Here is a 72,089-nt window from a genome sequence, read left to right as displayed (position 1 = left end):
ACTAATCTGTTGTAATAAACTAAATCCAAAATACAAGGGATAATAAAGATTATAATCACTGCAGCTATTGAATGGTTAATATTCGTTATACTCTCCCCCTTAAGCTGGAATAAGGAAGAAGCCACCAATCCAAGCTTGGAAATCAAAGAATGGAAAACAGGAGAAGGTAAAGCTTTAATAGAAACATTAACGAATTGAAGTGAGGTTCGTAAATGAGATATTTGAATAAAACCAAAAGAAATATGATTACAAATCAAGTGAAAGTGTGTTTCTATGTGCTTAGCTCTTTCAAGGAAGACCGGATTAGTTGCAATATGGAGAGTAGCTTGGTTGTCACAAAATAAAGAAATTGGAAGAGATATTTGAATCTGTAATGCTGACAGGATATAGGAAATTCATTTTAATTCATAAGCAGTTATAGCCATTCTCCTATATTTGGCTTCAGCAGAAGACATGCTAACAGTATGTTGTTTCTTGGATTTCCAAGAGATCAAAGAACTAACAAGAAAGATGCAGTATCCAGTGAGAGACATTGGGATGGATGTGACATCTCGACTTGGCAAAGTGATCCTAAGAGGGCGGGTAGAGCAAAGTTCCTAGCTAGCTTGTAGGATGGCAGGCTAGTTATGGGTAGTGAAATGCGAGACACAGGAATGAATTAGATCATATATCGAAAAGGAGGAAAATAATCATCAGAGATGCCTTTTTGGTGGAACGATTTAGAGAGTTGGAAGAACTCCAGGGTTAAGCGTGCTCGCTTAATGAAAATCCTAGAATGGGTGACTTCCTAGAAAGTTTCCTATTTCACCTGTCGGACAAAATCGTGCATGTGTTGCCAATCCAGTATGGGATGGAATTGGCTTGATCCAAAGCGGATTATTCCTCTGGTGGTTGGAGTCGGGTATGACAATTGAGTAGGAAGCCTCTAGTGGTTGGAGTCGGGTATGAAAATTGAGTAGGAAGCCTAATTTGCATCATGATAAGCTGAAGGTATAAAGCAGAATGTTTAGGATAAAATAAACCAATAAATCAGTAACCTTGTACTATTTTAATAAATGCAAAGCAGATTCCAAGTGTCTTTTACAAGGTGATTGCATATAGTGCTTAACTGTTGATCTTGGAAAGTAATGTCAGGCCTATTAATATTCAAGTACAAAACTCTACCCTTAGTTCTGTGTTGTTCTAAGATAAGATAATGGTTCCCCCATGACAGGTGCTAACTTCAATCCCTGAATTGAGGGTGTCTTAACTGCTTTGGCATCATTAAGACTAGCATAAATGATTATATCAGTAATAAACTTCTTTTGAGAAATATACATCCTTATTTATGACTTGGCAATCTCAATGCCTAACAAAAATTCGGCATAACCAAGGTACTTTATAGTGAACTTGTCATGTAAAAATTGCTTGACTTCGAGAATTAGAGCTTATATGGGTCCTAAGATCAGTACATCATCCATATAAACTAATAAGACTAAGAAATTGATACCTGAACCCTTTGTCAACATACAATGATCATGACACCATTGTTGAAAACCATAAGATTATAAAGTTGTAGTGAACTTTGAGAGACCTTGACACGAGCGCCAGGTTCATACGCTAAAAATGTTATGGGAATGCTCATTTGGGTAAGGTTCACAGACGGATTTTATAGAGTCACCACTTAAATTTCATTTTGAGGTAAACTTAAGAAAAACTTGATTTGACTCCAATTTAGAAAAGGAGCATTAATCAATGAAACTGTTAAGGACTAGTTGTAAATAGAGTTCTGTTAGGAGTTTGATTCTTAATTGGTCTATAGTATCCCGTATATGTATATATATGTGTCCCTATTGATGAAAATAATATGAGAATATTTTTTCCATATTAGTTTACATGGTATCAGAGCCTTTGGCTCGTTAGCTTTTTTTTCCGTCTACATTGACGCTTTTGGCGAGAAACTCCCTGTTTTCGTGACTGTCAGTTTAGTTCTCCTACCTAGGCTTGTGCATCTGTCTTACCGCCACCCAAGGAAGGAAGAGTGACCTTCGATCGGCCTCTCCATTAAATCTAGTGGCCTGAAGACCGGCGAGTGGGTCTCACACACCGCCAGAAGAATCTAACGTTGTCTCACACGCCGGTTAGTAGAGGCGTGTGTGGCAGTTTCCAGTGACCGGCTTTCATCCTCTAGGATCGACTCAGCATCAGGAGTCTTTTCCAGTGGGTAGTTTTCCGCTCCGGTAACATTTGGTAGGCGCTTTCTTTATTTTTTGCTACTGCAGTTTACTACTTTGGTTCCTTTTGGTGTTGCGACTGTTTTGTTGGGTTCGTGCTATTACTTGGTGCCTCTATTTCTGAGTTGCTGTGGGGGTGTTTAGTTTTTATTAATGGATACTAAACCTACAGATTCTAAAGCTACAATTACTGAATTGCTCCCAGCAATGAATAAAATCACAGAACATAAATTGCAAGGAACTAATTATTTAGATTGGAGTAAGACAATTAGAATTTATTTGAGGAGTGTTAGAAAAGATGATCATCTAATTGATGAACCACCCACTGGTGACACTAGACAAAGTTGGCTAAGGGAAGATGCTAAGTTATTTCTAATGATTTGAAATTCTATTGACAGTGAAGTGGTTGGGTTAATTAATCATTGTGAGTTTGTTAAAGAATTAATGAAATATCTTGAATTCTTGTATTCGGGAAAAGGTAATCTATCTCGTATGTATGAGGTTTGCAAAGAATTTTATCGGGCCGACCAGCAGGAAAGCCCCTTACAGTTTATTTCATGGAATTTAAGAAGATTTATGAGGAACTTAATGTTTTATTGCCTTTTAGCCCCGATGTCAAGGTTCAACAGATTCAGCGAGAACAAATGGTTGTAATGAGTTTTCTTGCAGGTTTTGCTCCAGTTTTTGAAACTGCCAAATCATAGGTTCTTTCAGGCAGTGATGTTACCTCTCTTCAGGAGACTTTCGCTAGATTACTGCATACTGAAGGTTCTCATACCCCTTCCCCTTATGATAATAGTGCCCTTGTAAGTCGTAATCAGATAGTTAGGCAGTTAGGAAACATAGGAAGAGGAGGAAATAACCGTAGTAATGGAGCAATTAATCAGGAGGCGAGCATTCTTATCTGCCATTATTGCTATGAACCTGGTCACACTAAACGGTATTGTAAGAAACTGATAAATAAGTCGCCAAGGGAAAATATGGCCACTCAAGATTCTGCAGCTACTTCTTCCGACAACACTGTAATAATTTTTGCTGCAGAGTATGTTGAGCTCTTTAGATACCGTTCTTCTAAGTCTACTGATTCCTCAATTGCTGCTGTTGCCAATTCAGGTACTCCTACTACATGTCTTATGTCTACCTCATCAGAGTGGGTCATTGATTCTAGTTGCACAGATTACATGACAGGTAACCCTAATCTCTTATCCTCAGTAAAAGAACTTGAATAATTTAATCGTCATGTTACTCTAGCTGATGGGTCCACATCTTCTATCAAGTGTATTGGCACTGCCAATCCCATCCCGTCTCTTCTGTTGTCTTCTATTTTTTGTTTGCCTCATTTTTTGTTCAATCTATTGTTTGTTAGCAAAATTACTCGTCTACTGAATTGTTGTGTTAAATTTTATCTTACCTATTGTGTGTTTCAGGATCTTTTGACGAAGTGGATTATTGGTAGAGTGAGTCTGGTGGCCTTTATCTTCTAGATGAACAAGTTTCGTCATCTCTGGCTTGTGCTGGTGCTCTCTCTCCTCTTGAATTTCATTGTCATTTGGGTCATCCTTCATTGTCTACTTTAAAGAAGTTTTGCCCACAGTTTCAGTCTTTATCACTTTGAGAATGTGAATCTTGTCAATTTGCCAAACATCATCGTTTAGTTAGTTCATTCTGATGTTTGGTGTCCATATCCTATTATTTCTAAAATTGGCTTTCGGTATTTTGTAACTTTTGTCGATGATTATTCTCGTGTTACTTGGTTATTTTTAATGAAATCTCGTTCTGAGATATTCTCTATTTTCTGTTCCTTTTGTGCTAAGATTAAAACTCAATTTAATACCTCTATTCGCATATTGCAAAGTGATAATGCTAAAGAATATCTTTCTACTTCCTTCCAATCTTATATGTCACAGAATGATATTATTCATCAAACATCTTGTGTTAATACTCCTTCTCAAAATGGGGTTGCAGAAAGAAAAAATCGACATCTTCTTGAGGTTGCTAGGGCATTTCTATTCCAAATGAAAGTCCCTAAACATTTTTGGGCAGATGCTATCTCTACTGCATGTTTTTTAATGAATTGCATGCCTTCTTCTGTACTTAATGGTGCAATTCCTTATAGTGTCTCGTTTCCTTCTAAACTTCTATTCCCCATTGAACCTCATATTTTTATTGTACTTGTTTTATTCGCGATGTTCGTCCACAGGTTTCCAAATTAGATCCAAAGTCCCTTCGTTGTGTTTTCCTTGAGCAATCTCGGCATCAAAAGGGGTATCATTGTTTCTCTCCCAATCTTGACCATTATCTTATTTCTGTAGATGTCACATTTTTTGAGACTACTCCATTTTTTCCTTCTCCTATATATAAGAGTGAGGGGAGGATGATAAGCTTTTAGTCTACGCTATCCAGCAATTTCCTAGCTCTCCTGCTCTTGCTCCTATTCCTGAACTTGCACTTGCTCCTGCTACAGTGTCTGCTGCTCTTATTCCCCCTCCTGCACCAGCATCTGCTCGCCTTCGTTTTGAACAGGTTTATTCCAGGAGATGTCACACCTTACCTTACTGTAAGACATGGCATGTCGCCCGTAATATACTTAAAAAGCACTTAAGTCTTATAAATGCTTACTAAGTATACTACAAGGGACTTAATACTGTTGATTCTTTCATTTATATCTTGTAGAAAAGTAGATTTAATTATTAAATGTAAAACTCCTTTTGGTTCTTTCATCTGTTATAAAGAAATGTCTTTTTTTTTCCGTAATTTACTAAACATATGAAACATAACTTCCATTAAGCTCAATATGATTTCTTAAACATCAATTATATTAGCAAAAACATAAAATGGTTCCATAACCCGTAAGCCCATGGATGGTTTAATTACATACTGAAATCCTTTTCACACCTTAGATACATAATAGAAATTCATACAATCATAATTTACATGTATCTGCTCAAATATACATAGATGTTCTGTTAATGTTTAATACATCATACATATTCCAAAAGAAGTCAAATATACAATAGCTAAATCAGTAGCATACTATCTACATCAAACAAAAACGATCTTCTCCTAGTTCTTTTTCCTTGCCTTTTCCTGCGATAGCACAAAAGCAACTATTGCTAAGCATTTTGCTTAGTGGTGTACTATTATAAAACAAACACAAATTTATCAAATCAAACTCTTTATATGAAATAATGAAGCATAAGTCATAAACCCACCATGTTAAAGGAAATAAGAAAGAAAAAAAAAACAATACCATTTAAATCATAAATTCATAATGTAGTCTTTACAGCTTTTATAGAATCAATTCCGAGGGCCATCAGTGTCTAATGTGCACATCTAGACCTGCTATCTACAACCTCAATCTGTGATATGATTTCAACAGAAGAGGGAGCAATCTACAACCTCAACATGGAGGGAGAATTTCATATCAATCATATATCATCTAGTGATGATATCCATGTTCAATCGATCGTAATATCAACTTCAACAAATGAAGTGATATTCGGGGCAATAACCATGTCTATATCAGCTGTAAGACTTTTAAACCATTCCATTCATGTAATAATATTAAAATCACTGTGGGCAACATTTCATTTCGCAAACACTACTAAAATCATTCAGTCATGGCCACCCCTCATACTACAGTTATCAATTGGCCAACATCCTCCTCTTTCAAGGTATAAGAAGCATAAAATTCATTTACATATGTCATTAGGTAGTATGCTTTCAAAATAAGCTTTGTTCTTTAAAAACATATGAAATCATTAATACTTTTTATAGTTATGATTCATAAAGTAAAACCATTGAAAATATTTTGCAAAATCAATATCATTTTGTTTAAATAAAAGTAGGAAAGGCATAGTACACTAACCTGAGCTAGAAGGCTCCCCTAGCCTTTTTTCTCTAGCAACCACCCTCTCCTCAACTCCCTTTCTCTCAGAAGCTATAGCATGAGATTAATACTCATATTAACTTCATACTACACAATATACACACATGCACTTCTATAGGAATGCAAATTAAGCATTAGAATGTAGTATCATGCTTTTTCTTTCCTTTTCACTATGCTTGTCCAAGTGTCATATGACCTTAGTTTAAGCATGAAACACTTCATATCCAACACTTAACCACATCCTAGAAACATACTACTAACAATTAAAACAATAGAAGTCAATGGCATGCTAAATTCATTCAATGTTTATGAAATGCAGAATTTCAGCATATGAGCAGCTTGCATTCCGTTGGCTATATCTTAATTTCCTCATATCCATTTGCCCTAAAATTTTCTCAGAATGTTCCCCACATCTTAGAGTACTTCCCTGTAAAATGTCATAATTTTTAAAGCTCATTTGCAATTTCAAATGACATAATTATAAAATCTGAATTTCAGTTTTTCTCATGCTGAGCAGCCTGCATTGATTTAATTATAACTCCGTTTCCTTTTATCCAATGGCCTTTCCCTTTTAACACGACCTACCCAACATCTCGGCCTATCTCCATATAAAATTTCATGAATTTTTAAGTTCATTTGCTTAGTCAAATAGGTCAATTACAGAAGCTGAAGTTCAGACAGCCCAACTGTAACAGGTCCAACAATGATATGTTTGCTTAAGCATTCTCAACTCACTTCCAGCACAAATTCATGCAATTCAACTCTTCTATTACTTACATAACATCATAATATAAGATATATCAGAATCCCTAGGTCATGGCATATCAAATACAAACTCAAAATCATCCATCTTGGTGAATTATGCAAATTAGACTTTGAATTCATGCATAACTAGTTTCACTCATCTTAAATCACCTTAAACTCAAGTCTAATCACTTCATCTTCACCAAATCAGAATGAACAAGCAAGCACCTCACTTCAAAGTTCATGGAATTCAAAAATTAATCCATAGAAAAGAAGGAGGAAGTGAAGATAACTAACCTTTTCTTAAGAATTACTTGAAAATTCCTTGATTTTCACCTCCTTTTTGCTTGATTTGTAATCAAAACTCTCCTCCTCTCTTCTTGACCAACTTGGGCTGTAAAATGGGTGGAAAATAGCGTGGTTATCTCCACCTCTTCATAATAATATATACTAAATATTATTAAAAATTCCTTCCATGTCCTTTAAATGAAAATTGCACTATAATCCTCCCTTTTGTTTTCCCTTCATCCTTTGGCACTCCAATCTTTTTAATCACTTTACTTTAGTCCTATTAGGTATCAACCAAGTGTATTTAATATTCTAAACCCCACTTAAGAAAGGTCATACTGAAATTACCGTTTTTAAGGCTTTCCGGGTAAAATCGTGCTTTACCAAGAAGTCATTCCTCTTTAACTCATTTTTGATTTCCTTTAATCTTTCAAATTGATTTGTAATCACATTAATTACTATTTAATTAATATTCACATCCTCAATATATAGTGTTTCCCATTATTCTAAGTTTTCCTTTCATTCGGATAACCGAATTCATCGAAAAAGCTAGAATAGCAGGAACTACAAAGTTGAGGATATTACAGGAGACCAGGAACTCTTGACTCACTTCCCCCACTTGCCGCTTCAACAGAAGATCCGGTTCCCTCCACACCTCAGTCAGACCTTGACCTTCCCATTGCTCTTCGAAAAGGTAAACGCAAGTGTACCTATCCTTTTTCTTCTTTTGTTAGTTATGATCATCTTTCTTCTTTATGTCATTCTTTTGTAAGTAACCTAGACTCTGTCTCTACCCCTAAAACTGTTGTCCAAGCTTTGTCCCATCCTAGTTGGTGTGTAGCAATGAAAGAGGAGATGGTTGCCTTAGATACTAATGGTACTTAGGATCTTGTGCCTCTCCCGGCAGGTAAGAAAGCTGTTGGTATTGTAAATGGGTTTTCACCGTTAAAATGAATCCTGATGGGTATGTTGCTCGTCTCAAGGCTCGATTAGTTGCTAAAGTCTATTCTTAGATTTATGGCCTTGATTACTCTGATACTTTTTCTCCTGTAGCCAAATTGTCTTCTGTTCATTTGTTTATTTCTTTAGCAGCTACTTTTGATTGGCCTTTACATCAGCTAGATGTTAAGAATGCCTTTCTTCATGGGGATATTTAGGAGAAAGTTTACATGGAGCAACCACCAGGCTTTGTTGCTTAGGGGGAGTCGGGTAAAATGTGTAAACTTCGAAAATCTCTTTATGGCCTAAAACAGAGTCCTCGAGCTTGGTTTGGCAGATTTTTCAATGTGGTACACGAATTTGGCATGCAGAAGAGTATTTCTGATCATTCTGTATTTTTCAGAAGTACTAAGAATGGTTTGATTCTCCCTGTGGTTTATGTTGATCATATTATTATTACAGGGAGTGATTCAGCGAACAGTACATCACTTAAGTCATTCCTTTAGACTCAGTTCTAGACAAAAGACTTAGGATTGTTGAAGTATTTTTTGGGTATTGAAGTATTTAGGTGTAAGAGAGGCATCTTCTTATCTCAAAGGAAGTATATTCTTGACTTACTGAAGGAAACTAGAAAGTTAGGTGCCAAGCCATGCAGTGCTCCAATGACTCCTAATTTGCAACTTTCAATTGGTAGTGAGTTATTTGCTGATCCTGAGACATATAGAAGATTGGTGGGCAAGCTGAATTATCTTACGGTAACCCGTTCAAATATTGCTTACTCTGTGAGCGTCTTAAGCCAATTTATGTCTCCTGTTGTTATCCATTGCGAATCTTTAAGACAGATTTTGTGCTACTTGAAAGGTAATCCAGGTTGTGGACTCCTTTACAGTAATCATGGGCATTTGGACATTGAGTGTTTTTCAGATGCAGATTGGGTAGGTTTGAAGGTTGATAGAAGATCAACTTTAGGATATTGTGTCTTTGTGAGTGGAAACTTGATTTCGTGGAGGAGTAAGAAATAAAATGTAGTCTCACGATGGAATGTTGAATCAGAATATCGAGCTATGGCATAATCTACTTGTGAAATAATTTGGATTCGTCAGTTGTTAGAGGAAATTGGCTTCAAGTCATCCTTGTCTGCAAAGTTATGGTGTGATAATCAAGCTGCTCTTCACATTACATCAAATCCAGTATTCTATGAACAAACAAAACATATCGAGATTGATTGTCATTTCACTCATGAAAAGATACAACAGCGTGTTATCTCTACAGGGCACATTAAAAGAAGTGAACAATTAGGAGATATCTTTACAAAAGCTCTAAATGGACCTCGGGTTAACTATCTTTGTAACATGTAGGGCATGATTAACATCTATGCTCCGTTAATCAATGCTCAATATTAATGTTCAAGGAGGATTCAAGAACTAGGTTTTCAGTTTAAATGATCAATTAATTGGCCAAATATTAATCTTCAATTCAAATAAAAAGATTGAAGATGAATAGAATGAGATTTATACAAAATAAACTAATATAGTAATAAAGAGCATAAAATAAAGCAATAAAGTAAATAAAGCGATAAAATAATGGAGTATTGCCTCTAGCCCCTTGATAGAGATTTTAGGGTAATCACACATCTCTTAATAAAATTAAATTAGAGAAAATGAAAAAGAAGGAAAAAAGGATTTTTGGTGGATTTGGTCGCAACTCGATTTAAAGACTCGAGCCTATTTGCTTATCTTTTGGAATGGGAATTGGGACCAAGCAGTTCTACCATTGTAAAATGAGGGTTGGTTAGTTTTTAATTTGAAAAAGGTAAATTCCCTAAACTTAAACCATTGCTTGTCCTCAAGCAATAAAACTAAAAACAAAAGAAAAACACAAGCTAAATAAACTAACAAAGCTAGCTTAATATGGGTGGGGATAATTATTAACAATTTCAAAAATATCAGAAATTATTAACATGAGAATAAATCAAGTGTTTTCTATGCTAATTATGTTAGGATTAATTCAAAATAATATTATTAAAAATATTTTGAGATTTCAATTTTATTTAGTGCAGATTTTCTGCATAGAATTTGATGTTTTTGTTATTACGATTAATGATTTTTAGGAGTATTTTTAGGTCTTATTTGATTCACTTGTAAGCTTATAAATAGGCATATCCTTTTATTAATTCAATGAAGTACTAAACATTGTTAATCATCTTGTGCATTTCCATTCTTCCTTCCAAAATTTCAACATGGTATCAGAGCCTTCCCTAGATCCAAACCTGCATAAGGGAAGTTCTCGTGCTGGGTCGTACCCTAGCATCAGAGGAAGAAACTCTTTTTGAGTATTGGAGAGATGTGCTCCAAGAGAACATTGGAGAGATGTGCTCCAAAATAAAAGAAAGTGATGAGAAGTGCATCAATATTTGAAGAGAAGTGCTTCAAAAAGTAAAAAAAAAAAAAAAAAAATTTGCTAGTTTGATGAGAAGTGCATCAAAATGATCAGTTGGAGAGAGGTGCTTCAACAAAGTTAATTGAACAGAGGTTCTTCAAATGCTAGATTAAAAATTTTTAATTGTTAATTATTGTAATAAAAAATATTATGTTTGAATTAAGAGAGAATGTTAGGATGAATTCAAAATAACATTATTAAAAATATTTTTAGATTTCAATTTTATTTAGTGCAGATTTTCTGCATAGAATTTGATGTTTTTGTTATTAGGATTAATGATTTTTAGGAGTATTTTTATGTCTTATTTGATTCAATTGTAAGCCTATAAATAGGCATATCCTTTTATTAATTCAATGAAGTACTAAACATTGTTAATCATCTTGTGCATTTCCATTCTTCCTTCCAAAATTTCAACATGGTATCAGAGCCTTCCCTAGATCCAAACCTACATAAGGGAAGTTCTCGTGCTGGGTCGTACCCTAATATCAGAGGAAGAAACTCTTTTTGAGTATTGGAGAGATGTGCTCCAAGAGAACATTGGAGAGATGTGCTCCAAAATAAAAGAAAGTGATGAGAAGTGCATCAATATTTGAAGAGAAGTGCTTCAAAAAGTAAAAAAAAAAAAAAAAAAAATTGCTAGTTTGATGAGAAGTGCATCAATATTTGGTGAGAAGTGCATCAAAATGATCAGTTGGAGAGAGGTGCTTCAACAAAGTTAATTGAAGAGAAGTTCTTCAAATGCTAGATTAAAAATTTTTAATTGTTAATTATTGTAATAAAAAATATTATGTTTGAATTAAGAGAGAATGTTAGGATTAATTCAAAATAATATTATTAAAAATATTTTTAGATTTCAATTTTATTTAGTGCAGATTTTCTGCATAGAATTTGATGTTTTTGTTATTAGAATTAATGATTTTTAGGAGTATTTTTAGGTCTTATTTGATTCACTTGTAAGCCTATAAATAGGCATATCCTTTTATTAATTCAATGAAGTACTAAACATTGTTAATCATCTTGTGCATTTCCATTCTTCCTTTCAAAATTTCAACATGGTATCAGAGCCTTCCCTAGATCCAAACCTGCATAAGGGAAGTTCTCGTGCTGGGTCGTACCCTAGTATCAGAGGAAGAAACTCTTTTTGAGTATTGGAGAGATGTGCTCCAAGAGAACATTGGCGAGATGTGCTCCAAAATAAAAGAAAGTGATGAGAAGTGCATCAATATTTGAAGAGAAGTGCTTCAAAAAGCAAAAAAAAAAAAAATTTGCTAGTTTGATGAGAAGTGCATCAATATTTGGTGAGAAGTGCATCAAAATGATCAGTTGGAGAGAGGTGCTTCAACAAAGTTAATTGAAGAGAGGTTCTTCAAATGCTAGATTAAAAATTTTTAATTGTTAATTATTATAATAAAAAATATTATGTTTGAATTAAGAGAGAATGTTAGGATTAATTCAAAATAATATTATTAAAAATATTTTTAGATTTCAATTTTATTTAGTGCAGATTTTCTGCATAGAATTTGATGTTTTTGTTATTAGGATTAATGATTTTTAGGAGTATTTTTAGGTCTTATTTGATTCACTTGTAAGCCTATAAATAGGCATATCCTTTTATTAATTCAATGAAGTACTAAACATTGTTAATCATCTTGTGCATTTCCATTCTTCCTTCCAAAATTTCAACATGGTATCAAAGCCTTCCCTAGATCCAAACCTGCATAAGGAAAGTTCTCGTGCTGGGTCATACCCTAATATCAGAGGAAGAAACTCTTTTTGAGTATTGGAGAGATGTGCTCCAAGAGAACATTGGAGAGATGTGCTCCAAAATAAAAGAAAGTGATGAGAAGTGCATCAATATTTGAAGAGAAGTGCTTCAAAAAGTAAAAAAAAAAAAAAATTGCTAGTTTGATGAGAAGTGCATCAATATTTGGTGAGAAGTGCATCAAAATGATCAGTTGGAGAGAGGTGCTTCAACAAAGTTAATTGAAGAGAGGTGCTTCAAATGCTAGATTAAAAATTTTTAATTATTAATTATTGTAATAAAAAATATTATGTTTGAATTAAAAGAGAATGTTAGGATTAATTCAAAATAATATTATTAAAAATATTTTTAGATTTCAATTTTATTTAGTGCAGATTTTCTGCATAGAATTTGATGTTTTTGTTATTAAGATTAATGATTTTTAGGAGTATTTTTAGGTCTTATTTGATTCACTTGTAAGCCTATAAATAGACATATCCTTTTATTAATTCAATGAAGTACTAAACATTGTTAATCATCTTGTGCATTTCCATTCTTCCTTCCAAAATTTCAACATGGTATCAGAGCCTTCCCTAGATCCAAACCTACATAAGGGAAGTTCTCGTGCTGGGTCGTACCCTAATATCAGAGGAAGAAACTCTTTTTGAGTATTGGAGAGATGTGCTCCAAGAGAACATTGGAGAGATGTGCTCCAAAATAAAAGAAAGTGATGAGAAGTGCATCAATATTTGAAGAGAAGTGCTTCAAAAAGTAAAAAAAAAAAAAAAAAAAAAAAAAAAAAATTGCTAGTTTGATGAGAAGTGCATCAATATTTGGTGAGAAGTGCATCAAAATGATCAGTTGGAGAGAGGTGCTTCAACAAAGTTAATTGAAGAGAAGTTCTTCAAATGCTAGATTAAAAATTTTTAATTGTTAATTATTGTAATAAAAAATATTATGTTTGAATTAAGAGAGAATGTTAGGATTAATTCAAAATAATATTATTAAAAATATTTTTAGATTTCAATTTTATTTAGTGCAGATTTTCTGCATAGAATTTGATGTTTTTGTTATTAGAATTAATGATTTTTAGGAGTATTTTTAGGTCTTATTTGATTCACTTGTAAGCCTATAAATAGGCATATCCTTTTATTAATTCAATGAAGCACTAAACATTGTTAATCATCTTGTGCATTTCCATTCTTCCTTTCAAAATTTCAACATGGTATCAGAGCCTTCCCTAGATCCAAACCTGCATAAGGGAAGTTCTCGTGCTGGGTCGTACCCTAGTATCAGAGGAAGAAACTCTTTTTGAGTATTGGAGAGATGTGCTCCAAGAGAACATTGGAGAGATGTGCTCCAAAATAAAAGAAAGTGATGAGAAGTGCATCAATATTTGAAGAGAAGTGCTTCAAAAAGCAAAAAAAAAAAAATTTGCTAGTTTGATGAGAAGTGCATCAATATTTGGTGAGAAGTGCATCAAAATGATCAGTTGGAGAGAGGTGCTTCAACAAAGTTAATTGAAGAGAGGTTCTTCAAATGCTAGATTAAAAATTTTTAATTGTTAATTATTATAATAAAAAATATTATGTTTGAATTAAGAGAGAATGTTAGGATTAATTCAAAATAATATTATTAAAAATATTTTTAGATTTCAATTTTATTTAGTGCAGATTTTCTGCATAGAATTTGATGTTTTTGTTATTAGGATTAATGATTTTTAGGAGTATTTTTAGGTCTTATTTGATTCACTTGTAAGCCTATAAATAGGCATATCCTTTTATAAATTCAATGAAGTACTAAACATTGTTAATCATCTTGTGCATTTCCATTCTTCCTTCCAAAATTTCAACATGGTATCAGAGCCTTCCCTAGATCCAAACCTGCATAAGGAAAGTTCTCGTGCTGGGTCGTACCCTAATATCAGAGGAAGAAACTCTTTTTGAGTATTGGAGAGATGTGCTCCAAGAGAACATTGGAGAGATGTGCTCCAAAATAAAAGAAAGTGATGAGAAGTGCATCAATATTTGAAGAGAAGTGCTTCAAAAAGTAAAAAAAAAAAAAAAAAAAATTGCTAGTTTGATGAGAAGTGCATCAATATTTGGTGAGAAGTGCATCAAAATGATCAGTTGGAGAGAGGTGCTTCAACAAAGTTAATTGAAGAGAGGTGCTTCAAATGCTAGATTAAAAATTTTTAATTATTAATTATTGTAATAAAAAATATTATGTTTGAATTAAAAGAGAATGTTAGGATTAATTCAAAATAATATTATTAAAAATATTTTTAGATTTCAATTTTATTTAGTGCAGATTTTCTGCATAGAATTTGATGTTTTTGTTATTAAGATTAATGATTTTTAGGAGTATTTTTAGGTCTTATTTGATTCACTTGTAAGCCTATAAATAGACATATCCTTTTATTAATTCAATGAAGTGCTAAACATTGTTAATCATCTTGTGTATTTCCATTCTTCTTTCCAAAATTTCAACAAATTATATTTTACCAAAAATTCAATTCTCAGCAAAATAAATTTCCTAATTTAAAGATAAGTAAATAAGATTTTTAACACCAATAATTATTCAACCTATGACAAATAGAATATGAATTTTCACAAAAATTATTTAACCTTTAAATAAGATGTTTAACAAAATAAATCCAACATTCCCACAAGCAAAATTAGTAATCCTTTCTCCACAATTGAAATGCACATAATTAGAAAGATCAAAAGGTCTTTATTTAGATTGTAATGGATTTTAGGGATATACTTTAGCTAAACAAAGGAAAGAATAAAAGGATAGACAAAAAGCACAAAGAATGCATAATCTCAAGATTTTCATTATATCAAATTTTTTTTTTTTTCAAAAGAGAGATAACTGTGTAATAATTTACTAACACAATATTAGAGACCATTAGGCAAGGATTATTCTTCTTAATTTTAATATTTTGATAACAACTTCCTTGCTAGAATTCCCCAAACTTGAATTTTAATTACTTTTTATTTCATGGGGTGATCTTTTTTTTTTTTTCTATTTGATTGCTAGCATTAATGAATTAACTCTCCTTTTTATTCTTTTTTTTATATATATTTTAATGTAGCTAAACCTCATAATTATACATTCTTGTACTTAGGGTAAGGATTTGAACTTGGTTTAATGGCTAGGTTAAACAAAGGTAAAAAAATAAAATTTGGATATAGGCTCAAATTGGTTGTAAAGGTCATAATTTAACTTAGGTGGTATACACTAAATATGAAGTTCAACAAAAAAAATATCAAAATCATCTCTTTTTAAATGTAAGCATTTAAAATTTTGCCTCAAAGGGAATTCTAATTTGTTCTAGGAATGCCAAAATTAAATGAATTTTGATTAAAACATACCAATATACCATAAAATTCACAAAAATCAGTGTTCAAGAACTTAAAAACAAATGGTTAAATCAAAAAATCATGTTAAGTCAAAAATTTAAATTAAAGTTTAAACATACTAAACTAGAAAAACAACTAAATTTATCACAAGTTACTAAATTATAATAATTTCAAGCTTGCTTATAATTATTCCAACCATATTAAGCTAATGAAACAAATAGAACTAAAATTTTCCTTCCCCCAACTTAATCTAGCATGTTGTCCCCAATGTGTGTAAAAATGGGACCACTTCCCCAAACTTACCATATATTATCAAAACAGTGTGCAAAAATAAAAATAGAGCTGAGAACACCTTACCACCATTGTATTGAAAAATACAATAATACTCATGGAAAAGATTGGATGAAAGCCGGGCTAGATTTTAAAAGTGGAAGAAACTAGGGAAAAGAAAAATGAACAAAATAAAACAACAAGAGTTTTAAATAACAAAAACACAAAATAATAAAAAAACAGGAAGCATTTTTACTTTGCAAGTGGTCGAGGAGATTAGAGAGAGTTAGAGAGGATGTTTGAAGAGGTATAGTGGGCGGTTAAGGCTTTTAAAGAGAAGGAAAGACTTAGGGTTGGATTTGTGCCCGATTTCTAAAGTCAACTCGCCCTTGTAAAAACTGAATCTGCAGCATGGCATGGAGGTGCTAGCACGACCTAGGGGTGCTGGGTAGCATGCCCTGCCCGTGCTAGAGCTTGACTATGGGCGTAATTTTTCTCTAAATACAGCATGGGGGTACTGGGTACCACATCCTACCCGTGCTAGAGCCTGACTCTAGCATTTTGTATCTATTTTCAAGCCTCTTTAATCCTTCCTTGACCTGCAACATGAGTGTAAAACATCAAAATAAAAGAAAATAATGGTTTAAAGATAGGAAAAAAAATGAAAAATACAAATAAAAAAATTGCAAAGGAAAAGAAAGAAAATGATGGGTTGCTCCCATTAGTGTTTTGTTTCAAGTCTTTAAACTCGACTTTTGAGAAGTTTATCAAATAACGGCTTTCGCCCATAGTATGTATTATGTAATATCACAAATGGGTCTTGGTTGAAAATGCCCTCAAAATTGGCTAGTTTGAGAAAATGTATGCTCGTCTTATCAACAACATCTCACTTTGAATGATGAAACTGGGGAAAGAATTGTATTAGATCATGAAGAACATAATTTATTAAAGGTGGTATCATTGGAAAGAAAGGATCTTCCGGTGGTGTATGTATAAAGACTGTTGATGAATCAATAGTCTCAATTATCTCCTCATCCACTAATATTGCTTTCTATTTGTCTTTGTTTAAAATCTGTCCTAATGCCCCTTTAAGTTGTACCTTACTTTCTTTATTATCATTAATAGTCGTGTTTGAAAACAAGAAAGTGAGATTTAATTCGCCTTCAAAGCAGTTGTATTCTTCACATGTAGGCTTTGCTTCTTCAAAGGATGCAACTTCAAATGAAGTTTCCTCATAATCTAACTTGCACTCATCATCTTAATATCTATTAGCCATTAGGTTTGCAAATTGCTCTCATTGTACCTCCAAATTCTTCATTATATCCTGTTGGATCTTAAAACTCTTACAAGTTTCATTCATAAATTCTATGTGACATTTATTTAGGGCATCAATCAAATCCTTAATTGCATTCTCCTTTTTCTCTTCATCCTCAAATTTTGGAGGGTATTGGTAATTCCAACCCTGCAGTGAAGGATCCCAATGCCAATGGTAGTCAAAATCCGCCATATGATTTAATGTTTGAAGTACATCTTTATAGCTACTTTTTGGAAGATAAATACTGATTGCCGAAAATCCACTATCTACCCAACTTCTTGTTTCTTCATCTAATCCAAAATAGAATTTGCAAGTAAGATATTTATTTGTAAAATTATGATCAGGACATCTCTCCAACAATTCGTCAAATCTTCCGCAAGCGGCATAAAATAGCTCCGAGTCTTATTGACTAAAATATGCGACTCTTTATCGATGAAACATCTCAAAATACTTCGCAAGAAAATAATGAAAAAAAATCAACAAAAACAAAGAAAAACTACAAATAATATAAACAAATATTTCAATTAACAAAAAAATTTCTAAATTAATAATAGGTTAGTTGGTATTGATATTTGTAATGCCAATCCTCGGCAACGGCGCCAAAAACTTGATAGGCTATTTCGCAAGTGCACGAAAAAGCAAATGAGTAATAAAGAGTGAGTAAAGTGTTGTTCCCATGAGGATTGTATACCATTGTCTATAGTATCACAGGGCAATTTGGGTTCACTATCTTGGTTCTAACCTATATAAGTTCAATTCTCCCTATTAATATCCTTGTTATCCGTCAGTTCAAGCATTTGATAGCTCTTAGACTAAAAGTCATAACCGCATCCCATAGTTACGTCACTTCTATAGAGATTTTGACAATTTCTACTTAACATCGATCTCTCTTTCTCATGTTTATTCCTTAAGTTACCTTAATTCTTATCATAAAAATTGACATTCATAATAATAAGTTTTAATAGTTCATCTTTCAGCTTGTGACCTAACTTCTTTTTGATAACCCTCCATTTCACCTATGCTGCATATTAAACCATATGTAAAGATAATAGATTACTTTTATTAATTATTTAACCACCAATATTATATCCCAACATTTATTACTTATCTTAAACTTCATCGTTTACCTAATACCCATCAACCCGAAAACATTTAGCATAATTACCTAAATTCTAACCTTAATACTGCCTGCTAGTGTACTTTTGATACATCAAAATCTATCATACCTTCTAAGTATCCTATCAAGTCAATTTCAACAGCTCCTCGTTATCTAACTTATATTGCCTATTGTTATTAACTTCTTGTCTTCCTAACCACGTTCTAGATTAAAGTTTTTGAATCACCCTTCCACAATTCCACCATTTAAAATAAGGTCTTAATTAACAAAGTCTTTAGTCTATCAATCCTCTCTTATTCAAGTTTAGTTAGATATTATTTCTCTGGCTTTACTGCCACTTGCTCCAACACCATGTATCTTCCAACCTGATTTTTAAATCATTCCTTAGACCCTTAATTATTCTAGTCCCTTCCTAAGTTTATCTTTTCATTTAGGTATTCAAGAGTCATATACTCTAGATATGGTTGTAACTTATCTTTTATACCAAAATTATCCTCTCAAACCATCCCAATATTCATACTCTTAACTTAGCATCGAGTTCCATCTATGTGTATGCTTGTTATTATTATCATCTTATCTTTTCCTTCTTCCCCAAATCCTCCTTTAATTCCTAACTACCCCTGTGATCATTGTTGTTTTATTGTCCTATTCAATTGGCCCTGTGATATACATAGACAATGTCCCAAAAATAATTATCTTCATATCACTATAATATATTTCTCATATAAATAGGAAATTTTTTTATTTTTATCATAATATAGTTCAAATTCAAAATCAAGTTGGGGTTTCAAATTCGAAGAGCAAGTAAATGCAATAATAAAATGTTTATATTTGTATGATATTTAAGGGATTTCAGTAGCAGAACTTAATACTTGAACACAAGTTCCTATTTACAATAAAGTCATTCACCCTCTTAACCTAAAGTCTAACTCCAAAACAACCACAATCAATTCCATTAAGTGATAGCTTACATGTAAATAACTAAGTAATCTATTATAAACACTAATGTTATAAGTATCCCTAGTCATTAATCTGCCATACTAATGCAAATTCCTATTCATACCCTAACATAATCTTGCTCACTAACAAGAATAAATCCCACATAAAAGCAGCGCATTGGGTGATCAGGCCAATCCAGTAAAATCGATGTGTTACTTTATTCCCAGGTCTAGGAGGTGTTGCCTACTTTAGCACCTATATTTAATGTAATAGGTTGATCCTATTGTCCACTAATTTCAATCTTATTCTTATTTACTTCTTCCTATAGTCTATCAATTTACACAATAGGTATGAGTTTTCCCACCTCATAGTGCTTCGTGCGTCCACCATCCCTGAGGAGGAAAATCACTAGGTTTCTTTCCTTATGTTGGTTATGGTTGATCCCAACATAAAGAAATTCCTAATCCATACCTATCCTAAAATGATTGCCATAACCTTCACCCTATACTCATCCTCTTGTACTCTAAATTCAATAATAGCACACACACACTCAACAAGATAGAGATTTATTCAAATCGTGATAATAGGGGAGATGTGGAAATAGAAGCAAAGGAGACTGAGAAAGACGAGATGAAATTCCCTATACTCCGCAGTACATTCTATGGTTCTAACCTAGGCTCTGATACCAGCTTTGTCACGATGTAAAATCATGGGCCGGACCGGCACTAGGGCCTAGATAAGCTTAAGGCCCCTAAGGCTCGTAATAAGCCTGAATCACTAAATTCAAACACATCAAATTGGATCACAAGAACAGTAAGCCATATTATTGATTTAGATATAACAATAAGATATATTATTGATTTACTTATAACAAATCTTATAATCATACTATATCCTGGCCCAAAAATCCAGCATTCCAAATATTTCATAACTCTTATCCAATTACATTACACAATATCTATAATATGGCTAACTGATCCATACATGCATATATAGACCTATAAGTCATCAACCTAAAGATATCGGTTAACATGATTACACTCATACTTAATTGGAATTATTATAATCCTATAATAGGAATTATCATAATCCTGCAAACTGCAGAGTTCACTAACAGATATATATAAATAAGTTCTGGTACATATAGCTATATAATAAAATATTTACTGAAATTGGGAATTTTATTTTCTAGCTCTGCGGTGAAGGGAATAGAGCTTTAGCCGGGACAAAGAAAAATCTACTTCCTAAAAAAGTTAAACAAAAGAAATGTGAGTTTAATAATCAATAGTAATTATTGCATAACACAAGCATTCACACGAAATGCTTCCTAAAGTACTAAAATGAACACACAGCCGGTCAAGCGTATGGCACAACATCAGCATCCACAAGTAATTAGCATTAAAGTTGTATAAGCTCGGCATAGGGAGGATCCGGTGCTCACAAGCCCAAATCTGTGCCAAGAATAAAGTAGAAGTCAGAAAATAAGAAACACAAAGAGCAGAAAAGAAGCATAAAAGAGGAAGAACCATCAAAGAGAATGTGACTTCATACCTCGATGACACGCTTGTAACTGACCTTCAAGTGCGCTCCTCGGACATAGAGGTCCATCTCATAGTACAGTTACGACAGGGCAATGGCTCCCTAGTTATACTACCTAGTTGCATCCAAATTCTATAGAGGTGGCGGTAGTGCCAAATCTGCATAGTTTCCATGGTTGATGAATAAGGTGGTCAATAGTAGATAAAAGAGAAAGGCTTGGGCTACCACGTCAGCATCCAGCTCCCACACGCTCCTGGAGCATATCCTCGTAGTGAGAGATGATACTCTCACAACGAACCCTTTTATCCGAGATGGTGGGCTCCATCCCGATAGTTGCCCTGAGGCTCGCTCGCAAGCCAATAAATCTAGAGTCCTCAGTTGGTCATCAAATGCAACTGACCGTCCTCCAAAATGAAGTCTGGTGATGGCGATAAAGTCAACCAGGGTGATCGTCATCTTATCGAACGGTAGATGTAAGGTGTAAGTGGTGTCCATCCACCACTCCATGAGTGCCAAAATACTAGAAGGAAGGGTCCGCCCCTACACCCTGGTAGAGTGTCGACGAAGCAACTAAAGCCCACCTTCGGAACACGGTCCTGGACTTAAAACAGACAATCGGTCAAACCACTCATGGGCTGCATAAGCATTGCCGCTAGATTTTCTGCACTTCACACCCTTTTACAAAATAAACTATTGTAAGTGTACTAACAAATATGTATAAAGCACAACAAATAGTACAAAGCACAAATTTACATGTTTTGATGCAGGAAATTGAGAAAATGACAAAAAGCACGTGTTTTGTAGTCATTATGGTGCAAGCCACTGAGTAGTGATGCAAGGCACTACTTAAGTGGCGCACTACTACTGTGGAGCATGCCACAACATAGCAGAGCAGCCAAACAGTCAAAGAAGTAGTGCATGCCACAACAGCTAGCCACAACCCAAAAATCACCCTGAAGGTAAATTTCTTCCTAGTTTTTGATTTCTAACCTAATATTTACATGTTTATAGTGTTTATAATGCACAAAAAGCAAGAAAAGAGTTTTGAATTACATCGGACGTGGCCTAACAAAGGTGGCTGGGTAAATCGTGCTGCAGACTGATAAAAGTCTCTACATCAGGAATAAACTCCCGTAACTTCATACCGTGGCTCATAAGTCGAGTCACGGGATCGATCACCTCGTCCCTAGGAAGCCAATCAGCAACATTCTCAGCAGCCATAAGTCTTGGTCGAGAGAAAAAAGACAAAGAGAGTTTTTAAGAGGGTTTTGAAAGTTAGGTTGAAAGTGACAAATGAATATCACTTTCACCTTTTTATAAAAAAAAAAAAAAAGTTAAAGTGGGCCTGCGGGCCCAACTTTGGCCATGGGGCCTTGAATGGCTTAAAAGTCTACCTGCTGCAACTAGCTCTCATTTTTAGCTGGCAACCTACCAATAGCCCACTGCCTAAGCATGTGCAACAAACCAGTAGTTGCAGGTAAGTGTTATCGTTTCGCATGCCACAACATGGTTTTCAATAAATTCACACAAATTCACATAAAAAAAATACAAAAACACATAAATTGACACAAACTCACACAAGCTCATGCATTTTTATTTAGAATCAATTTTATGCAAAATCACGCTTCACATATGCATGCTTTTTTGGGTCTAATCACGAAATTTCTAACTCTAACCATAAGCTAAAGGGCTATTTTCTGTCAGCAAAAATTGCTTTTTGCAAGCACCTCCCCAAGTGGAGCATGGCACCGTAATCCCCTAAGGCAACCTAAGCAGTCCCAGGTGACGCACCTAAGCCCTTCAAAGAAAGCACATATCCGTTGAAGCCGCCAACAATCAGCATGGTGCAGCTCATCTGCATTTCATGCCCTTAGTGACAACCTCCCACAGTGGAGCATTTCAGAACCAAGTCATCCTAGGTGGCGCACCTAAACTCTTCAAAGAAGGCACACACCCGTTGAAGCCGCTAACAATCACCATGGCACAGCTCATCCACATTCCATTTCCTCAACGATAAATCTCCCTATGTAGAACATTTCAGTGAAAACTGCTGAAATGGCACCTTACATCAACAAAGCCGCCAAAATGGCACACTTCATTCATCCAAGCCGTTCAAAGAATGCAAACCAGGTAAGCATTTCTTAGTTGCGTGTCTATTTTACACTTTGACGACATCTTGCTTAAAATGCAAAATATCATTAAAGTGTGGGCAAACTGTAGACGCTTAAATTTTGCCCCTAATGCCTCAGTGATGATAAACTGTTTTTAACATAAGTTTGGATCGAGATTCCCGACCATCCCGATTTTCGGACCAATGGTTTGTGGCTGAGATAATACACATGTTTAACCATTTTTACTTTTTCGGATTACCGGGCGTTTCGCGATAAAATTGGGCCTGCCCGGTCAGATTTTGTTAAAATGTCTCTAGCCCTATTTTGGAGCCCACCAGTGTTATTTTTACCATGTAAGCCCTAAAATAGGGCAACACATTCTCATTTGCCTATAAATAAGGCATTAGGAATTGTGTTTAGGAAGACTTTTTGGAAAACATTAAGAAACTCTACCATTTTAAAACTCAATCAAAATCAAAGCTAAACTTGTATTTTCCCATTGGCTTAGGTTGTGATTCATCCATTTCTAATCATAAAAACCTTAAGGATTCTTTGAGAAGTCTAGAAAGACGTTCATTCAATCTCAAAATCGGATTTTTGGATTAAAAACTCAACTTTTGGTTTTCTCTCATCCATTCTCACACAAATCCTTGAAGATCTTCAAAAAGGTAGTTTCTAATAGCCATTAACTTCTTATTTCGTCTCTTTTTCTTTTTGTTTTCGTGTTAAATCATCATTTTTAGGCCTGGTTGTGAGGAAAACCCGGGATAACAAAAAGAGAGGTCTGCGTTGAAATGGCATGCTGAGAACCACAGTGGCGCAAGCCATAGGCATGCAGCCCGTACCACTTCTTCTCAAACACACTCTTTATGCTCTGTTTTCAACCTATGACCCCCTTGATTAGTGTAAATGCCTAGCATCACTACGTGTGCTGCATGCCACTTCTCCTATGGCACTAGGCACTTCGTATGAGAGGTCGCTTAATAAATAACAATAAAACTGACCCGATCCGAATATCCAATGGTAAAGCTCAAGACTTTATTGATCTGAGAAGCATTTTTATCCACAAATGGATTTAATAAACATCAATAAACGAGATTTTGAGTAGTGATGGTTGTATTTGTTCATCATTTATGATGAACATCAAGACCTTGAACTCTAATCTTGTCTTAATCTTTAAATTATTGCCTTTAGTTTAATGTCATTTACTTTTTAGCACCTTTTATATTTTGTCCTTTAAATTCATGCTCTTTTATTCATTATATTGTGATTAATGTTGCACTAACCTATTATTCACTAACCTGTGAACATAAACATGCATCATTTAATCATTTGTTGAATGACTGAATGTTTTACGATCTTGTGTATGGATTTATGTTTCTGTTTATCTTATATATGTTATGTTTGAATTGTATGGATGATTCTTTATTGCTTTAGTTTTATTTTGTTTTGGCTAAATGTAAAGGGTCCTAAATGGATTTCTAATAATTGCTTGCTTGTAATAATTGGTTGAGATATTTTAATGGGGTTTGGGTAGAAGTATTTTAGGAGATGGGTTGTAATCTTTTCTCCTCCATCCTTTCTTATGGTTGGTTAAATTCATGTTTACATGTATGGTATTGTTTGCATGATTGACATTCCTTTGAAAAATTGCATCAAAACCTTTTCTTTTCATCTCAATTTTAGTTAATCATATTATTATTCATTGTGAATTAATAGACAATGAGGAGACCAATTTAACTGGGCGATATGGGTCCCTATTACCTTTCCAATATCATACCTAACTCTCGAACCCTATCTCTGGTTTAAAACCGAGTTAGTCGATTCCAATAATTCGTAATTCGAGAATTTTCCTTAAAGAGGATGGCGACTTCTAAAACTAAAAACTCTTACCAATGTAATAGATTCTTTGTACAATTCTTTCTTTAAAAGGATCGCTTTCTTTAAAAGGATCGCCATTTATGAGGATTAATAAAACGGATTTAATATAAAGAAAACCACTTTATTAAATAAAATCAACCAAGCTTATTCCATTTCAATCTTTCCTTTTTTTTTTTTTTTTTGAAATGATCGAAAAAGTCACGCATCTTCACCGACGCAAATCCGGATTAATCAGGTCAATGGTTTTGGATACCGAATCATTAAAATAAAAAAAATATTTAACTACTAATTTATAAATTAAAAAATACATTTTAATTCAAAATTAAAATAAGTAGCATCTTTTATTTAAAAGTCAAAAAATAAAACTTTTACCTACCGACTAACCAACAGCAAAACAGTTATATATAAAAAAAAAAAAAAAAAAAAAAAACAAAGAAAAACCAAAACCAGTTGAGTAGTTATTTACTAACATTTTAATTAACTAATTATTAACATTTTACTTAGTTTACTTATTAACTTTATTAAACATTTGACTGTTTACTTTTAAATTATTTTATAAATTAATTACCAAAAAAATTGTTTTATAAATTAAAAGATAATTTTAATTCAAAGTAATAAACAATCAATTAAATTAAACATTTTTTACTCATGATTTTTAACTCAATAATCTATACTATATATAATTATGGGAATATGGGAATAGTGATATTTTCGATAGCGCCCTTAATAAAATTTGAATATGCTTGAATAACCTTAATCATGACCAATTAGAAAATTACATTTTATTAGTTAATTGGATATAATTTATTAAAATTACTTAAAATAAATATATACATAGATAATTAAGCAATTCAAAAATTAAATTTTATCTTTTTTTAAGTTTATTTTTTAATAAATATATATAATAATGAGACATTTGAAAATTTTTATATTTTATTTTTTAAATATTTAATTCAGTTTTTACTATAACTAGATAAACGTTCGCGCTTTGCACGGATTACTCTAATAATTTGTAATTTATAATTTATAAATAATTTATATTTATAATATATAAATTATATTTAATATATATTATATGATTTATTTTTCTCATTTATTAAATTCTCATATTATATAAAAGTTATAATACCACTAATTTGTTTAAGATAATTACAAACTCAAGCTGTAAAGCATGTCTGAAAGTCATCGGGCAGGTACAACATCAATGCATCATATTTAACACTTGAGAAAGGTGAGTTTGCAGTTTCAACATCACATTTGACAGTTGAGGAAGATGAGTTTGTAGCTTCTTGAAGAGGCTTCAATTAATCCTAACTAAGCTTTAATTAGAGTTTATAATTCAAACAGGTTAAATATTGTTTCTTATCCTTGATAATTCAGTATGGATAATATATGGTAAAATATTTTTTTATAATTTTAATTATTTATTATTTAATGTTAAAATATAATTAATTATCATATTAAATATTAATTTTTAAATTAAAATAAAGATCCAACAAAAACATTAAAAAATTATTTTTTTTAATAAAAAAATACATCAATTACAATCATATAATAAAAAAAGAAGATGGCTAACTTCCTAACTACAATCATACACCAATTACTTGTATTGATGTTAAGTATAATATTTGGATTTTCATCCCACAGCATCTCTAGTTTTATAGTAACACTACCAGGTTCACAACCCTTCTCGAGAATGCTAATTCTTAAATAAAAATATAAATTTAATTAAATTTTGTCATCATATACGTAACCATCTTAATAAGATTGACATAATGTATTGATAGTTTAAAATTTATGTAAAAATATATATGTATTGAAAAAAATCCTTAAAAGAGAGAAACTAATAACCTTTTAATTGTTAAATATTAGATATGGAATGATTTAAATATATATGTATTTAAAAACAAAAATATCACGTATGTATTTCTAGAATATTATTCTATCTCTGAAAATTTTTACCAATTACATGTCACACTTTAAAACATTAATTTTAATTTTGAGCAATTACTTCTGTATAAAATTATTAAATTAATTTTAATATCCAATAATGATATAATATTAATAACCAAAAAAAAAAAAAAAACAATCCCTTCAAGGCAGAAATTGAAAAAAAAAAAAGAGTGAATTCAAAGCGAAACAAAAGAGGAAAAAAAAAAAGAGAAATTAAATCATGAGAAAAGAAGATCAAAAATTAAATGAGAAATTACTTATAAATAAATTTAGTTTTCTTATTTAGAATTCAAAGAAAAGAAGGAAAAAAAGAAAGCAAAAGAAAACCTAACCTAAGAATGATTCGAGATTTATATTCCATTTCTGGCAAGGACTAAGCTGGTGGAGAGCTTCTCTCGTCTTACGTTTTTAAGAGTTGAAAAAAACAACCAAAAAATCATAATTTTCCATCAAATAATTAGATTTTTAATTAGATTTTGTTATTAATCCTCTTAGTTGCTCTTAATTCTTCTTTACTTAATCGCAAACTCTAAAAATTAAAGAATAAAAAGCATGAAATAAAACTGAAATGGAAGTTCTATTTTAACTGTAAATTCACAACAGAAGTATCTAAAAAAACCTTTTCATTTTGAAGATCATTAAGGTGTGACTTAAGCTCTCTCAATCTCTTCATAGTCAAATCCTGCTCATCAAATGAAAATAATGAGCAAAATACACTAAAGCACATACCTTGATTCATTAGTATGATTTGTTGCACAATAGAGGAATCTATAAAATAGAAGTTGAAAGTAAATAAAAACTATCAGATGAGAATAATAAAAGTAGAGAGCCTAGAGATACTAATAAATAGATAAAAATTAAGATTCAACAAAAGGAAAATATATAGCCAGATAAAATTAAATTTTAAAAAAGTTGATTATTATCATAAAATATCAATTTTGTAAATTTAAAAAATATTTTAATGGCCAATCAAATATTAGAAACAATTTTAAAAATGTTGATTGTTGTCGTAAAATATTAATTTCTAAATTTAAAAAATATTTTAATGACCAATCAACTTTTACAAATAAAGAAAAATTATAATAAAAAGAAAAGTTCAAAAATTTCTAAAAAAAGAGAACAGTTGAAAATTTATATATATATATATATATATATATATATATATAATATTTTATTGTTATTTTAGATAAACGAGGATATAAATTGAACTAAAATGTGTAAATTAACTGAAGTGTGTATGTATATACATACTACTATTTTATTAATTAATCCTAAAATTCACATTAATCTCATATGAAAATTTTTTTGACATTATAAAAATCTAAATAATATAAGACAAAAATTATAATTAATATTTAATGTTAAAAATAAAATGAATATAAATAATAAGTAAAAGTGAATAATGATATAAAAAACTGAATAAGTACAAATAATGAATATAATCAACATATGCAATACACGCTATAAAAAAACTATTTATACATAAAAAAAAAAAAAAAAAAAAAAAAAAAGAGCTGAACCGATTGCCTTCTCTTCTACCTATGTCTTTTGCTCCAACTCATATAGCTTCGGATCCGTCCTTGTTTAGAATTGAGATATACTATTTTAATGTATATATTTGAAATGTTGGGTCGCAATCGCATAACAACCCAAAAATTTGAGTTAACAAATAGACAGCTTGACACGGTCTCTTATTGCCACTTCTTTATTTTTTTTTTTTTTTCATCCAAATAAAATAAAATAAAGAATCATTAATTTAGGTACACCGACCAACCCCATGTGCAACATATTCCTTGTCGAAATCGCCGTCACTCCATTTGTAAGATCACAACTGTTTCTGCTTTAAAAGTTAAACGTAACCAACTGTGAAAATATAATCAATATTTTTTGGTGAAAATATTCTTTTGTATTAGTAACGCTATAGGGTGTGTTCAGCAATAATATTTAGAGTAGCTTTTAGTATTTTATCTAGGTCAAAACTCTATTTCCTTAGATGATAGTGTTTAATGATCTTATATATAAGGTCTGTTCGGTCAATTTAGGGCTTGTTCGATAAATTTAGAGCCTAATCGGCAATACTAGATGCTCTAGTAGTTGTTAGCTATTTTAATAGTTGTTAATTGTTTTAATAGCTGTTAGTTGATAGATGTTAGCAATTAGCTGTTAACTGTTTAAATAGTAATTGAAAGCGAAAGTATTCGATAAAAACAGCCGTTTGATTGGCAATAATTTTAAAATGACAAAAACCGAAATTGAAATATTCACCTAGAATTGTCAATTAAATCATTATAAAATAATGATTTCACTATACCTAAATTTTCAAAATTTAAGGGAGCAAAAATTGAAAAGTTCACTATTTTATAAATAAAATGGGAAATTTTTAATATTTTAGGGGATCAACATTTTTAACTTTTAATATTTGTTTGGGTTTAAATCCAAATATAAAGATAACTTTTTTTCCTTTTACTATCAAATATAAATAAGCCGAAAATAAAGATAATAAAACATGAAATGTGATAACATAAGAATTTTATATTAATTAAGGATGAAGATAAGGTTATAAAAAAAAATTTAATAAAAAGAGTCAAAGGCTGAACGTTAGGTAAGATAACGTCTTAGAAAACACTCCGTAGCCCCTCAAAGCTACTCTATATATCAAGTGACCAAACACAATTATTTAGAGAAACAATGTTTTGATTAGTCCAAAACACTAAACGCTACTCTAAACGTTACTGCCGAATACGCCCTTGGCTTTTTCCAATAGCTGTTAGTTTTTTTACCAATCGTTAACTGTTAAATATTAGTTGTTAGTGGTTAACGATTGTATAGCGGTTTTAGAATAGAAGTGTTTAGTACAAATAACTATTTGATTATTTGTTTAATATAAAATGACAAAAAAGAGTATGAAAGCGAGGAACAAGGTAAAGACAAGTGATGGCTATATGTGTCATAAAAAATTATAAACTGCTAAAATATTAATTCATAAAACACTGTCTCAACAACTCTAAACGTTAGGGTAGATACTTACTGAACGCTACAATTAATTAAGATAGTATTTCAACCCTATCAAAACACTAAATACTACTTCAAACGCTGCTGCTAAACAGGGTCATAAAGTAGCTCTTAAAGGTCAAAACACTATTTCCCTAGATGATAGTGTTCAGTAATCTGATATATAAAGTTAGTTTTTAAAGGATGAGGGAACATTTTCTCAAATATTATCCCACCTAACATTTAATGTTTTACATCTTTTTATTGAAATTTATTTTATGGCCCTATCCTTAATTAATTTTGTTAAAATATAGCCGTAATGTAAATCAATTATCTTTGACTCTAGTTTATTTTGTATATACATTAACCATATTATAGGTTTAATCTAGGTCTTTTTGAGATCCACCAACTTTTTTACTTTTTATATCTTCTTTGTACTTATATATATAGGCCCTTTGTAACTTGTACTATTATCACATAAAGAAATATAAAACTATCTTCTACTCTTTTTCTATTCACAAGTTTAAAATCCTTTTGTTATTACATCCTTTTGTTATTACATTATTTGTTGGATTGGATTCAAAAGGGATAGGGATGTGGTAAAGAAGTTATGCTTAAGTCAGTTGCTCAGTCAATACCTTCATATTGTATGAGTACTTTTTTATTGCCGCTTTCACTTTGTGATGAGTTGCGAAAGATCATGAATTTATTTTGTTGGGATTCGCAATCTAATAGTGCAAAGGGTATTCATTGGCTTTGCTGGCATAAGCTGTGTGTTGGAAAGGATGTTGGGGTCTTGGTTTTCGCCATTTATGGGCTTTAATCTTGCTCTTTTAGGGAAGCAAGTCTGGCGACTATTAGTGTCGCCTCTCCCCTTGATTGGTAATGTTTTCAAAGCGAAATATTATCCAAGTGGGGACCTTTTTTCTGCCGAACTAGGGCACAATCCAAGTCAAAGTATGGAGGGGTCTTGTTTTTGCTATTGAGCACTTAAGCGCTAGTTTTAGGTGGCGAGTAGGCGATGGTGCTTTAAGCAATGTTTGGTTTGAACCATGGATTCTTGTTGATGGTGAGTTTTATGTTGACTCTAATGTTGTGTCGGGTTTTGAAGATCTCTTAATGTCGAAGTTGCGCAATACAGATGGGTTGATTTGGGATGTGGATCTGATCACTGGCCTGTTTTTGCCATTGGTATCTGACCGCATCCTTGTTATGCCGATTTGTGCTGGAGCGGCTGAGGGTTGCCTTATATGGCACTCGTCCACTTTTGATGCTTATACTATTCAAATGGTTTATTGCTTTTTATTTTCGCAGCTGTCAGCTCTGGTTGTAGAGGTTTCAGAGGATATTTGGCCTAAACTTTGGAGGTTGAAGGTTCAGCCGAAGGTCCTTCATTTTCGTGGCGAGCTTGTCAACATATCCTTCCTATGAAGGCGGTTCTAATGGCTCAGGGTATTTCTGCTGATGGTGCTTGTCCTTCTTGTGGTGGCCATGAATCGATTCTACATGCCTTTGTGACCTGCCCTTTTGTTCATGTCCGTTGGATTTTTGTTGGTTTAATATTTTCTCGGGCATTATCTGTTTTTGGAGGTTTGCTTTTGTCTGTGCTGAACTCTTTTTCTGTTGATCGATGTTGTGAGTTTGCAGTTTTGTGCTATCATATTTGGTTTGCTCGTAATAAATTTGTATGGCAGAATCAAGTTCCTTCCACGTACTCGTAGTTACTTCCGCTTTCAGTTCTCACCGCTAATGGCTTTCTGCTCAGCGATGCTTCCAAACAACTACTGCTTCAGCTGCTGTCTCTCAGGTTCGGTGGGTTGCACCCTCGTTTGGGACTTGGAAGTGTAATGTGGACGCTGCTGTGAATGAAAATTGGATCGTTCTGCTTTTGGAGCTCTAATCCGGGATCACCTTAGAGACTTTATTATGGGATGTTTAGGTCATTCTGCAGGTGTTTTTGCTCCGTGTGTTGCTAGCTATAACAGTTCGCGAGGCTAAATGGCATGACTTTTAACTCAAAATAATGATGTCTTTTAAAAGCTGATTTTGTAATATCCTTTTCAGACATTCTAATTTGATGATATCCAAACGTAAGATTAAGTTTAGAAAAATATTTTACAAAAGAGAGTTCATCAACCAAGTCATTAATGATTGGGATAGGGTATTTTTCCTTGGTTGTGATATTATTGAGTTGCCTATAGTTTACAGATAGTCTCCAAGTGTTATCTTTCTTTTTAACAAGTAACACATAAGAAGCAAAGGGACTATGATTGGATGATGGATGATTAGAGCATTTCTTAGATTGTTTCTCTATCTCATTTTTTTGAAGATAGTTGTACCTATAGGGTCTAAGGTTTACAAGCTTGGAGTTAGGAAGAAGATTATTGGAATGCTCATGAGCTTTTTAAGGGTGGAAGAGAATAAGGATATGTGAAATTATCAGAGTATTGTGTTAGGAGGTTTTATAGGGCATGGAGAGGTGGATTTAATGTCATTAACATACAAAGGGTCATTGGAAGTTGAAATATGCAATGAAAACAAATGCACTGATGGATGACATTTCTTTTTGAAAAATTTTTAGATCGATTTGCAATAAATAAGTGCAATGATCCAAATTCAATTATGTCATACAAAACTAATGGTTAACCATCCTTTTGTATATTGAGTGAAGGAGTGATAAAGTAGAAAAGGACAGGGTTAAATTGCTTAAGCCAATTAACTTCTATTACCATGTGATACTCCACTAGATCTAAAACCTTAAAACTATAGGTAAAAGAAGTCCCTTGCATTTCCCATATCAACTCATGGAATTTAGTCCTACTAACTAAATTTTGTCCACTAGCCACTTTAACATTTAAAGAAAATGTTTTGACAAATTTGATTTGCATTAATTCAACAAACTTCAAGTCAATGAAGTTGTGAGTGCTACCATTATAAATAAGAATCACTATAGAGTGACCTTGGACCTTTCCTTTTATCCTAAGTGTGTTTGGAGAGACACTACCCTCTAAGGCATTAAAAGAAATGATGATATCCTCTAATGTGTCTTTTAAGTGGTCCTCACAATCAATAATTTGACTTTCTAACTTAATTTCAGATGCATCTAATGTCAACAAATTCTTTGTTTTACAAGTGTGGCCTAGTTTGGGTCAAGATGATTTATAGATAGACCTATGGGGTTTGAACATAGCCTTAATGGATTGTTTGTAGAGCTTGGCTTGTTCAAATGCTTGGATAAGTGTAGTGGGGTGCAATAGCTTAACTATTAGACTTAAGTGTTCATTGAGACCGCTTACAAAATTAGAGATAAAGTACTCCTCGGAAAGACCTTGGTTATGTTTTTTTATACTCAAATCTCTTTTGATAAATACAGATTGCCTTGCCTAAGCTTTAAATTCCTTAATGACATCCATTGACGTAATTCACCAAATCTGGAACACAAATCCTCAGAAAGTTGTGCCCAGGTTGCATTAAGGTTGTGAACTAACCAACCTTGATATCATGAATCGGGCACTTCTCCCAAAAATAAGCTTGCGAGTTCAATCATGTTGGTCTACATATACCATAGATTAAAAAAATAATTCAAACACTTTCTAATCCAGCCCCTAGGATTAGTCCCATCAAATTTAGGTAAATCCTTTTTTATTGAATAGTACTATTTGAGGTTCTTTTGAGCATAACAATGAACAGTAGTCATAGGGTTATGACAAATAGTCATAGGAGATATATTTGGGGTATAGGCACAAAATGGCCCCCAATTTTCATTAGATTCGATGAAGTCAATTAAACCCTAATCTTAGGTGAATTAGTGTTTTGGGATGGATTCCATGGAATAGGTTGGCAGGGATTTGCTCCACCCCTATTTTTGGGAGGTGGAACTATTCCACTGTTCCTAGTCAAGGGTTTAGCAAACATAAACTTAAGAGAATAGGAAATGGTGGAATTACCTTTTTCAGATGCTTTAAACATACTTGGTCAGTTGAGCCATCTGAGCTGTGAGTTCCTCCATTGACTCATTTTGATTTGCATGTTAACTATCTAGTGCCGATTGTGGTTCCATGATCTCTATTTTGGTATTAGCTATGTTCCAATTAATTGATTCCTCGAGTCTTTGGAATCGATGACTCAGATATATATATATATATATATATATCTCTATTTTGATATTAACTATGTTCCAATTAATTGATTCCTCGAGTCTTTGGAATCAATGACTCAAATATATATATATATATATATATATATATATATATATATATATATATATATGGATTGAGTACTTCTGGTCGAAACCATTTATTATATATCGCGGGTAATGGGTAGTAGGTACCCAGAGTGTAATACCTATACCCTACTCATATCCGTTGCTGATAGTAATTTCACTATTTTTATCCGTTTAAAATTCATTTATAATTATCTGTACCTACATTAAATGGATGGGAGCGGAACGACTATTTTAAAATATCCATCTCAATTCCATCCCTCTAATCAACAAAAGAAGAAAATAACAAAAAAGTTCTATTAGGGCCAAAATACAAATTTTGGCAGTGTTACGCCCAAAATATATTTTGGGAGTGGAGCAACATTAGAACTAGTTGGGATTATAGACGCCTAACAGATGTAACTACAACAACGGAAAAATATTCTTCGGTTTCTTCCAATTCCGACCTTATTAAATGCCATAGGATATCAGTGTCCATATCTGAAACAACCACTCATCTCTCCCTTTCCGTTTCTTGGTGTGGAATCCACGCTCACGAAGTGCATTGGGTCGCTTTTGTCCACACCCGATCACTCTCTTGTGGCTCGCAAAATCTCCAAGATTCGATCCATTTTTCGTCTTTAATTTCAAGATTCTTTGTCGCCTTAAACTTCCTATCGCAGACCACCTCACCAAACAACTCCTTTTTTTCTCTTTCTCCCTTTTTTTCAACCCATATCTTCGGCAGCTTTTCATGGCAAGTTCGCACTCATTCTATTAATGGTAGTCTAGTAATACCCACAATCAATTTTTTTATTATCACTTACAAGCTATGGTTAGATCTAATATTTGGCTTTGCTTTTTCAGATTTAATCATTTGGGTGTGGCTGAATTTGTTGGATTGCTTTGGTCTTCCTCTTTCTGATTTTTGCTGAAATCATCAATCTTTAAGTAAGATTGTTAAATATATGTTCATAGTGTAGTGATTTCTTTTTTTCTGTTAATTCCTTGTGCGCCTGTTCATTTGGGTGGGTGAGTTTTGATTTTGTGAAATGTATTACGCGATGATCTTCTCACCTTTTTTTTTTTTTTTTTTTTTGAAGAATCAAGTTTTTGAGTGATAGAAATCACTGCATAGCTAATTTGCGTTTCATTTTTCCTTTGTAAAAAATGGTTCTAGCAGTTTATCTATTGATTTCTAATTGGGCTTTCGTTTTACTTTCCTTTTGTCTGTTGATTCCTTTTTCTCCCGCAGGGTTGTTTCTTATATGTTTAACTTTATTGTTTGAATTATACTCCATATGTATGAACCTAAATTTAACTTATTTAGATTATTAGTCAAAATTTGTAGCTTTTGACATTGGAGTATGCATAATGCCAACAATAGTTTTAGGCTTTTCAATTGTATTCATAGTTCACCTTAACCTTTGAATATACTTGGAAAATCCATAGAGAATCGTTGTTAGAATAGCATAAGATGTAATCTAGAGCCAGAAGGTAAGAGGCTATTGCTGTTCTTTTTCACCTTTTAATGAGCTGATTGATTCAGTTGTAGTTCTAAGAAACGCAGAGCGAGTCCAGGATTTTCAAAATTGCTGAGAAAATTGTTTATGGATACATGCAAGGATGCTCTTGTTATCTGATAAAAAAAAAAAGGATGCTCTTGTTATTTGGAGTTTTGAATGTCTTCTGTCTTGCCAACAACTATTAATTTTAACTGCTCCTAGAATGCCATGTTTTTCTAAATTTTTACTATTTTAAAGAGAAAAATGAACAACATTTGAAGTATCCAACATTATGAATCTAATACTTTTTTTCATACCTTTCAGTTATCTTGCAGATGGGGGATGTAGCAAAGGATTTAACTGCTGGTACTGTTGGGGGAGCTGCACAGTTGATATGTGGACATCCCTTTGACACCATCAAGGTCAAGCTCCAAAGCCAGCCTGTTCCATTGCCTGGCCAGCCTCCCAAATATGCAGGTGCGATGGATGCTGTCAGGCAGACTCTGGCTGCAGAAGGCCCAAGGGGTTTATACAAAGGTATGGGAGCTCCACTTGCTACTGTGGCGGCCTTCAATGCTGTCCTTTTCACAGTAAGGGGACAAATGGAGGCATTGTTGAGATCTCAACCTGGTGCCCCACTTTCAGTTAGCCAGCAGGTTATTTGTGGGGCTGGAGCCGGACTTGCTGTTTCTTTTCTTGCTTGCCCCACTGAATTGATCAAGTGCAGGTCAGTGTTGTGAACAGTCCCTGGGGCAAAGTAAAGAGGAAATTTTGGTTTTGACCATTTTATCAAGCATCATTTTCTTTATTTCACTGCCTTTGCTCATTAATTTTCCTGGAATCCCATTGATAGTGTAAACATTTTCCTTTACTTTAGCGGAACACTTCCCTTTCATTTTGCTCTTTGTTTTTCTCCTGAACCTTTGGGCCATGTTTATCTCACAGAATGACTATCTTTTGGTATTCGTTAAATAACTAGGTTTGCATTTTACTTTTTGCAATATTCTGGAGATTATGCTGATTAATATTCAATTTCCAGAAGATTCTTGGTGATGGGGTTCTAAATCCTCTATTTATCCTTCCTTTTCGTTTTGGAAGAAGAAGTTTCTGAACCATTTTGTTTTCATGTTGAGAACAGGTTGCAAGCACAAAGTGCATTAGGAGGTTCTGGCTCGGCTGCTGTGGCAGTGAAATATGGAGGGCCAATGGATGTAGCAAGGCATGTTCTCAAATCAGAAGGTGGTATGAGAGGTCTATTCAAGGGCCTGGTCCCTACTTTGGGACGTGAGGTTCCTGGGAATGCTGCAATGTTTGGTGTCTATGAATTGCTGAAGCAATACCTTGCCGGAGGCCAGGATACTTCTCAGTTGGGAAGAGGATCTTTAATGGTAGCTGGAGGACTGGCTGGGGCATCCTTTTGGGCAATGGTATACCCTACTGATGTCGTCAAGAGTGTACTTCAAGTAGATGATTACAGAAATCCTAAGTTCAGCGGCTCCATTAATGCTTTCAGAAAGATCCTAGCCTCAGAGGGTGTGAAAGGCTTGTATAAAGGTTTTGGTCCAGCCATGGCCCGAAGTGTTCCGGCAAATGCGGCATGCTTCTTGGCATATGAGGTCACAAGATCTAGTTTGGGGTGATTGATTTTTATCAGGTAGCAGTTACCGGGCAAGGTATTCTGGTGAATCTTCACCTTCGTTATCATGTTGCTTATCTCAAAGTCCTTTATTGTCATTGAACGATTGCTCATTGGAGTAATTGTTTGGCAATGTGATAACAGTTCATTTGATTCTTCCAACTTTCTATGATTCTGATTTGTGATAGAAGGGAAATAAAGAACATATTTTCGTTCTGAATTGTCAAAACTTCCATTTTGACATCTTCTTCTCATTGTTTGGTCGTACGAGGAAAAACTATTCAAGTACATGCAGTAACTGATTTATTTGGGTTCAATAAGGCAATATAATGGACACAGCAAGACAGCACACTGTAAAAGCTACGAAAAAGGTTGATTTTGATCCTGAGAAGTGAAAAGTACAAAAAGCTCATTTTTAAGGCTTTTGGCCGAAAAACTCCGTATGTTAACATAAAATTAGTTTTTCTTTATTTATTTAAATCCATTTTAAATCAGGAAAGAGAGAGACAGTAGATGAACTGATTGAAATATCCAATTTCATATCGAAGAACATAAAGCCCTGCAAAAGAAATCCCTAATCATAACAAAGTCGAAAACTGCAGAAAAACGCGAGTGATGAAGCAAGAAGGCATCGGTCTTGATACTCTTGTTTTGACCTCAGCGACTTCTCAAGTCAAGCCAAAGTCTGACCAAGAGTCACAATGTATCAGTCTGACCAAGAGTCTTGATACTCTTGTTTTGACCTTATGTGAATATCCCTCTCTCTGTTTTCTCAATGTATCAGTCAAATCCGGCGAAAACCTCACCAAAAATCATCACTCGATGTTTAATTTCGCTGGAAATCTCTGTTTAGCCCTGAGCCGAAAATCACAGGATACACCCACTCCCAGTTCTCCTACATGATTAACGTTGTTATTCTCTCTCCTTCTGGTACGATCTTCGTTTTCAGGTTCATCGTCATTTTCTTTTTAATTTGAATTTTCTAATTAACATATTTTTTGGAAAATCAATTGAATGTTTAATTAAAATACCTTTTTTTTTTTTTTCGCTTGCTGATCGGTTTGAGGCTCTGTAAGTTGGTTATAAATTTCTTTTTGTTCTACTCTGTTTGAATAATAACTGTTTTTGCTGCTATAGTTGGAATTTCAATCGATAGTAAAATTTGTGTAATTTTCCCTCGCAAAGATAAGCAAGCTATAAGGAGCTTTGGGTTATTTGAGCCTCTTTTTACAACTTACGGAGTTTTTTAACCAAAAAACTTAAATATACGATTTTTGTACTTGTGTTCCGAGTCAAATTCAGGGGGCAAAATATATATACCTTTCCTAAAAGCTTAAACTACAAGTAGCTTGGAACTGTTTTTATGGAGAGAATACCATTTTGTATTTTGATAAAACTCATCATTTAACTGTTATTTAGTTGCCAAATTTCTAAGATTAAAATATGTGAAATTCACTTTAACACAAAATTGAAATCACTAATCAAGAATTTTTGAAATTGATTGGAATCAAACCGGACGGAATATGATAGCTGGTTCTCATTTTCTAATGGATTTCAAAAAACAAAGTGTCAATCAATTGAATTTTGATAGAATTGATATCAATTGGTGGGGTCAAGATATCTGATTTAGGTTTTTGTTTCGGTTCTAATTATTCTAGTTGAAGTATAAATTAAACCAAAAGACATACAGTTAATGATTTCTTTGAGATGATGATAGCACCTGATTAAACAGACTTATCTAATTTTTTCAGCCTACAACAACCATCTGTGAATATGATTCAAACTCGTCGAATGAGTGTCGATATAAATATTGAGTATGGAGAAAAATATCAAAGCATTAGAGAAGATGCAGTACATCGAAACCCGTGTCATGTATTAGTTATTAAGACATTTTTAATATAATACAAATTCAATTTGAAACACTTTATTACTCTTGGTAATTTACAACTATTTAAAACGCTTATGACTTTATTACTTAACTTAAAATATTTATGAATCAAAATTATTAGATGTGTGCATGTTTCAATGAAAAAAAATACTTTGATATAATAAATATTTTTCTATTGAAATTATTAGTTAACTTAGTGGACTCTTAAAAAAAAATACTATTGTCTCGTGTATTTTTGCTGACTGTCTCGTGATCACATAATATATTTGCATTAAAACCACTAAATGAATTATTGTGTTAGTAAAAAGATCATTTCACAGGTTAAATTTTTTTTATTTTATTGAAACCATCAATTCATCAAATTAATTTTTGCTGTCTGTTTGTCAATACGAGATACTTTTTCTATTGTATTTACACTACCAATTGAGTTGGTCGTTTTTGTGCAACATTCTCTCTTTATAGCAGGACAAGTATTAAATTAGTAAATAGTTTACATTTGACATTAGATTTGTAAACAATGTGAGTATTTGATTAGTTTTTTTACGGATTTCTTTATTTAGATACTTTAGATTGAGTTTATGCTTTTGTAATTCTTCAAATTTATGCTTCTCTAATTCTTTAGGCCATATTTGGTATCATGTAATGAGCCATGTAATGGAATGGGGATTACATTACATGACTGATTACATTGTTTGGTTACACTTTTTTTGAATAATGTAATGTAATTGAGATTACATGTGTAATCTTCATTACTTAATTTGATGTAATATTCATTACATTAAAAAATACATGTATTGTCCATTACATCAAGCACATCTAATACCAATTACATCAAGTTACCCCAATGAAACTTTACCATTCAAGGCTATTTAATACTACCACCTCACTACCACAACCACCACCACTGTTCCACCACCTCAACCACTCTCACAGCACCACCATTACCACCACTGCTTAACCACTACTCCACCACACCTACCATCATCTCCACCGCCATAATCACCACTACTCCACCACCACCACTGTGCCACAATTACCACCACCTCAACTACCATCACCACCACCGCTCCACCACCTCAACTACCACCACCACCACCGCTCCACCACCTCAACCACCACCACTGCACCACCACCTCAACCACCACCACCACCACTATCACCACCTCAACTACTACCACCACCACCACCACCATCACGCCACTACTCCACCACCCTCATCACCACCTCAACCACCACCACCATTACCGCTCCTCCACCACCATAACCACCATTGCTCTACCTCAACCACCACCACTCCCACCACCATCGCTGCTCAACCACATCACCACTATCACCACCACCTCACCATCGCTCCACCACCATCACCACTGCTCTATCGCCTTCGTCTCAACTACCACCACCACTGCTCTACCACATCACCACCACCTCAATTACCACCATTGTCGCTCTACCACCATCACCACTGCTCCACCCCTCCACCTCAATCACCAGCATTCTACCACCATTATCACCACCACAACCATCATTTTGCATTGCTGCCACCACCACCTCAATCACTCTACCACGGCCACCATAATCACCACTCTACCACCACCGCCACCACATAATAAAAACTCTATTTATTATTTTATTTTATAATAGAAATGGAACAAAAGGAATGAAAAATCACTAAAAATATCAAAATACAAATAATTTTATATTGTAATTTAATTTGTTCAATGAAAATATATGAAAAAAGTTAATTTCAAATGATTTAATTAACTTTTATTTTGTTATATTACATTAGGGGTGAGCATTCAATTCGGCCAATTCGATTAATTCGGTTGATTCGACCGAATTTGTTCGTTGAATAAATGTCCGGTTAAAAGTTCGATTAAAGAAAATTAAAATCTCAGTGATCAGTTAACAATTAATTTAACCAAATTAATCAAATTAATTGACTCTCAAAACTATGTCGTTTTGATTAAATAGATAATAAAATTAAAAATATTTTAGTTTTTATTTTGATTAAGTAGTAATTAATAATTTTGGTTAATTTTTATTTCGGTTAAAGTCGGTTAATCATAACTTTCAGTTAAATTTAGTCATTTAATTAATTTTTTAGTTTCTTTAACTTCGGTTCGGTTAAGAATCAAAATTAATTCGGCCAAAATGGTTCGGAAGTTTAGTTAAAAAATTAATTCGGTTAAATTTGGTTAAGTAAAAAAAATTTGATTATTTTATTTTGGTTAAAAATTTTACTTAAATTGACTGAATTGGCCGAATGATCATCCCTAAATTACATTTTTTTTTCGGCTTACCTTCTTTTAATTTTTTTTAGTTCAAATAAATTTATAAATCTAAATAATCTTTAATAGCTTAATATAATGAATAGTTTTTAGTTCATATATTTTTTTATATTAATAATGATGTGGTGGTGGTGGTGGAATGATGTTGAGGTAGTGGTGGTGGTGGTAGTGGTGGAGCGGTGATGGTGGTGTGATTGGTGGTGATAAAGGAGTGGAGGTGACAGCGGTGTGATTGGTGGTGGTAGTGTTTTAATTACATTACATTACATATTTACAAACAAACATAAAAATGGAATGGTGATTGCATTCCATAAATTTTATCAATTATATTAATAAACATAATAATTGAATCTAAATTACATTCCATTCCATTCTATTCTATTTTTCATTGTATTACATCCAACCAAACATAGTCTAGTTATGCAATTTGAATTTGATATTGTTTTTGTTTGAATCTTTTTGAATTTGGTATTGTGCTTCTCTAATTTTTAGAATCTATACCGAAGCTAAGCATTTCCTTACAAACAAGTGCATTTTATTTGTTTCCTTCTTCTAATCTGTGTTATCGGTTGAATCAAGTGTTAAAGGAGCAAAATGAAGTTTTGACCTTAATTATCATTAGAACTGAATTATTTTATCAAACTTCTTACATATCTGCTTGAGTTAATGTAGTTTGGAGTTTGGTATTTTTCTTTTTCCTTCAAATTTGCTTGTTAATTCTTTTTTTCCATTTGTTGTATTAAATAATTAATTTTGATTTAGCACTTGTGGTGTGGGCCCATTTTGTTGAGTTAACGGCCATGTCATCAGAATTTTCATGTAAAAATATAATTATCACACGTGATCCATCAAAATAAAATCATGTCTCAAAACCCTTAAATCTATGATAAGTCGTAGAAGCAATTGATAATCTAACTCCTCTGTAATAACTTTTTAACTAGTTTTTAGTATTTTGATCAAGTCAAAATTATATTTTTATTAATTATAGTGTTCAGTAACTTTATTTCTATTAATTGTACCATTTGGTAAGATAGCTTTTATAATAACTTTTAGAGGTTAAGTGAGCTTTTTACGAAACATTTAGTGTTTAGCATTTATATTTTAATTAAATTTTATTGACAATAATACCCATTGTTTTCACTTCTAAATTAAGCTAATTAAACAACTAATTTCATTTTTTGTGATTTTAAGTTATACCAACTAATTAAATAGCTATTTTTACGGAATACTCAGTCAACAACTAACAGCTAATAAAACAACTAACAGTTTTTAAAATAACTAATTTTACCAAACAGATCCTAAGTGTTAATCCTACACTTGCTCAAATTAAGACTTATGAAGAAAATAAGGCAATGAAACTTAGAGCTCTTACTTGTATCCACTCAATTATTTCTGATATATTTTGCATCTGAATAATGAAATGCGAGTAGCCAAAGGAAGAATTTTAAGATAGTGATTTGGTTGTAAGTATGCATCTCTTCGCTTCAACCCTTCATGTTTAAAACTTTTTAATAGGAGTTTTCACTTACAAGTGAATGATGAAATTTTTTTTTTTGAACGGAAAAAAATTTGATTTTGGTTTTTTTTTTTGAATTTTTCCATTTTTAATTTCAGTTACCTCAATAATGGTAATAAATTAATTGAATCTAATTAATACATAAATTATAATTTGTTTATATTTATTAATTACGGAAAGTAATCAAATCGGCAATTATAATTTCTACTAGTTTATGTATTTTCATCAATAATGTGCTATTTTTGTTTATTTTTAATTTTATATTTCTTTTGACTATGGGAGAGAGGCAATATGCATTTATCACCAGGTTATATATGCATTTACCACTAATTTAATGCCTTAGTATTCTTATTTATTTTATTATTATCATGTAATTATAGTGACATGATATATGAATTAGAATGATATAACCATGACTAAAGAAGGGATCGAAATATTTGAATTCAATTATCTATTACATTTAGGAATGCGTTTAGTTTTAAAATTAGGTTTAATCTCTTAGATTTAGAGTTTTAGGTTTGAAGAAGAGGTTTCAATTCTCATTATAATTTTTTCTATGTACAACTCTTGTCTTATAGACAATTTATAGACAATTTAACATAATTCTAGGGATCCTGTATCGTCTAATTTAGAAAATGATTGATCCTACCATTAAGATGGTCAATCCTTTCCTTTTACTGTACAAGGATTGATCCTACGGATCCTGTATCGTCTAATTTAGGAAATGATTGTACAATTTATTCTTCTAACACTCCCCCTCAAGTTGGGTCGTGGGATCTTCAACACCCAACTTGCACAATGTTTTATGGAAGACTCGCGCTGTCACTGCCTTGGTCAGAATATCTGCCAGCTGATCCTTAGATCGAACATATGGTAGATTGATGATCCCTCCTTCTAATTTCTCTTTAATGAAGTGCCGGTCCACTTCAATATGCTTTGTCCTGTCATGTTACACTGGATTTTTTGAGATGCTAATTGCAGCTTGGTTATCACACCTAAGCTGACACGTACTCTGAGGTGGAAATCCAATCTCAGTTAGTAACTTCTTAATCAATAATAGCTCCGCTAATCCCCGAGCTTCTCCTCTGAATTCTGCTTCTACACTAGACAGGGCTACAACTTTTTGCTTCTTGCTTTTCCAAGTTATGAGGTTCCTACCAACAAAAGAAAAATATCCCGATGTCGATCTCCTATCTACCTGATTCCCAGCCCAATCAGTATCCGTATACCCAAGTATCACCAAGTGTCCATTTTTCCTGAACATGATTCCTTTCCCTGGTGACCCTTTCAAGTATCGTACAATTCTCAAGGCAGCATCCATATGTTTCACCTGTGGCTTGTGCATGAACTGACTTACTACTCTGATAGCATACGCTATGTCAAGTCTAGTGTGTGAGAGATAGATGAGCTTCCCTACTAGTCTTTGGTAACTCTCACGATCTATCATGTCTGCTTCCTCTTCTATTTTTAGACCATGACTCACCACGATAGGGGGTCTCAACTCGCTTACAGTCAATCAATCCAGTCTCGGTTAGGAGATCAAGGATACACTTTGGCTGAGATATGAAAATCCCCTGATTGGATCTCAATACCTCAATTCCCAAAAAATACTTCAGTCCCCCCAAATCTTTCATTTCAAATTCTTTAAACAAGTTTCCCCGGAGATGTGCAATTTCTTCTGTATCATTGCCTATAATGATCATGTCATTGACGTAGATAATTAGGCATGTAATCAGTTCTTTTCTTCTCTTTAGAAACAAAGTGTGATCCAAGTTGCTCTGTCGATACCTGTAGCGATTCATCGCAACAGTAAATCTTCCAAACCATGCTCTAGATGACTATTTAGCCCGTATAATACCTTCTTCAGTCTACATACTTCTCCTTGTTGAAATCCCATGGTAAACCCTGGTGGTGCTTCCATATATACTTCTTCCTTAAGGTCACCGTGAAGAAAGGCACTTTTCACATCAAACTGATGAAGTGGCCAATCCAGATTGGCCGCCACTGAGAACAATATCTGAATCGTATCAATTTTTACTACTGGACTGAATGTTTATGAGTAATCCACTCCATATGTCTGAGTGTATCCCTTTGCCACAACCCGAGCTTTATATCTTTCTATGGTTCTGTCTGCCTTGTGCTTCACTGTAAAAACCCATCTGCACCCAACTATCTTCTTTCCAGTATGTAGTTTGCACTTTTGCCAGGTTCCGTTTTTTTTCAAGAGCCTCCATTTCAACTTCCATAGTCCATCTCCATTCCTTCTTTTGTTGAGCCTCCTGTACTGTTCTAGGAATAACTTCAGTGTATGGTATTGTTGTGAACACTTTGGCTACTTCGGACAAACTCCCCCTGGCAAGGTTAGCCACTGGATATCTGGACGTTTTGGGTTCATGTTCTGGTGAGTATCTCTTCGGAGGTATACCTCGAGTGCTTCTATGAGGAAGAATATATCTCCCTGTAGTCTCAACTACTTCTGTCTTAGGAGCTGCATGTTCATGTTCAGAGTAATGTGAAGTAGAAGTAAAATCATTATGAACTTGGGTACTTACCTCCTGGACATCCAACTGTGCAGTCCTAGGTGTGTCACTAAATTCGGTAATTTCTACATTGTCTGAAGCAGGCTCAACGGATCCACACTCAATGAATCCACTAGCTTTTTTGTTAGATTCACCGACAGACAAAGTTGGACTGAGTAACCAACTCAGTGGGTCAATTTCTGTTTTACTCTCCCCCAGACCACTGTGTTGGGTGTGGTAAAAATATTCAGTTTCAAGAAAGTCGCAGTCCATTATGGTGTACATACGACGGGTTTTGGGGTTATAGCAGCGGTAGCCTTTTTGGTTAATCCTATATCCCACAAAGACACATTTGACTGTGCAGGGATCAAATTTCAAACGTTCAGTCTTTGGAATATGAACAAAGGTTGAGCATCCAAAAATTCGAGGTGATAGTGTCAAGGCTGGGGGCACTTGGGTGTGTTCAAAGAGATTGTAGAGGGGTTTTTAGGTTAAGTATCTTAATGGGTAAACGGTTAAGAAGGTACACTGCAGTGGTTACAGCTTCAGGCCAAAAAGACTGAGGAACTTGAGATTCAAGCATTAAGGCTCCGGTGATTTCAAGAAGGATTCTGTTTTTTTGTTCGGCTACACCATTCTGTTGTGGGGTGTTCGGACAAGTGGTTTGGTGTACTAACCCATTTTCCCGGAAGAAGGTTTACATGGAAAGATTGACAAATTCCCCCCATTATCAGATCTGAGTATTCCAACTTGTTTTTGAAATTGGGTATGGATGAGATTGTAAAAATGCACAAATTTCTGTGGAACCTCAGATTTGTGTTTTAAAAAATATACCCACGTCATATGAGTACAATCATCAATAAATAACACAAAATACTTAAAAACATTGTTTCCAGAGTTCGAAGCAGGACCCCATACATCAGAGTGTACTAAATCAAATGCATGTGCAACCCCAGTGTTACTAGAAAAAAAAGGCTTCCTATGGCTTTTTGCCAAAACACAAGTATCACAAGGAGTATTATTATGAAACTGAGGAAAAAGGATTTTGAGGTAACCATGTGACAGGTGTCCCAATCGTCGGTGCCACAACCAACTCTGTCGACTAGTCATCCCATGAGCTAGAAGTGCAGGCCCTGTCCAAGCCACTTCGTCGACATAGTACAAACCATCGTATTCAGTGCCACGCCCAATGATCTCCTATGTCTGGATGTCCTGTAAAAGGTAAAAATTCAAATGCATTAGAAGCATACAATTCAGTTCTTTTGTCACTTGACTAACGGATAGCGATTTAGAAGACAATGATGGGACATAGAGACATTTGGACAATTTCAGGGTTGGGGATAACTCTATGGACCCTGCCCCTTTAATAGGTACAAAATCTCCATTGACGGTCTGAATTTTATGTTTTTCTGGTATCAGTTGCCGCACAGTCAAATAACCATTTGAGTATTTTTTCGACCTAGCCGAATTTTTTCTCATTACCCGGGAATGATTTCTATTTTTTTTTTTTTTGAGTTTTTTCTATTTTTTCTCAAAACCTCCGGGGTCAATCTGAATTGTTTTAAAGGAATCAGGACTTAATTGCATACAATCAGAACCTTCAGTACTTAATTCATGTAGATCAAAACAATTATGTGCAAAATAAATATGATTAAGAATTGAAGGGTTTGGAGGTGATTTTCCCCTGCCAAACCCTATACCTGTCCCATCTCTTTCTCCTCTCCCATTTGCTTCGGCTGCCCCTCTTCCTATTCCAATGGTAGCAAATCCTCCATCTTCGCCGCTGCTGTGGACACCAGCGACCTCCTGGTTGCTCATCACGGCGGCGGCTCGGCCACTTTTTTCCCGGTCGCGATTTCTCCTCTTCGGGTTGTCCTTCCACCATTCAGGAAAACCAATGAGACGAAAGCATTCGTCCTTGATGTGTCCGATTAGGTTGCAATAAGAACACTTGAGGCTGCTCCGATCAATTTTCCTTTGAAATAATGAACTTGCTGCTCCGTTTGCCAAGTCTGGTCAGGGCTGCTATTCACTGTGCACCTGGTTTTTTTTCTTCACCATAGACTTGGACCTCTCCCCTTGTCCTCTTGTGGCTAACCCGCTACCAATGCTTGGAGTTTCACCGCTATCCATGGCTGCCGATGGACTGAGTATGTTCATCCGGGCGGTCTCCCTCCGGACAGTAGCATACGCTGCTTCAACGGATGGTAAGGGAATTTCTTTCAGTAAATCACGCTTGACCGAATCAAATCGATCATTCATTCCGGCGAGAAATTAGTACAGTCGACTTTCTTGCTTTAATCTGTTAAATGTAGAAATATTTGCTGGGCTTGTCATTGGATTGGGTTGTCTTCTGTCTATTTCTCACCAAATTGCTTGAAAAATATTGTAATATTTTTCCAGTGTTAGTTGCCCCTATTGCTATCTGTTTGCTTTTGTCATCTGGTTGAAGATTTGCAACGCATCTTCCCCACTTCGGTATGTAGCCGCTAAACCATCCCACAGGTCTTTGGCCGTTGGATATTCGACGTACTAGCTAACTAGGTCCGGTTCAATGGCTTGAATGATCCATGAAAAAACTTAGAGATCCTTTTTCTCCCATATGGCAAACACTGGGTCTTCTGTGGCTGGAGGTGGAGAATTTCTAGTGATATGGTCCAATCGTCCCCTTGCACTAATGGCCAATCGCATCAATCTTCATCACAGGGAGTAGTTGTGATCATTTAGTTTAATATCGACTAAGGCTGTTTGGTTATTGTTTGATTGAATTGTGGTATGTTGTTTTAACAACTGGGCAATCTGTGTTGACAATGCTTCTATCGCTTCAGTCAGTGCCGGATTGATACTGCTATTGGCTTCGTTACTCATGTCGCTGGACAGGTAAGTTGTTAGTAAATGATGAACAAGTAATCGAACCCTAGGATCGATACTGCTCTGATACCATATTAGATTTAGAGTTTTAGGTTTGAAGAAGTGGTTTCAATTCTCATTATAATTTTTTCTGTGTACAACTCTTCTCTTATAGACAATTTATAGACAATTTAACATAGTTCTAGGAATCCTGTATCGTCTAATTTAGAAAATGATTTATCCTACCATTAAGGTAGTCAATCCTTTCCTTTTACTGTACAAGGATTGATCCTAGAGATCCTGTATCGTCTAATTTAGGAAATGATTGATCCTACCATTAAGATGGTCAATCATTTCCTTTTACTGTACAAGGATTGACCCTATCATTAAGGTGGTCAATCCTTTCCTTATACAATTTATTCTTCTAACATAATCAATCAGATACGCACTGTTTTTATTAATATGTTATAAATTTTTGAAAGAATGTTATGACTTTAACCAAATTTAGATGATTATTATATTATTGATGTGTATGTCTTGTCTTTTAATTATATGTTTTCTTTTTTTTTCAAATAAAAAAAAAGATGAAGTATTTGGAAGGGAAACAAACTTTACCAAAATGGGGCAGTAGTTGTTATGTGAAAGGCACTGAAAGGCGGTCTATGCCATTGGATTTGGCAGTTAGAGAGGCTTATTTCAAAGGATCACTTATTCAATTCATTTCTGTATATGCATTTTCTTCCCAAGAATCCAAAGTGAACCATCTTATTCAATTCCAACAAATCAACTCCTCAAAGAAGACCCTTTGGCCATCCAAACCATGCGCCTCAAGTTAAGGTAATATTCCAGATATCTGATTTATTTTTTAAATTCATAACTCAAAATTTTATGGTTATCTAATTATTAGAAGAGATCTGTTTTATTTTTTAAATTCATTATTAAATTTCAAAAATTTTAAGTTTATGAATTGCATTCTAATGGAAAAATAATCACAATTTATAAACTGGAAACAACTATATATGAATTTATGATCTATTTGATTCAATTATTTAATACAATTGATAATTGTTCCTAATCATTAATAGTTAATGAATGAAAGTATAATCATATATTTTTAAAATAAATTTAAATTTATTTATTTATTTTTAATTAACTATTTAAATGACAAAAATTAAAATAATTTAATAATTTAGTGAAAATATTTGATAAATAGTATATATTTACCGGTTGATTATTGTCTAACTCTATTGGGGTCTATCTATTCAGTGCAAATTAACTATTAGATTTGAAATATATAATTCACTTATAAATAACTAAACAAAATGTTTTCTAATTTGTATATTTTATTTTTATAAATAAACTTGAAATATATATTCACTTAATAAATAATAATCATTTTTTCTTATAAATTTTTAAATTTTATTTCTTATAATAGTCAATATTATCTTTCTGTGAGTCATCGCCACTGATTATAGTTCTGAAATTTTATGAATTTATTGTTCATTATTTTTATGCATTTTTCTCATATCTGATAACAAATTTTTAAAATATGAAACTTTTATAATTCTGGATATTTTTTATAGTCTTATAAATTAAAATATTAAATTTTCAAACTAATTTTAAATATTGAAAATAAAAAATAAAAAATATTTAAAAAATATTTTTCACAAGTGAGTTATTTTCTGAAAATATACTGAGTTAAATAATCATATTTTGATTTTAAAAAATATCCTTCAAAAGCGTAACGTGAACCCTTTTAAAAAATTGTCGCTTGAAGATAGATCATATATTTTGACTATACATTTGATTAAAAGCATGTATTTAAAATCTAAAATAGCTCAGTCTAATAGTTAAAGCGTTCAACTGCATTGGATGTCGCACTTGGTTACAAAATCAAATCATGTAATCATTATTTTAGAAGGTTATAGGATGGCCTTTCATAATTAGAAACAAAAATAGAGAAAAGGAAAGATAAAAGCATGCAAACGAAAATGAGTATAACCATTTTCTCATCTTTGAACAAACATAAAGTCACTAGTTTGCTCCCTATTTCTTTTTTTCCAGAATGTTAAGTTGTTTATTTCAGTAAGCATTTTAAAGAAATTCATAAATTATATTGCAACTTTAATGATTTTTTTTATAAGTATATAGTCCATCGCCAAGGAAATTTACTTAATGAGAGCCTAAGGAGACTTTTTTCTCTCAAAGGAGTCTTCGCCAAGGAAACCGTTTTTCTCTTGATCTGTATTGAAGTGTTCTCAAGTCTTATCTGTAAAGCTGTATAGGATCAATCTTATTTGAAATTGTATATGAGTAAGCTTATGATTGGATAAAATGACATTTTTTAAGAATGATTTGACTATACTAGGCTTGAATTCTATCAGGTTGATCTTATTTGTAAAGCTGTATAGGATGATAGACTTCATGAAGCTCAAAATTATAGATGGGACCTACTATTTTTCATCTTTTCTTTACAAGTGACAACATTATTTTTGGGCATGCAACTATACAACCTTGGATTGGCAGCTTGAGATATAGTAAAGCTAAATTGATGACAATCTTTTAATTGTTGAAAATGGGACGACAAAGGATCGTGTTATATGAGAGTGAGATGTCTACCATAATGAATTCTCCATGGATTCCTCTTTTAAATTGTTCATCGCCTTATAAAGGAACTATCTTATCACACAATCTGACTAGAGGGAATGGAACTTTGTGAAATTTCTCCTTTACAAACCTTAGATTGAGCAATACATCTAGTGTGATGAGATTGATTGCACTTTCAATATCGACTAGAATCCGTCTTTGAAATTTATTTGTTTGAATAATGATTACCAGTGGATTATAGTGATCTGACTAGATTTTGGAGTTAGCCGAGCTGAAAGTTATAGGAGTTTAGCATAGGTTAACATCTTTGGCAATGGATAAGACTCTCTTCTTAGGAGCTTTTAGAGTGTTAATCTGATGCAGAGCAATTGGCACTTAAGTATATGAAAGACTTGGATTGCTGCAAATCCAAGAAGAAGGAGCACGACTGTGCTATCTCTAGCATGCCCGTGCCAGACTCTGGAAGTCCAGGACGCGAGACACGCCTAAGACCAAGAAACACAGGCACGCCCGTGCCACAACTACCTCGCCCGTGCTAGCCTCTGGAAGTCCTAGCACGCCCGTGTCGTGGCAAGCACGCCCGTGTTGATGAGACTATGAAGAATCAAGTTTCGGCATGCCCATGACATGCTAAGCAGGCCCAGTGCTTGCCCCTAAGAATCTACGGCACACCCGTGTCGCCTCCCTTACTAGAGTTTAGTTTATTTATGAATTTTGTGCTATTTTTAAGGTTTTATAAATTTTAGCCTAAATCTGTAAATAGGTTATTTTGTATTATTGGCATATCAATTACCTTTGATTATTATTCATATCAACAAGCTTCTTGAGAGTTTTAATTCTCTATTTTATTCGTCAGATCATACGTTATTGATCAAAACTCCTGACAGAGTATAATCGTTATTCTCATTCACGTAACCGTTCTACATCAGTTGGTATCAGAACCGAAAGGCGAAGAATCTCCATGGCCGACAATCATGAGACACGATTCACAACCATAGAGGTGAGGTTCGAAGAGTTAACCAAATAGATTAGACAGTTGACTCTCGCAATCCAACAAGGCAACCCTCAACCTACAGCTTCAAATCATCAGCAACCAAATTATGCAAGGCATCAAAATCGTTATTATGGAGACCGAGATTATAGAAACAATGGTGAAAACTTTCATGATGGATACAAAATAAAGGTAGACCTTCAACCTTTCTCAGGATCAGTAAATATTGAAAGCACCCTTGATTGGCTAGCAGAAGTCAAATTATTCTTCGAGGTTATGAATTTTGAGGATGAACGTAAAGTCTCCATTGTGGCCTAAAAACTGAAAGAGGAGTAGCAGCATGGTGGCATTCTATTCAAAACGAACGCCATCATCAAAGGATTGAACTTTTGCGAGATTGGATTTTAATGAAACAGATGATAGAGCAACGTTTCCTTCCCAATGATCACTCTCAAATTTTGTATAACAGGTATCATGATTGTTTTCAAGGAAACTGAAAAGTTGATGAGTACACGAAAGAGTTTTTGAGATTACAGGCTTGTTGTGACAACTGTGAAACTAAATTCCAGTAGGTAGCTCATTATCAGAGGGGGCTGAACTATGATATAATGTGTATGATGGGTGTAGCTGCAATTTTCACATTGGCAAATGCAATTGAGATGGCCAAACGTGCAGAAGATAGAATTAATTGGCAGCTTCGACAACCATCTAATTTTAATCAAAATTTCAGGCAACAATATTCACCTGGAAATCAACAGTATAATAGAAATTCCGGTGGACTGAATTCAAGAGCAGCAACTCCTTTTAATAACCAAAATTCACAGCAGCCCTCAATAGAAGAAAAGAAAGACTCCTGGAGAAAGGTACCCATGGCAGACAGAAACAATAAGTTGAATCCGTATTAGAAGCCAACCGAAGACTATTGTTATCGTTGCATAAAACCGGGGCATACATCTAACATATCACTACAAAAGAAAACGTGTTTTTGCGACCGATTTTTGCGATCGATGAAAATCGATCACAATATTGCGATGATATTGAGACCAATTGCAATGATTGGGAGAGTGAATATTTGCCGACCGATTTGTGACCAAACGGCGACAGAATTTGCGACGGATTTGTGACCGATAATAAATCCGTCACTAACTATAGCGCTAATAATTCCCGCCAAATTTAGTTTTCCGTCTGTGAAGGATTAGTGACCGATTTGCGACTGATTGTTTGCGACCGATGAGTTTTGTCTCAAATCGGTCGCAATTTGCTCCATATTAAAACGACATCGCAGAATTAAAAATTGCAACCGATTTTGTGAATAATTTACGTCCGACACGTCGGTCGCAAAAGTTAGGGCTTTATAACTTGCGCGAGCAGTCTCCTTCTTCTTTCTTCTCCTCCTCTGTTTGCAACGCCGTTCCTAGCCATTTGCAGCGTCGTTCCCAACCGTTTGCTACCTCCTTCTCTGCTCTATTGTAGTGCCAGTTGCCGGAGAAACCCTTCTCCTCTTCGTTCGTGGTCGTCAAGTCAGGTACGAGTTCCTCTCCGTTTTTTTTTTTTTTTTTTTTTTGTGGATTTAATTTTTTTTTGGTTGTTCTTGTAGTTGCATGACAAAAAATTAGTTGTTGTTTAGTTGTTTTAGTTGTGATTTAGTTGTTATTTTGTTGTAGTTGCATTGTGTGTGTTATTAAAATAAATGACAAAAGGAAAAAAAGAAAATCTGATATTGTAATATGATAATTTTGGAATTTTTTATATTTTGGGAAAAATCTGATATGTAATTTAATCAATATTTAATCAATCTAATTTTATTAATTAGAGCATTCAATGAAATAATTTTATAAGTAAAGTATTCAATAGATGCAATTTTAAAATTTAAAGTGTTCAATTGATTGCAATAAAAATATAGAGTGCCATAACACCTTTTGTAAAACTTAAATATATTTAAATAATAAAAAGAAACATAATAAATTCTCATGTTATTTGTTATTTATTTCTAAACATTTGTCAAATTCTTAGAAAAATTAAAGATGAAGAACATCCTTTTGTAACATTAGTAAAAGTAAAGTGAAAAACAAAAAAATCACACCTCATTAATTGATGTTAATAAAAAGAACTAAAAATTCAAGTAAAACAAATGACACATAAACACAATCGTTTAACTAAAACAAACCATAATATAAAATAAGTGCATAAATAGATAAATCAATATATGTGCATATATACACCCTTGACAATATATGTGCATATAACTAAAACAAACCATAAACTAATATTTATTCGTTTTTTTGTAATTATGAAATAATGCATTTTATTTGTTATTATTGTAGTTATTATTCTTTTTTTTTTTTTTTTGTTATGAAATGAATTATGCGTTTGCATTGAAGGCCTAGTAGTGGCCATGTTGCCTTTGGAGAATGTTAGTATGATATAGAAGTCTTTATTGAAGTGTGTTTTAATTTGAGATTTGATTGTGTTATGCGAAGTGCTGTCGAATTTTTTTTAAAAAAATTGAATATGAGGAATCATACACTTACTGATATTATAGTAAGTTTATATATATATATAACCTTAGTTGAAAATAATGAACTTAATGAGTTTACATATATATAGTTACCCTTATTATAGAAATAACCTTAGTAAGTTAGAAATGTAAATGGAACATTACATTTGGCATGTTTTAAGGATGGTTTAGGACTAATGCAATTACATATAATTTGCCCTTTATAAACAGAGTGTTAATTAGGTAAAAAAATGCAGACTAATCGAGATTGGATGTACTGGAGGTACGAGATCAATGGGATATTAAGACAACAGTTCTTGTAAGGATTGGAGGCTTTTATACAGTTTGCAGTTGGTAATCCCAGTTGTATGGATGGTAATTAGTTGAGGTGTACATGTAATCACAAGAAGTGTCAAACTAGAGCATTCTTAAATATCGATACAATTAAACTTCATTTATGCAAAAATGGTTCGTGGAAAATTATTACGAATGGATACATCATGGTGAACCTTGAGTTTCCAGTAGGTCAGGCCACTATATTCCGGTAAGTTTAGGAGGTGAGCCTTATCAATTTCATTGGGATAATATGGTAGAATCGCCAAACTATGCAGCATAATAATTGTTTAACATGCTAAGTGTAGCTAACAGTGAACTGTGGCCTCGACGCAAGAATCATTCAGTTCTATCTGTTTTGGCACGATTACTTCACATGAAAGCGGAGCACCATTTTTCAGAAAGGTGTTACGATAATTTTGTGTAGTTAGCAAAAGAAATATTACCTGAAGGCCATACGATGGTTGATAATTTTTACCGGACAAAAAAATCAGTTCGGGGATTAGGACTACCCGTGGAAAAGATTGATTGTTATCGTAATAATTGTATGATATACTGGGGTCTTGACTCTGAATTAAGAGAATGCAAGTTTTGTAATCTTCCAAGATATTAATGGCGGGATCAAGGGACTGGTAGAGTACAAAAAGAGAAGGCTTTCAAGAAGATGTATTATTTCCCTCTTGTTCCTTGCCTTCAAAGGTTATATGCATCTAAGGCGACAGCTAAACACATGAGATGGCATGCTTTGCATGAATATGAGGCCATATGGTATAATGACTCATCCGTCAGACTCTGAAGCCTAGGAACACTTTGATAACAATCATCCTGTATTTGCTGCTGAAATGAGAAACGTGAGATTGGGACTTTGTACTGATGGGTTTCAGCCGTTCGGCCAATCAGGACAACAATATTCATCATGGCCTGTCATTGTCACACCATATAATCTACCACCCTCAATGTGTATGAAAGATGAATACATATTTTTATGTGTTATTGTACCTGTCCTAATAATCCGAAACACAAAATTGATGTGTTTTTACAACCTTTGATTGCTGAACTTAATTATTTATGGGAATATGGGGTTGAAACGTTCGATATTTCGGCCAATCAGAATTTCATAATGCGAGCTGCTTTGCTTTGGACCATCAGTGATTTTCCAGCATTTGGAATGTTATCTGGGTAAAGTACGGCAAGCAAATTGGCTTGTCCTCATTGCATGGAAAACACTAATGCATTTACACTAAAAAATAGAGGTAAACAATGTTTGTTTGATTGTCACCGCAAATTCTTAGCAGAATCTCACCCTTAGAGGAGAAATTGACAATGCTGTAGAAAGAACGCGACTATTGCTAATCCCTCCCCCCCCCCCCCCCCGCCTGTGAAGTCTGGAGTTGAAATATTACAAGAAATTGAAGATCTGGGGCTTATGAAAGTTACAGAGTTAGGTGCAGAAGAGGTAAATGGAAGAATCCTACATTCAAGCGATATGGGATGCGAAAAAGCGATAAGAAGCAGCAGCGCGTGTCTCAAGAAATATGGGAGAGCTGGCAAAAGGCTTGGGAGGATCCTGCATTCAAGAGAAAGCGTGAGATATTTGCACAAAATAGGCGCAGTGAGACTGGCGGTGATGGAGCAGAACCTTCTCGAGACACAAGCGAATCAATATCTGCTATAGAGACATCTCAATTATTAGTGAGTCAACTAGTCACAGTTACAAAACTGATGTTCAATGAAATGACACTATATTAATATATCATGCATAAAAATTTATTACAGGCTGAAAAATATGGTCGTGAGCCCACACCGATCGAGGTGTTTACTTACATTCACACGCAGGCCACGATGGAAATACGTTTATCGACAGACGTGGGGTGGGCATCAATGTAAATAACAATGAAGAATATTTATATTTACCTTCTAGTTGTTGCTTACGTGTACAAGTTCAATATAATAAAGCTTGCAACTGCATTGATTAATTAATTTATTGTTTTCAGGAGAACTATAGTACAGCTCGCGAGCGTCTTGTTTCTTCTCAAGCTGAATCTAAATCTAAGTCAAGAATTGATGGGTTAGCACTTTATCTGGAGGCCGTAGGGGGCGAAAACAAGAGGAAAGTATATGGCATCGGGTCTCAGGCATCACAGTTTTACTACGGCTCAGCATCTAACGCTTCTGCAGCCAGCTCAGGACCACAGCCCCAGCACAGTGCTGAGGAGTTTACTGCATTATCAGCTCGTGTTGATGAGCAAGAGAGACAACTTGCAGAGCTTAGAGCGCATGTCATGTGGTTGTCCAATCAGCCTGGTGCTAGTACTTCTTCCTCTGACCCTGCGCCTGCTACAAATTGAGATGTTTTGACAGCTCAATAGCAGCCACTACCGTCTCCTCTTGATCCCGATACTGAAGACGATACCTTGGTCACTCCTGCCGACACTATGACACATCTAGCAGGTACTCCTCCCGGTGATACGACACTGGATCGTGTAGATGACCAACCTCGTAGATTTGATTTTGGACCATTTTAGCTTTTATGGTTTTTTCAAATTTTGTACAGTACATTACATTAACAATTACATTTTTATATTGTTATTGTGTTGTGATTGTGAGATATATATATTTATTTATTTATGTCGGTTTTCACAAGTGCAAAAAATTATGGTTTTTAATATTATTAAATTTTTTTTTTTTGTAATTGTATATTTGCGACAGATTTGCGACCAAACCACAACCAAATATATAACTGTCAAATTTAAAATTGCGACAGATGATCGACCAACAACTTTTAACATTTGCGACCTAATTCCGACCACATTTAATAAATTGCGACAGACACAATCTGCGACCCATTTGCGATAGAATTTTAGAAGGAAGACATGACCAACTTTTGCGACTGATATTTATATTTTTGCAACTGATACTACGATCGCAAATTAGCGACAGATTAGTAATTCGGTCGCAAAAAATTTTGCGATGAGCACTTTTGCGACTGATTATTATCGATCACAAATCAGTCGCTGATGGTATTTAGCGACCGATTTATTACATTTTGCAACCGATTTGTCGGTCGCAAATGAGTGAATTTTTTATAGTGTATGTCTAGAGCGAAGGGTGACTAATGAAGGGCTTCGACAAGTTAATGTAGTTGATGAGGTGCCTGAGGTTGAAGAAGGAGAAGATGAACTGTCCATCGCTGGTTCAAAAGAAGGTGAGGTTACGTTTGTTATTTAGAAAATTTTATGCCCTCCAAGACAAGAAATCAAAACTCAACGGAGAAAAATTTTCCAAGCTAAATGTCGGGTTGGTGAAGCAGTGTGCCGACTCATTAATGATAGTTGCAGTTGTGAAAATTTGATAACCAAGCAGCTGGTTGGAAGCTAAACTTACCCACAGAACCACATCCTTCACCATACAAGGTAGGGTGGATTAAAGAGGGTCCAACAATTGAAGTAAACTGGATTTGTAAGGTTCTTATTTCAATGGGAAAGTCATACTCAAACTGTGTCAATTGTAATGTTGTGGATATGGATGCTTGCGGGGTACTATTAGGATGTCCATGGCAGTATGATGTAGATGCATTGCACACGGGTAGAGAGAACTCATACATGTTCACCTGGAAAAATAAGAATATCATTGTCCTACCTTCTAGATCTTCTGTCAAAGCTTCTAAAGTGGAGGGGAAATCCATAGTCGCTATTTCTTCCAATTTGCAGGAATTATCTAGTGCCATTGAGAAGTCTGGAGGTGTGTTGGCATTGCTGATTAAGCCAGAGACAGGTTCTAATGAAGGGGCACTAGTACCAACACCAGTCAAGGAGTTGCTAGATGATTTTCATGCCATAATTGAAGAACCATCTACACTTCCACTGTTGCGGGACATTCAACATCAAATTAATTTTATCCCTAGATCGAAGATACCAAACCTGCCCCATTACAAGATGAACCCAAAGGAGAGTCAGATTCTTTAAGAATAGGTAAAAGAATTATTGAAGAAGGGACATATTCGGGAGAGCATTAGTCCTTGTGGAGTTCCTGCCTTATTGGTACCAAAGAAGGATGGGACCTGGAGAATGAGTGTTGATAGCAGGGCCATCAACAAGATCACGGTGCAGTATAGATTCCCTATTCCTTGTCTGGAGCACATGTTGGACTAATTATCGGGATCTATAGTATTTTCTAAAATAGATCTTTGCAGCGGGTATCATCAAATTCGAATCAAAGAGGGAGATGAATGGAAGACTGCCTTCAAGACCAAGGAAGGATTATATGAGTGGTTGGTTATGCCATTTGGGTTGACTAACGCACCGAGCACGTTCATGCGACTTATGACTCAGGTTTTGCGTCCTTTCTTACGTAAATTTGTGGTTGTTGACTTTGATGACAACTTGATTTTTAGTCGTAGCAAGAAAAAACACCTTCAGCACCTTCGAGGGGTGTTGGATGCTTTGCAGAAAAATGAGTTGTACATCAACCTTAAGAAGTGCAACTTTATGACGGAGCAGATTCTATTCCTTGGTTATATTGTTAGCTCGGAAGGAATTCATGTAGATGACAGAAAGATTGAGGCCATTCGAAATTGGCCTCTCGACCACAGTTGTTTTCATCAATTTGGTAAGCCAAGGGAAAGGCTAGCCCATGTTGTGTAGCGCGCAGTGTTATTTCGGGTTATTCTATTAGAAAGTTTAATCTAATTCTAAATAGAAAATTAATATTATATAATAATAGAAAATTATTCAAGTTTATTTTTGGTTGATTGTATTAATTTCGTAGTTGCAAAAATCCAGTTGATCAACTTAATATATATATATATATATATATATATAATAAAAAAACAAAAATGAAAATAATTATGCTAAAAACTAAAGTCGAACTATCTCTTTAATTAAACTTTAAGATTTTAAAATTGTTCATGAAAATAAATCAGTCTTAAATAAATAATGATGCATACCAAATTTTTTTGCTAATAAACAAACTCAAATGAACTGGACTCCAATAATTTGAATCAATTTATAGAATTATATATAATTTATTAATTTTTTCATGAAATATTTTATTTCCTATAAGTATTAATTTTCACTAAAAAATACGACATGAAGCACATGATATTGTCTTGTGTAACGCATGTCAATTATCATCGTAATAATTTTTTATTATGTTTATCTATCTATCCATAATCTATAATTCTATACTATATATAAAAGTGGGAATGAAGGGAAATAATGAGATTTCCGATAATTTATAATATTCTAAAATAATCTTATACATAGCCAATTAGATTATTGTATTTTATTAGTTGATTGGATATATTTATAAAAATTATTTTTTAAAATAAATACATATAGATATTTAAACATTTCAAAATTTTAAGTTTTTCTTTTCTAAATTTATTTTTTAATAAATATATATGATAATTGAGATATTTGAAAATTTTTATATTTCATTTATTAAATATTTGATTCTATTTTAGTTATAATTTAAATTATTTTATTTAGGAGAGAGATAAAAAAAAGAAAAATATATGTTACATAAAAATCTTTTATTAAAAAAATTCAGTTGTGCAATGTGAAAAAATTTTAAAATATGTTATATATAATTTAGTATCTTACCTTAAAAATATAACACTAATATTACATATTATTAAAAATTTTAATCGGGAAATTGTGTATGCTTACTATTTCCGTATTTTTTTACTGTTTATGCTATTACGTGTATTTATATTATTTTATTTGTTTAATTCATAAATAACTATTAAAATTTATTAAACATTTTACTATTAATTTGCTTAATATTATGTTATTAAATGTTATTAATAAAGTATAAAAAAATTTATATGGTCCTAATTAATTTTTTGTTTGAATAGTTTTAACAAAATTGAAGGAAAAATAATAATCGTCTCCTATTTTAATGTATATTTTTTTGAAAAAAAGAACGAGAATATAATAAATATCAATTATTAGCGGGGCAACATTAAAAAATTCCAAATCAATATTTTCTATCTAAAAAATCCTATTCAAATTCTATTGGATAAACTAAGAAACTATATTATATACTAAATAAGATGATATCTATTAAACGTGGTAAAAAGAATCCAATATCTTTAATATTTTAATAATATTGATTAAAAAAATAAAATTAATTTGATTAAATAAGGTATCTATTAAATGTGGTAAAAGAATATAATATCTTTAAATATTTAATAATATTGGTTGAAAATTAAAGGTAATTTGATTTTGATTGGTTATATTATACTATATAAGATATATGTTAAACATGATAAGAATATAATATGTTTTGTTTTTTACTTTTATTAAATCTTTAATTTGATTGGTTATAATTTTTTTAAAAAGAATAAATGTAATTTATTATTATTCATTAAGGATACTAATAAGATCTATTCATTGGATCCTAGCATGATTTGTATTGTTATTTTCGTTTATTGATTTAACTTTTTTTTATCCATCAACATTAAATTTTATTAAATTATCATTTTTTTAAGGTTGATTTTTGAAATTCAGATTGGTAATTTGTTTAATATAATTTATTTCTTGTTATATGTTGTGTTCTTAAAAGACTTTTATTCTTAATTACAATTTTCTATTTTTTTATTTTTCTTTTCATTATTGAATTAATTTGTAACCACTATTATTTTATTTTAATAAGAGATTTATATCTCCCTTACAATAAATAGATGGCCTAATGATTAAAATTTTTTAATTTTTTTATATTTTTTCTTTTATATTTTAAATCTATTTGACTTGAAAGAAAATGACGTTTATGAAATTTAAAAAGAAAAAAAACTAGAACTATATATTTCTATTTTGGGTCATTTTTTGGATTTCAAGAATTGTTGTGTATATTCATATATTCTTTTCTCTAATACACTGGGTAAGTAATAATATCACTCTAGCCAAAAAGATTACCATTATCAATTCAAATCATTTTCTCATTTTCTTTTTTTTACCTACTAGTAAAAAATAATTTATAGTTGTATATAGATATTGATTTGAAATTGAGAGCAAATGGTTAGGGATTGAGAGATGACTTGATTTTCTTTTGAGCATCTATCAGAGATTTAAGAATCTACATTTATAAATTAGGGACTGAAAGATTAGGTATAGAGATTAAATTGCCCTTTATTTTGATACTACATTATATAAAAATAGAATCAAGTACATAAGAAATAGCGTTACAAATAGCATATACGATAAAATCCAATACAAATTAATCAATTGTATTTATTTTAATATAAACAAAAAATTATGCTTTAATTTTATATAAATAAAAAATTAAAAGAATACAAAAAATGAAAATATAACGAGCATTATCAATATGCAACGCACGTTATAGAAAAGACTAGTATATGTAAAGTACCAATGGGGAACATTGGGTTCCTAAAACGCCTCTACTAAGTTTATAGATTAACAAAAATATCATTGAGGATTTTAATTTTATTGGTTTAAAAATAAAGGTGGTTTAATTTTGATTGGTTATGTTAAGTTCTTATTTGAATACTAGCTAATATTTTTTTATTAGCAAAATAATTTATTTTTTTAACATAAATTAGGAAAAACTTAAATTTTCAAGCAACTGAACGTGAGTCATCAGGCTTCCCTATACACCCAAACCTAATCCGAAATTATTTAATGAAACAACTTGGAACCAAAACAAATTAAAATAGAAAAATAAGAATTATTATTTATCTAGAGTTAGGAAAAGAGAGTATATAAACAAAAGGAAATCCAATCCAAAAATTGAATCCAAGCTAAGAAAACATCTTCCACTTCAACTCCTTTCTGTGCAAGAGAATCAACAAAATGATTCTTATTTCTCCCAATATGGTAGAAACTAACATAAGTTAAAAAGGAGACAAGAGAATCTAACTTGTTAAAATGTTTCCACCAACACCAAGGTCTCTTTTTCTTTTGCAAAATTCATTCAGCTGCATTCCTAGAATCAGATTCAATCACAAGTGGGTGATGTTTTAACAGTGATGCAGCAAAAATTTTAATTGCATGAAGAATGGCGAAAAATTCTACTTCATTGGAGTCCATAATACCCATTGACTTGTAAAAACTGTAGATAACCACATCGAGTCAGTTCCTAAGAACTCATCCAACACCAGCAACTCCTGGCTGCTCTTCCGCCAAACCATCAACATTAAATTTAAAAACACCAGCTGGAAGATTTTCCCATATACCAATAGAAGGAGAATCAACAGCCCCATCATGCATTATTCGTATACTAGAACACGCCAATAAAGGAAAAAAGAAACAATCTGAGATACAATAGGGAATAAAAGGAAACTTGATCTTGAAAAGTTTAAAACTCTTCACTTTACAATGTCCAAAATCTGAACTGAGTCTAGATTTTCATTTGAAAATATAAGTTTATTCCTCCTCAACATAAGGAGCAAATAACTACAAAAAATAAAGAATTCCAAACTAATTGAGATCTTTTTAACCATATAAGGCTCTCCCATTACCAACCCAAGCTAACTAGACTACAAGGAAGAACACCAAAAATCTTCCACTAGTTGAAAATCATAATCAAGATGTCTTTTACCATGTAACATGTAAGAAGACAATGATCAATAGACTCAATCTCATTATTGCACAAAGAACAAGCACTAGCCAAAATTTTGAACGATGTTTCTATTAAATAATCTACAAGGGATCTTATTCAAAAAAAAATTTGCAAATAAAAATAGAGATTTTCATTGGAATAAAAGAAGATCATAATAATTTTAGATTGAAATTTACCTCAAGAGCACTCATTTCTTTTTCTTCCATTAAAGAATTGAAGTTTTTAACTGAAAACAAACTTATTTTATTGAAAGTCCACACTATTTTGTCTTCATCTTCAGGGATGATTGAAATACCTTTCATACTAGATGATAGCTGCTCCCAACTCTGTCCCTCAAAGCTTTTGAGATACCAAATCAATCTACTGTCCAAACCCAGTTTTCTTCCATGAAATAACCATTATAATAAATATAAGCTCTTTTATTTGTAGCAAGCCGAAAGAGTCTAGGAAAAATAAAGATAGGGATGCATACAACTAGGAGTTTTGCAAAAACAGGAACTTGAACCCCATTACCAATCACCCATCTAAACTCATATTTAAGGATATCAGAAATAATAGAACTCTCACCAATTGCAAAAATATCATGCTACATAAGGGATAGTTTTCTCCATAACACAATATCTGAATTTGATTTAAGCAAAGCCTCTTCACCATTTTTTGCTGCAAAAACTTTTTTCCATATAAAGCCTTTCTCTGACTTGAAACGCCACCATCATTTACCCAAGAGAGCTAAATTTTTCCTTTTGATAGCCTGTATTTCTAAACCTCTATATTTTCTACTTGAACAGATAGTATGTCACGCCACCCAATTGAGAGGTCTTTCTCCCTCCAAACCTTCGCCCCATAGAAATTTTCTTTGCATTGATTCTATATTCGTGATTACCTTTCTTTGAACTTTGCAAATAGACATGAAACAAAAAGGGAGGGAAGATAAGACTAATTTTATAAGGGACACATTACCTCTTAAAGAGAAGTGTCTACTTTTTATTCCGGCTACTTGGCTGCAAACTTGTCAATAATAGATTGCCAAGTCTTTACGTTTCTTGGACCACATCCAACAGGTATCCCCAAGTACTTTGTTGGCAAATTTCCTGGTAAACAATTCAAAAGACCTTCAAATTGTTGCAACTCCTCTCTAGTCATATTTAAACCAAAAAGGTTACTCTTCTGGAAGCTTACCTTGAGGTATGACAATAATTGAAAACATAGTAAAATCCTCCCGAGATTCTGAATTGATCACTATTTGCATAATTAAAAATTATTGAATTATCAGCAAATTGAAGGTGTGAAATAATAACATCTTCATTAACTATGTTTAACCAGAACGAAAACCAAGTCTTATAGCCTTTTGAATTAGCACATTAAGGCCCTCAACAACAATTAGAAAAAGAAAGGGGGAGAGTGGGTCTCCCTACTTTAGACCTCTAGACATTTGAAATTCCTCAGTCTGGGAGCCATTAATAAGCACAGATACTTAGAGCTTTTAAGACACTGTTCTATCCAACTCCTCCATTTTGAACCAAACCCCATTTTTGACATCAAATCCACCAAAAACTTCCAATTGACTGAATCATGCGCTTTTCAAAATTAGCTTTAAATTATACACCTTTTACCTTTCTTAGCTTTAATTCATGCATTATTTCATTGCAAATAAGGATACCATCAATAATTTGCCTCCCTCCGATAAAAGCTGATTGAGATTCCTCAATGATGGAGTCCATAACCTTTTTCAATCATAAAGTGAGTTTTGAAATTACCTTATAGACGCTACCTATTAGAGAGATGGGTCTAAAGTCATTAAGAGTTTATGGAGACAACTTCTTTGGAACTAGAGTGAGAAAACTAGGGTTGATCCCTTTTGTGAGTTTGCCATGCTGAAAAAATTCATGGATTAGTCTAAACAGATCCCCTTTATAATCTCCCAACTTTGCTTGTAAAATCCCATTGTGCAACCATCAAGACCTGGAGCCTTAAAAGAAGCACAACTCCACACTGCCATCTTTATTTCTTCTTCCGAGAATGGCACTTCAAAAGCTGCATCATCTTCAAGTGAAAGACATTTGATTACACCTCCAACTAAAACAGGTCTTGGTTTAGGAAAATCTGCATAAATATTAGAAAAGAATTGTTTTGTAACAGCTCTGACTTGGCTAACTTTTGAAATCCATGAGCCATCCACAAAAAGGCCTCCAATGTGGTTTTTAATGCATCTTCTATTAACAGTAGCATGGAAAAACTAGTATTTGAGTCTCCTTCTCAAATCCATTGTATTCTTGATTTTTGCATCAACATACTTTTGTTATATCTCTGCAAAATCCATAACTTTTGAGTTAAATTTCTCCTTTTTCAAATCTCATGGTTCGTTAAAGCAACATCTTCTGCTTTTAAGTCTAAATCAACAATAGATTTCTGGCACAAGGATATTTCTTCTTGAACAAAACCAAAAGTATAAACCTTATAGAATATATTAACAGACAAATATTAGACAATATTAGTTAATATTTATTAATTAATCAAAAGAATTATTGGCAAAAAGTAAAGAATATTTGCCCACATTGTCAATTTATTTATTAATATATAAATAACAGCTAACAAAAAGTAAAGGATACTTGCCTGCATTGTGAGAGCAAAATTATGATTAATATTTATATATTTATTAATTAATCATTCTAATATTTATTAAATTTTATTATTATCCTTTAAAATGAAAGATATTTATTAAAAAAATAAATTTAATTCTTTATCTTAAATTTTATTATATTTTTTTCACTATTTTACGAACATGTCACTAATGCATAATTAATCATTATAATAAGCATCTTTTTAAGAAAAATTTTATTACGAACATGTCACTAATGAAAAAAAAAATTTATTATGAAAATTGTTTTATCTATACAAGAAATGAAAGAATAATTAGATGAACAAAAATAAATAACTAATGTTGGATTTAATTAATATTATTATATATTTCGAGGCTTATTCGAAAATAGGTTATTTTATTTAGTCTTTTTATTTATTCGTTGGATTTAAAATTAATGGTTTTTGCCTATCATTCTTTTTCGAGCGATTCCATTTCTTTAACTTTTATATTTACTCGTTTTAATTATTACCTGATAATATTTTTTTTATTGTAGTTGTTCTTTAATGATTATTTGCCATCTTGTTTGATGTGTTTATAAGTAGTGGTTTGTGCTTGTTATTCTTTTTCGAACAATTCCTCTTAAATTCTGAGGATTTTTTTTTTTTTTTTAATATTTTTTAGACATATAATTGTAATTCATCTAAGGACACATCGGAGAAGATTTTGGCGATTCGAGTCAAATGCATTTTCCTGCATATTTTCCTATAATATGTTTGTAACGTTAATATTACAGTTCTTTATAGGAAATAATTTATTGAACAATATTTTCTATGGAAAACATTTTTCTTGAAAAATATTTTCCAAATAACTTATTTTCCGTTTGGTTATAATATTGAAAATTAATTAAAGATATTAAAGTTTTTATCTCATAAAATTTTTTAATAATAATAGAATTTTTATAATTTAAAAATTTTATTGTTAAATATGAAAAGAATGCACTATATATATATATATATATATATTATGAAAGCCGCCAGTGGCCAGTGGTGGTAGTTGGTGGTAAATGATAACTGGTGGCAGTGACTACAATGATTAATAAATTAAAAAAAAAATATGAATTTATAAGATTTGTCAATATCCGAAAAATATTTTACTCTTTCGAAAATGGAGAGTTATTTTTCTTAATAAATGACTTAATTTTACTTCGATCAGAAAAATATTTTCCGTTGACCTATTTTTCTAAACACCTCAAACAACGGAAAATTATGCAAAATATTATCTTTCGAAAATAAATGGAGACTTAAAAATAAACGGAGCCTTAAAAATATAACACCAATTCACCGATTAATCCAAGTTAATATAGTGATCCTGAATAGGGAGAGATAATATATATATAGGACAAAAATAAATAAATAAATAAATAAATACCAACCTGAATAGGGAGAGTCTCCAAACTCAAATTAAATTTGAGTATGGTATGGTAGACTTGAAGAAATTAAATTTGTTAGATTAGTAATTAAGTAATAAATTATTTTTATTTTAATTAAATAATAAATTATTAGTAATTAGAGTTTGAATTTTAATTGAATTGTATTTTAGGATAATAAGCTGCATTAACGAATGATGTTGCGCGCAACATAAAGAAGCATAAAATGTCATCGGATATCCATGTCTATTATCAATTATTAATATTTGATAGTTAAATAATAAAATTTATTTGCATTTTTTTATTAATTTATATCTAACTCAAACTCTAACATAGTTATAATAATACATTCTATTAATTAAATTCTAATTAAGACTTCCTTAAACATTAAATTTAAATTTAAAGTATTGTGAAAACAAATCAATTTAATTTGAATTTTTATTAAAATGTTAATAAAAAATATTATTAAAATTTTTAATAGTTTAATTGATGTTTTTGTTTATTGTATATTAATTATATCAATAATATAAAATCTCAAACATCATATGAGTGGTAAAGAATTATTAATTAAAGCAATAAGACAATAAATAAATTAGTACATAAATAAAAATATAGATTTTTATAATTAAAATTTATATAAAAATAAATAAAGATATTAAAGAATTCTTCTTTTATTGTATATCCTTTTTTAAGATTGCAAATAATCAATTATATTTTTGAAATTTTAAATACATTTAATTGTAAATATTTGATAATAATAATCGTTCAACTAAAATATAAATAAAAAATAAAATTCTAAATGTTCTCTCCTTTTAATTTCTGTTTTTTTAAAGAAATTTTTAAAATTTTATTTTATTTTTCTATAATTTGATTGAATTTTTACGATATTCATTTGTTTTGTCTTCCTTGCAAAAAAAAAAAAAAAATTTATCTACATACATATATATTATAATATTTACAATAAAATATTAAATAAAAGCACCTAATTGATGTATTTATTTTTTACTCAATAATTTATTATTATTTTTATTATATTTAAAAGTAACCAATCAATCATATTTTAAAAAAACCGAAAAAATAACAAAAAAGTAAATATGATAAGTTTTAACGTGCAAAGTGCTGTTAATACTATTTTTTTTTTTAAAAATTGGGTACCATATTAAAGTTTAATTTTTAAAAAAAATTTTAGATTATTTATTTATAATTTGTAAACGTTTTATTTAATAAAAAATTTCGTGGATTTTAAAATCTGAATTTTTGTTTATTACATGACATTTCCTGTACATGTACCAAATAGAAAAAAATTAAAAAATTTAGCATCAGAGTTATTATTATTATTTCCTGGGAAATTAGTTTTTAGAAACAAAAAAAAGAAATAAAAACATTAAATCAGGTAACAGTCCAGTTCGGCTTCGCAGCTTAGACAGGTTGATCTGTCAAGCAATCAACATGAAACGCAGTTAACCCTATCCCAGCTGTCCCTTTCACCCACTTGCCACCTTTCACATATCCCATAAAGCACAATATTTTATTACTGCAAAATATATTATTCTTTAAAAAAAAATCCCAAAAATCAAATACTAAAATTTTAATATTAATAAAAAACCATGTTGGAGTTACCAATTTGCCCTCACTGTTTGTTCAAAATCCCCTTTCTTTATTTCGAAAAACAAAACCTGACTTATCTCCTCTCTCACTCTCTCTCTCTCTCTCATCAGTCTCTATGGCCGACCCAGAACAAGAACCAACTGACACAGCTCATCATTTGACGATTCCACTCGGGTTGACTCAGGCTGAGTTCGATGAGTTAGCTCCATTTATATCTGAGTTACACACCTACAGAATCGTCCCAAGCCAATGTTCTTCTCTGTTAGCCCAACGCATCATGGCTCGAAACGACGTCATCTGGTCCATAGTACGCCGTTTCGACAAGCCACAGACTTACAAGCACTTCATCAAGAGCTGCACCGTGGAGCCAGGATTTACAATGACTGTAGGGTCCACACGTGACGTCAACGTGATCTCCGGCTTACCGGCTGCCACCAGTACCGAGAGGCTGGATATCTTGGACGATGACCGACAAGTCACGGGTTTTACTATTATTGGAGGAGAGCATAGGCTGAGGAATTACCGGTCGGTGACGTCTGTGCATCGGTTTGAACGTGACGGTAGGATCTGGACCGTTGTTTTAGAATCGTACGTTGTCGACGTACCACAAGGAAACACTGAGGAGGACACGCGGCTCTTTGCCGATACAGTTGTGAAGTTGAACCTCCAGAGATTGGCGTCTGTCGCTGAAGGATTGGTGCGTGATGGTGACGGACGGTAAATGACAGGTGATTTAACCTTTTTAAAAAAAAAAAAAAAAAAAAGGTACAGACGAACAAAAACAGATCAGTCCTTTCCTTAGTTTCGTTTTCTGTTTTTCATTTTACATTTGTTCCTCTGTTTCCATTACTATGTTTTTCCCGCTCCTTTTTCTTTTCGCCTTTTGCGGTTTATTTTCAATTGGCAGTCGTCGGAATTACAAAAACGGTGTATTGTTGGAAGGCATTTGACTTTGATCTCATGGCGCTGATGCTGGGTTTCGGGATTGGAATTGTGTTAAAATGCTGAGGGCATTACAGTTAATACACCTGTACAGAGATGTTAAGTATCAAGGGCGACGCTGTCTTTTAAATTATTAATTTTTCCTTTAATTTGTGTAGAGTCTGGAAAAAGAAATGTTTTCAATTTTTTGCAATGCAATGTTGATTTTGAAGTTTTCATTGGTGATCTATTTTTGTTTGATTGATCAAGCTGGAATCTTTTATTTAATGCTCTTTTGATACAAATGATTAGGGCTGACATAATACGATAAAGACAAAGCTGATCAACTGTTGGTTAGGTTTAATTCAAGTTGATTTATAAAAATTCAGTTTAATTTTAATTTTTTTAATATATTATTTTATCTGTTTCGGTTTCTTATTATTGATTCACCAAAAATGAAAAAATCAATCAAATCACGATTATTGACTTTATAAATTTAATTTGTGAAATTGAATATAAAATATTAATAGATGAAATTTTATATTATAAATTATTTAAAATCAAACAAGATGTGAGGTTAAATGGTTTTACTGTGTTGATGCGATGAAATGGTTAGGTTCCAAAATTGATCCATTTTTGTAATAATTGTCATTAAAATTATGGTTGACGAATAAGTTATGGTTGTATCACAAAATTAAGGCAGCGGTTGAAAATGATGATGTTGAGAAGGAATAATTAAGTAAAGTAATAATTACAAAATTAATTGTAGTAGACGTCAGCATCTCCTAGCAAGTACCGTTCATACTTGTTTAGCATTGGTGGAATCTATGCTTTGGACTTTTTGTTTAAATTTGAGAATCAAATGATGGCTAAAGGTCCTGCCTTTTTCAAATCTCATCAAAGGGTGGGTAATTGTCATGATAAAGTTACTCTTTTTTTTAAATAAAAAAATATTATGGTACATCTGATAATGCTCTAATTTTACTAAATTTTTTAACACAAATTATAAATTGTAAAGCCCATTTAGAATAGCGGGATAACCGAGGTAATTACTTTTTAAAAAAAAAAAAAAAAAAGAAAAAAATATCAAATTCATTAAGAAAACAATTAAGAAATGCAATCACGAATCGAATCACATTTGTTTGAAACTATCATATTAATAGGAAACTCTAGTTAATGAACAAACTCTACACATTAGCTTCTCTCCTCATCCAACAATAATATTGTTTCTACGTTCAATAATTAACTTGTGATTCTCAACAACCAATCCGAACAGAAAAGTATTAGTAGATGAGGAGTACAAAACATAAACAAGATGTTGACAATCCGAGAAAATGACACTGAAACCCACAAAAGAGTTGATCTAAGGTAATTGCCTCCATAATTGCTAGATCACCATGTAAAAGAAAATGGTTGAAAATAGCTTCAAAAAAAATTGCGTCCTCAATTTTCAAAGATTGTGCCAAAGCCTGATGAAGAAAAAGATGGAAATGTGGCTCCATCAACAAATCCAAACCATGCTTCAACACTGGTGTTGTGGCCATAAGAAGATCATAATGAAGTCCCTTCACCATCCAACATATCAAAATCCACCATAGCCACGCATAGGATGAGGACGAGATTGGTCCAAGCTATGTACACAATGTCATTCTTATAACGCAAAAAAAGTACTAGTAACCAGTTCACTCAAGAACAAGAATTTTTGGTTTTGTGAAATCAAATTTTCGATGCAGTAAATGCAAACTCTGCAACTTTGATTCTATCGAGAGAGGAATTCAAAACCTGCAAAAATAAGCCTTTGAAAGTGACATGAGCCAGGAAAAGTATAAAATTTTCCTATACCTCATTAGTTTTATGACACAAAATTAGAATATAATCTAAATCCTACCTCTTTACAAAAACACCATATCATATCCACATCTGCACCTCTATGAGATAACTTATCCTTAATAGGCAAAATACCTCTAATAGCATGCCACATAAAGTGCCTAATCTTTGGAGTGACATTTATATGCTATAACTTACTCTAAACAATCCTTCTTATCCTTACCCCATATAATCATATCTTCAATATTATGAATACTCAAAGGAATGTGAAGAATAATTATATTATCTCTCAAGCTGAATAAATCAAGGATTTTTACGAAATGGGTATCTAACTTAGGCAACCAACGATTAGAATGCACCATAATACTTTTCCTATTTCCTACCCGCCATCTCAAACCTTATTTTAATATATCTTTAGAAAACAATACACTCTTTCAAGTAAAACTAGGGTTAGAACCTAACTTCGCAGTTAAAAAATCCCCATTGAAAAACTATTTGGCTTTGTAAATGCTGTAAAGGAGAGTGTTAGAGTCATTTAATAACATCCAACCTTATTTAGCTAACATGGCTACATTATAACA

General features: G+C 32.7%; 2 protein-coding genes across 5 annotated transcripts; both read left to right on the top strand.

Moving 5' to 3' along the window:
- Positions 1-34,328: 34,328 nt before the first annotated feature.
- Positions 34,329-37,296, top strand: BOU (Mitochondrial substrate carrier family protein). 4 transcript variants are annotated; one of them, XM_089716631.1, is made up of 4 exons: positions 34,329-34,692; positions 34,803-34,886; positions 35,776-36,167; positions 36,579-37,296. In XM_089716631.1, the coding sequence occupies exons 3-4, from the start codon at positions 35,776-35,778 to the stop codon at positions 37,078-37,080; spliced, it is 894 nt and encodes a 297-aa protein (XP_089572757.1). In that variant the 5' UTR covers positions 34,329-34,692; positions 34,803-34,886; the 3' UTR covers positions 37,081-37,296. The 4 variants fall into 4 exon arrangements, with proteins under 4 accessions (XP_089572757.1, XP_020536279.1, XP_012076241.1 ...); XM_020680620.3 differs by having other exon boundaries at positions 34,329-34,718; XM_012220851.4 differs by having other exon boundaries at positions 34,330-34,692; positions 35,765-36,167.
- A 31,517-nt stretch (positions 37,297-68,813) lies between these two features.
- LOC105637399 (abscisic acid receptor PYR1) lies at positions 68,814-69,920 on the top strand. Its single transcript, XM_012220848.4, has one exon. It carries the CDS (start codon positions 68,876-68,878, stop codon positions 69,479-69,481), a length of 606 nt encoding a protein of 201 aa, XP_012076238.1. The 5' UTR covers positions 68,814-68,875; the 3' UTR covers positions 69,482-69,920.
- Positions 69,921-72,089: the final 2,169 nt, after the last annotated feature.

The sequence above is a fragment of the Jatropha curcas genome, chromosome 11 (assembly GCF_041381405.1).
Source record: "Jatropha curcas cultivar XTBG-Jc1 chromosome 11, XTBG_Jcur_1.0, whole genome shotgun sequence".
NCBI lineage: Eukaryota > Viridiplantae > Streptophyta > Magnoliopsida > Malpighiales > Euphorbiaceae > Jatropha > Jatropha curcas.
The sequence above is the reverse complement of the archived record's forward strand: the minus strand, read 5'-3'. Positions and strand labels throughout refer to the sequence as shown.

What these genes read in the sequence shown, in the direction of transcription:
- LOC105637399 (XM_012220848.4), top strand. Translation starts at nt 68,876, where the DNA reads ATGGCCGACCCAGAACAAGAACCAACTGACACAGCTCATCATTTGACG.
- BOU (XM_089716631.1), top strand. Translation starts at nt 35,776, where the DNA reads ATGGGGGATGTAGCAAAGGATTTAACTGCTGGTACTGTTGGGGGAGCT. An exon ending in ACTGAATTGATCAAGTGCAG is followed by an intron (nt 36,168 to 36,578) that starts GTCAGTGTTGTG and finishes TGTTGAGAACAG; the next exon opens with GTTGCAAGCACAAAGTGCAT.